We start from the raw sequence: 72,089 nt of genomic DNA, 5'->3' as shown, positions 1-72,089 counted from the left end.
TTGTCTCCTAGATTCCTTAGAACGGCAAATAGATACTTTCTGCATTAATGACAATGCTGAAGAAGATACCCAATGGCAAAGGCAATTAAGACTGGATACACCAATAATGATCATTCTCCAGATTTTACCTATGATAAAATAAATAACGCTTTTTGCGGACTCAAAGATGGTAAATCCCTTGGAATTGATGGCATAAACGCCACAATTGCCAAAAACATATGGAGACTTATTCCCTATCAAATATTGCAACTCTATAATACCTGTTTAAGCTTGGGGATATTTCCAGCCCCATGGAAAATTGCAAAATTAGTACCTGTCTCTAAACCAAATAAGCCTAATGAACTCAGGCCGATCTCATTACTATCAGTCTTCGGTAAAGTCCTTGAGCGACTAACAACAGATCGCTTAACTTGGCATATTGAGAACAAGGCACTCCTTAGCAACATTCAATACGGTTTCAGGCAGCAAATTTCCTCTTCAGATGCAATTTACGATGCCGTACAAAATATCAAAAATCTACTAGATAACCATAAATACGAGCTCGGTTTTATTGATAGTTTGGATATATTTAAAGCTTTCGAAAGTGCCTAGTGGCCTTTCGTACTCCTTCAACTAAGGAAAACTGCTTGCTCATCAAATATATATCATCTATTTGCAAATTATCTTCATGGTCGCAAAGCCATACTAAAATATGGAACATGCTGTGTGGAACGCAACATTGTACGAGGATGCCCACAGGGATCAGTATGCGGACCTCTGCTATGGAACTTAACTTTTAATGCTTTTTTACAAGAAAACTTTGGATATGACTCAGCTACAGCCTATGCAGAAGATGTGCTAATTCTTATTGGTGGGAGATCTCGTGCAGTATTGGAAAAACGTGGCAACGAGATACTCGAAAAAATATATCAATGGGGAAAACAATACAAATTAAACTTTAATCCGAATAAGACTATAGGAATCGTATTCAACAAGCCACGACAACCCAACTTATACCTTCGCAAACCTTCAATCAAAATGAATAATATGCTGATTAAAATTGAAAAAAGCATTAAATATCTCGGCGTATGGATAGATTTTAGACTTGGCTGGGAAGATCATGTCAAATATATTGCTAAGAGAACAACCTTAATCTTTCATGCTTTCTCACAAATTACTAGGAAAAACTGGGGACTCACATCAGACACTATAAATATTATTTATGATCAAATTTACATCCCCATTCTTACTTACGGTTGCTGTAGTTGGGGTAACGCCATTCATAAAGTTCACCTACATCGAAAATTAATATTTTCACAGAGGAAAGCACTGATTTTAATAACGAGAGCATACAGGACAACTCCTACTTGTAGCTTACAGGTACTAGCTCGAAAACCTCCAATTACAGAGATTATCCAACTCGAATACAATCTACACCAACTGAAAATAGGAACCAATATTTGCACTGTTACCGGTGAAATTAGATCGGAAAACTATGAAAATCATAGTCCAACTGCTGAAAGTCTACCTCCATACATTAACAACCTATTTCGTATTGATCCTCCCACACAACTTGACTTTGAAATTTATACTGATGGTTCTGGAATCGACGAATCCATGGGTTGTTTTGTAGTCTACGAACACAACATGGAAATACACAATGTAAAAGGCAAGTTACATAAAGCAAGTACGGTATTCCAGGCGGAATTGCTAGCTATATACATGGCTACCTACTGGATCGAACTTTACCAGGAATATAAGAACGTCCATATAATTAGTGATTCATATTCTGCTATTCAACTTCTTCGTAGTAGAAAACCGCACTCTATTGCCACTCGCATTCGTTACTTATTCTACAATTCTACCAATGAATATAGCATCACTTGGAGAAGAGGACATCAGGGATTAATAGGAAACGAACGTGCGGATCAATTAGCTAAGGAAGCCGCCAGGGATATGACTACTTGCACTATATATAATAAGATCTGCCGGAGAAGTGTCAAAAAATTATTATACGATGATATACTCCATCGTTGGCAAAATAACTGGACTCAAAAACATAATAACATTACTTTCAAATTCGTACCAGATGTTAAAAATTTTCATGATACATACGAATGGGTTAAACAAAGTTCTCCTCTCACCCAATTTCTTACTGGACATGGTAAATTTTCCAATTACCTTCAGCGTTTTACGAACAAAAGAAATACCTTATGTGCTTTCTGTAATCTTCAAGATAACATTGACCATTAATATATTCGAATGCATTTCTCTCGAAACAGAACGTCTCAATCTAAAAATCATTGTAAACAGCTACAATATTGATTGGCCTTGTAATCACGACGTCTTCATTAAAAACAAGGAAATCTTCAATGCTTTCTACAAACTCATTAAAAGACACGAGACCATTGCCACACTTGCCACTAGGGACTGACCTACATCGCTTCCTCTCCGTGCAGTGGTTTTCTCCAAATTACTACACTACGCAGTTACTTACCAACCATGGTAAATTCGCAGCCTACCTGCACCGTTTCACCAACAGGGACTCACAAGTTTGCCCGACTTGCCAAGTAGAAGATGGCTTCGCTTCGATCATTACCTCTTTGACTGCTGTACTCTTGAACACGAACGCATGAATATTGGACTCCTCATGGATGAACTTAATATTAGTTGGCCATGCAACCACTCTGACATTTGGGCCAGCAAGGAAATTTTCCTTGCTTTTGAAAGGTTAGCCAGAAGCTTCAGCAACCACTCAATAAGGCTCATCAACAACTAGATTCAGCTGCCGCCATCGGACTCTTCCTCTGCAGCTGGCAGCCTACTCATCACGCATTCCCATTGTACTACCCGTGGCTGTACTACTTACACTACGGTCTGTCTCTTGCTTGCCTGTTGCGTTGCATTTCTTATGTCACCATCAGTAATACTGTTCAGCATGTAAATTTTTGTACATATTTGTTAATTGGCTTTCTTCTCTCACCACATTGTAATACTTTTCTCTTTTGTTTGTATATCTTATCTTATATACATTGTACAATTCTGTTCAACTTGTATATAAGTACATACAGTACATACTAGTTATTAGGTTTTTACTTTTGCCACCTCATTGTGACACGTCTTCTTTATTATTATTATTTTATTTTATATTTTATTTTTCACATTCATTTGTAACTTTATATATATCTGTAATTCCAATTTATTATTCTGTATTGAACCTTGGTAGTGCTAATTGCGGAGCCAGAATGTACATTAATTTGTACCTTTTAATAAAACTGAGTAACTGAGTAACTGAGAGTAATCACAGCTTCCGTTTTCGTCACTATTAATAGGAAACTAAGCACTTATATTAAGTTCTTATTTTGATTATAACGTTAAGAAGTTTGTATTAATGCGATTTTCATTATTTTGCAATTTAATAAAATGTTAAATTTTAAGAATTTTACTTTTTGAGAAATATACAAACTTCACTTTTATAATTTTAAAATAATTAGGTCTATACTATTTCGGCCCAGTAGAATTTGAAATCAATAACTACCAACGGAAGAAAAAACCCTGTAATTATCTTTTCTCTTTCATTGAAACATTTGAAATATTGAACAAATTTCCATAAAGAAAAATTTTTATATACAGGCTAAACCGAATTTTATTATGTGCAATATATTACAGCCGAGATAATTGTGTTCGGACGTCACACAGTGCTGAAATTTTCTATAAAAAATAAGAACAAACTTGATGTTGTATGTTCCCTTTTATATATCATTTGTATTTTCCTTTTAAAGTCAAAGTAAAATTTTCATAGCAAGAGTTCCATTCCATTTTGTCTTACAACACAAATCATCGTAACATACAAATGCGTTATTTCGGAAGATACTGACGTTCCGTATAACTTCGTCAAGTTTGATAATATCTTCGATTATTGATTTCTCCGACAGAAGTTTTGTTTCAGGGCGTAAAAATTACCATTGCGAATGTTTCGAACTTTGTCATTCTTCCATAATCACACAGTGAAGTGTGCGTTAAAATAACCGATTTAATAGCTGCTCTCTTTCTCCTGCTTCTTGCATTGGATGAAATATAAAGGTATTCTATATCCTTTTGTAATAGAATATTTAATAATCAGATTGCTAAAACGACTGGTGTTGTGAACTGTGGTGGTGTATAACTGCAACGTATATTTGAGAAGAGCATCCTATATGATATCCAACGCGAGATAATGTTGTAGAGACAATACTTCTTATATATTCATGCTTCATATCTATTAAAAATGAATATTTGGAGAAACTCCGTGTTAAAACGTGTATAAAAAATACATAAATTACTTCACTGTCGTTACGCGAGTATAAAGTTACAATTATTGGTTTAAAGAATGAACCAAGAGTAAAATAATCAGTTTACAGACAAAGCGAAGATAAAATTGTGAATATTAATTTTAAGGAAAGCAATTTATTAAAAAGTTTGTGTTTTCATTAAATTATAATGTTAACCGTATGCCAACTAGGAAAAAAGCGGAATAAATTAAATATATTCACCTCGCTGCTTGCAGTATTTAATGAGGTACACGAATAAATTTATATACCTTAATTTATCGATTTATAGTTCCTTACTCAATAATATAAACACTTTCAGATAAAACGTTATCGAAAGTTTCAGGTACAAAACTACAGATTAAATAATATGGCATGGTTTATTTTTAAAAGTAGACCATATTATATAACTGGAAGATATGAAATAAAACAATATCTTAATTATAAACACTTTAAATAGGCTTTCTGAAAATAAATAAATTGTAATTGAATATGAATTACATTGTTATTCAATGTCAGGAAGGATATTCGTGATCTGCAAATAATTATGAATAACGATAAATGTTTGCGACATCGGCGACTTGTCTGCCCGGATTGGTGGTTTGTGTGTTGTGACAATGACAGAAATCAGTTGAGGATTCAATGTTGTGTTCACAAAATACAAATAACGAGCAATTATTGATCAGAACATCGCCACATTATCGGACAAAAATTTTTAATTATCTTTTAATTTACAAAATTACGTTGCTTCCGTTCACACCGGAATTTCGTATATAGTTAATCGAAGGATCCAGTCCCTATTCTGTCCATATCTGCTCTCGACTTTATTCTATCTTACGCCATTCTCAGAGACAAAGGGGTAGGAATGGGAATTGCAGCCCAAGATATGTTAGGGTAAAATTCTAGCAACAATCATCAGTATTCTTGTTTAGTTTTAACTTGAACATCGGTTGATAATAATTTTTTCGACTTCTTATGCACTTATTATTATGCAAATTAGTTACATAAGCAAGTTGTTTATAATTTAAAGTTTATATTTTTTTCATTTTAACATTCTTTTGTAGCAGCAAACATTCAGTTGTTTCTAAGTTAAAATTTATAGTTTAAAGGCAAGATGTCCAATTAGGAAGTTTGTACTGTATGCACCAAGCTATACTACTGGCAAATTCGCATTCAATTCGTAGCGTGTTAGAAATATTAATAGTAAATTAGTTTATATATTAACATTCTCGTGTTAAAACGTCAAACATTAGTTAAATTTAACGTTAAGTTAAAATTTATAGTTTAAAGGCAAGATGTCCAATTAGGAAGTTTGTACTGTATGCACCAAGCTATACTACTGGCAAATTCGCATTCAATTCGTAGCGTGTTAGAAATATTAATAGTAAATTAGTTTATATTTAACTGTTATATGCGTAGCTGGTGGCTATAAAAAAATTAAACGCATTCAAATTCAAATTTATTTATATTTTCTGTCTGACTTTTCACCAACTCTACTAAATCTAACGTTTTAATAATTGATATCTGTTACAATAGAAGCTATAATAATAAAATTTACTAATAATTCCGCTAGAAATCCTATTTTCATCTCTAATATGTTAAGAGAGGCCATCTTGGGGTAATTGCATGATCGCCATACAGGTAGACATTTGTGTTTCGGAAAACTGTTGTAAAACACGAAATAATGAATATGTTTGTAGGTATGAAGTGCCAAAATCCTCGGTTTTAGATAATGGATTCTAATTCATTATTTTTTTAATGTAATAGACTAGCCAGCACTGGAAATTCAGCACATCCTGACAACCCCCTATCACCCACAATCAAATTTAACGGAGAAATCAAACAAGTAGAAGGATGATAGTTACATACCTTATAAACAGTAACAAACATTGAGATCAGCATTTAACCATCAAAATATCAGCACATGATACCACTGACTACCCATCTGCTAGGTTACAACTAAGATAGTCAAATATCCCTGGAATCTTCTCCTGTAAAAACAGAGAAACTTAAGAAAATAATCCAGAAAGCTCAACAAAGTGTTAGGCATGATATCCCTCCAATTACCATTTCAGATAGAAAATTCGGTAGGCTACTACTGAAAAAGCATTCATCTTTTTCCTTCGTTAATTATTTTAGTGTAAAATACACCATAAAATTAACTAAGTATTTTGAGATATCGAAGATTATTTTACATCTCTTACACGAACTGAAGAATCATGATAATTGATCCGTTACAATGAATTATGACGTGTTATATTTAAAAAATATAATTAACCTAAACGTTAGCCTGCTACTATTGGAATTGAGAGACGACACAGTGAACAGCCTTCCATTTCTTCATCTCCACACACACAGCTAAAGAGAAAACTAGATTATAGACAATTAGATGAGTTTACATTTATCTCTCTAAAAAAGGCTTTGTAGAAATAATTTCTGCAAAATGTTCAATATATATCATGAATTTTGGTTGGAAACCGAAAACTGATAGATGATACGTAATTATAAATCACCCTATTATTTATTGTTGTTAATAAGAAGTAAAATATTTCCCAGACAAGTTTATTTTGTGGAGGATATTTGTCAAAAATTCGTTAATATTTCACGCAATTTCTTCACTGTATATTAGATTCTGTTATACTGCACATACGGAATTCTTTTGTAAAGTGAATAGTATTATCGTAAAAACGGGCTCAATATTTTGAAAGAATAATATTGTAAATGATTCGTCGAAACCTAGCATCTCTCAATGCTTAATATTGTATTAAAATGACCGAATTATTCACGATACATTAAATTATCACATATTAGTGCCTATAATTCCAGTTTTTAAATGTTATACGTTTTGTAAATGAATAAAATAATTCAATTCAACAATACTAAATATTTTATTGTATTTGCAAAGCAAACCATATTCTAACAGTAAAGTTTTTCTTCAAATCATTTTATACAAGTATAAATTCATACAACTGTAAACACTGTATACAGTTTTCCACTCCGGTGTCCAAAATTCGCATTTTAAAATTTAACGTATAAATAAAACTTATCAATATCGTGAACAGCTGACATATTTCTAGAATTTGAACATTCAATTTCGATCCTATAATTTACTTTAAATTCTATTTTTTTTAACTTTTTTTATTAAAAGATTAAACGAAATAGAATCTAAAAGACTCAAAACTACAGGAAGTGAAATTAGACTGTGAAAAAAAGCAAAAATTACCATTAAAGTTATAATTTTAGAAAATATGACAAACGTTTCTGAGGGACCAAAATATAACACCGAAACACCTAAGAAAGTAGATATACAAGCTTGTGTTACTGAATATCCAGCAGCATATAAACAACTTTTGACATTTTCGTTCGGTGTCTTCTTTTTGGAATCGATAAACGCGTAAGCCGTATGAACTGTGTAATCAACACAAAATCCAGTACACATCACTAACGTTAAGAATACAGCATTATTAATAGTCACATTCCACAAAGATACGTACCCAATTAATCCAATTTGAATAGACACAATAGTAATGGCAACGGACAAAAGAAACAATACATTTGGGGTAAATAAAAGAAATACTAAAATCACTATGGCGTCAGCAAAAGACATGGCTTTTATACAGTTTGACAGAATATTCATGTTCCGTTCATAATAAAAAGATTTAAAATTGTATGCGATAACTGAGAATTTGCTGTTAGCGGCAATTTTTTTACAGTTTAAAAGAAAAACTTTTCATCAATTGCAGTTATTTCGTCACGACTTGAAACGATAAATCTCGATGCAGTAATTTTTTCGCCTTCTGCATTAAAATTGACATCGTTTCTAAACCTGCTTGCTACTTTTAGTTTCAAGAATACATTTTTAAATGCATTCAGAAAGTCTTCAGAATCACTCAGGTTGTAACCAGAAAACGAAAACTTTGCAACAGCAGATTTAGTAAATGCCAGAAACTCTCACCCAACTTTCGGTGGTCGACGAATCAGACATGAACGGTGCAGATTCAAAACTTTCTACGCCATTCTGAACAGCGACATTCGAATAGTCTAATGTCTGGTTAATGACTATTTGCGCTTGCTGACTGTAATTAGAAAAATACTTATATTCAAGATTTACATATTCACGTAGGTATGAAGTATATGCATGATGATTAGTAGTGTCTTCTTCTTGAATAAATCTCATACAGTACATTGCACCAATTAGATAAATAATAAAGATGACGATCACGATAACTTTATTAATTGTATTTCCCAGGACTTGACCTAAATATCTACCGAAGTATAACATGAAAATATTTTCGTCGATCTTTTCTTCTGATCTTACATCTATTTCCCTGTCAACTGTAAACAAAAACGACACATTACATAAATAATTACAATTTATAGTATATATTTATTCAAATAGTAGGTTTTCAATTATGTTGTTGGTGCATTTATGATATTTTCATGTTTGGCAATGAATATGATAAAAGTTTTCTTACCGAAATCATTCCGTTTGATCTGCCAGCAAAAGATAGAATGCAGTTTATGTTTTTCTCTGTATCCATCTATAGCCATGAGGCCACCGAAAAACAACAATTGATAAATGTAATCAAACATTATTGCTACAGCTGCATAGGCGCTGAATATATGTATACTTTTGTATGGTGTAATAAATCTCATACAAAGTGCAAGAAGATTGGTTAGAGAGGTAATAGTGATGGACACTGCAGCTTCGGCATATGCTTCTTTCATTCTGTCTGGAACAGAAAAGTTGACGTCAGTTCTTCTCCATGCAGCTATCAATATAAAGCCATCGTCTACTCCAACACCTGAAAATAATAATGTGTTTTAATGACAGAAGTACTAGAACGTTTGCAGTGATCAATTAATGAGCGGTTAGACTTTTGATGTACACTTTTGACACATTTCTTGTTTGTTGTGTAGTATAAATAATAATAAAAACGCCATGATCTGTGTGTTTGTGAATTCCCTATGACCTCTGATATCTATCTTCTGTATAAATAAAATTTTTGTTATGTTATTTTCATGCTCTATCGGAAAGCATCTGCTATTTAATTTGCGATAAGAATAGCTTTTATTTATGAAGAAAGTTATATGGATTGAAGCTGTAATTTCACTGAAACGAAATAATAAAAAACTTTAATTTTCAGGGTAGGGAAAAATTTTATAAAAACATTGTAAATGCTGATAACGAATAAAATGAATATAAATTCTGACCTTACACGAGGTATGAAAAACGACTTTATCTCCTCGCCCCTCGACCTTTAACTACCAAAATTTATTCAATTTCTCTATTAAACACACCATCATGCAAAATTTCAAAAATGATCGATAAACTCTAAGAGTCACAGAAGGTATGTTCTGTCCATATTCTATTAAATAGATTCATAAAATTATCAAGAGAGTTGTCTGACAGATTTTTAATCGTGCTGTAGTGAATTTTATCTGGGCCTACAGCATATTCACCGAGATAGAGATCGCTCAATGTAGTTCTATTCTGGTGAATGGCACATTTTATTCCTCATTAGATGAAGAACGGAAGTTAAAATTTTGTTTTTCTCTTTGGGCTTAGTATCCGAAACTACTAATGATGCTTTGAGGAAGTATAAGCCAAATAAAGTCCCAGGTTTTGACGGGATCCCAATGGAATTTTGGAATTTTGAGACGTTGAGACCACATCTTTTGAGTCTTTTCTCAAAGATTTTTGATACTGGGATAATACCAAAGTCTTGGAAGACGAGTATTTTAATTCCGATTTTTAAGAATGGTAGGAAGGTTGTTCCCGGTAATTATAGAGGCATCTGGTTATCATCTTGTGTTTCGAAATTGTTTTGTATTATTCTGTACCGAAGATTGGATGGGTAGAAGTTAAAAATATATTGCATGAAAATCAGACAGGTTTCCGGGCTAGTTATTCCACATTGGGGAATATTTTTGTTTTGTACACGGTTATTCAGAAAACATTTTTACAGAAACGTAGGAAGGTGTATGCATTTTTTGTCCATATATCTTCTGCATTTGACAGAGTTTATAGGAATTTGTTGTGGTCAAAGATGTTGCGTTATAGTTTCAGTTATAAATTTGTATCCTTACTCTTTGCTTTGTATGAAAATTCCTCGCTTATGATAAGAGTTAGACATAACTGTTCACCATTAATGTTCTGTAAGGCTGGTGTTAAGCAGGGCTGTATTTTAAGCCCAATTTTGTTTAATATTTTTTTGAACGATCTCTTTGGTATTATTAACTCTTCCGGTGATGGTATAGAAATAGATGGTTACCAAATTAAAATACTGGCTTACGCAGATGACATTGTAATTTTATCTGATTCTGTAGTTGGACTTCAAAGATTGATTGATAAATTGGCAACTTATTTAGATGAAAATGGTTTGAAATTGAATTTGAATAAGTCTAAGATTGTTGTTTTTCGAAAAGGAAGTAAGAGTGCCAGGGCGGATAAATGGTGGTTAAAGGTCCAATTCAAGTTGTCTCTAACTACAAATATTTGGGTGTTACATTTTCGTCTAATGGTTTATTCCGTACGCATTACATGAATAAGAGAACTCATGCTAGATTATTGATGAATAAAATTATTCAATCAGGGAAATCTTCCAAATTACGTAATATGACTGATTATTTACGTTTATTGAAAAATGTGGTTTTGCCTTCTTTGTTATATGTTTCAGAGATTTGGGGTTTTAACTCGACCAATGGTAATAATATACAGACTGAATTCATTAAAAACTTATTTTATTTACCTCGTTGTACACCAGGTTATTTAATTATGATGGAATGTGCTTTGACCCCTATAAAATTTATAATATTTAGTAGGATAAAAAATTGGATTATCAGAACTTCTAATCTTGATGATTATCGTCTGAGTAAAGTTTTTTTAAAATTTATACTTAACAAAAAGTCTATAGATTGGACTCGTTATTTTATTGATACCTGTAATAATCATGGTATTAATATTATTAATAATGATTTGGATTTAATGGACTGGTCTCTTCTCCTCGTTAACATTTTTGATAATTTTTTATACAATATTAATGAAAAATTAGATAATAGCGTATATAATTGTTGGTATAAGGATTTAAGTGTCACTTTTTTTGATAATTCTTTATATAATCAAGATGTTTCCCTTAATATTTTGTCTTTATTTATACAGGCTAGGTGTAATTCGTTGAATTTTTAAAATAATTACACGAGAGAATTGTGTAACTTTGTGTTGAGAACGAAATTGTGGATGCCTGGCATATTTTGGCTAAATGTGGGCGTCTTAAAGTGTTACGCGAAGAAATTTTTGGTTGCGAAGTTCTTACCAGGTCTTTATTTCTTAAAATTTTATCAGAACCATGTTATCAATTTAAAGTGTTTTGTTTTCTGAGAAAATCTGTTGATCTTTTGTCTTAGGGGGCGTGATTCCTCTACTATAAATTTTGTCTTAATGCTGGTGTTGTTTAGGAGCATCTGTCAGCGCTGTGTCTTCGATACTAACTTATTTCTTTTTTATAGGTAAGCAATTTGCTTTCTTTGTTTTTTGGTTGATTGTTTTATTGGTTTTATTGTATATTGACAGATGCTCCCAAACTTTAACTTTAAACTTTAACTAATTATTACATTTGATTTTTAAATCTTAATTTATATTTAAATTGTTATTTATTTTATTATTGTAATAATATATAATTTTGTTTGTGATCTTATGTTTATTGTATCTAAGTGTTTTGTTTTTTGGGAGATGGTTTTGCTCCCCGCATCAAGGAGTGTATGCAGTATGCGTAATAAAAAATAAATAAATAAATAAACTACTGTAAATTGGCCATCACTGAGAGGCGAAAGTTTATGAGCAAAATTGTGTGCAGATCTGTTTCCCAATGTACCCTCGTCTAAAAGGACAACTTTTTAACGTGATTTTGTAGTGATGATACCTTAAGGCAGGTATTAAGCTTGTTGGCAGATGTCGGCAGGCACCAATAGTCTATTATCAACAATCCGAAAACTAACAATTAGCATTTATTTCTTATATCCGACAACATATTACACTACACGTAAAGGATGCTGACTCAATATACTACTCCTACAGTTTGGGGTAAAATATAGCTTAGTGTCAATTCCAGGATCTAAGTAATACTCATACAAAATTTGGACCAATTCTGTTTAAGAAAAAAAAGATTTGTAAAAAGAACAAAAATTTGGTGCAGATCGGACAAATGGTTTAGGAATTAATGTAGAATGAAATCAGAGATAGGTGGGTGTCCAAGGACCGGATTTACCTCCTCTAGACTACACCGAATAGAATGGTATTAACTGATTCACTTGACGCGCAGCGGCATATACTGTTTTATCAAAACTGGCTGATATACCACCGTTGTCAAACTATCCTGGATTAAAATTGTATGTTTTTCTTTATTGTAGATTTAGTTATTAATAAATTTTTGGATATTAAATTGTCGTACACGTATAGAAGATTTTAATATCAGATACAAATGTCTCTGATAGAGTTTGATATTATTATTTCAAGACTCCAGTTAAATGCTGTAATAATAAGTTAATAATGATAAGTGCCGCCCTAACCTAAATAGCTTTTCGTACGCCGTAATAGGAGAGATATGGTTGTTTCGGTTGTTTATTTACTATTTTAACCAAACATAATAAGAAAAGAATTTTACGCGGCAAAACTTAAAATTTCAAAGCAAAAATATACAGATCATTTTTCACATTTCCACGTTATGGTTGCCTTTATATTGGGCTATGTGTCTGTTACCAGTTGCAACTGCCTAATTATGACACTGATAAGTGTAAATTCTCGTATTAAATAAATAAATAATTTTAACAGAGAGAATTGAAAAGCACCGCAAGAGCTCGAAACGAATATTTTCTTTACAAAAGAAAGTGCTGTCGATTAAAGAGTAAAATGAAAATAAATTGGCAAATCCGGAAGAAAACTGGAAAGAAGAAATCGGGTGTAGCACTGATTCCTAACACAGATTTTAATTAAATGTATCGTTTTTAGAATACATTTTTAATTAATTTAATTTTTGTTGTCTGCTAAGTATTCAATTGCTTTTTAAAATCTAGTGGTGTTATAGTTTATATAACGCCACTGGATTTTAAAAAGAAGTTGAATACTTACTCGTATATATACAATCAACAATACGAAAGTTGATCATCGCAAAGTGAAATAAAACATTAATGTTTTCGGTTTATTTGGATAAAGTAATAAAGGAAGATATTTAACTCAACAGCACCACTCAATTGAAATAATTATATTCGAATAATACCTTAAATATAGGCTATAATTGTGCGGTGATTATGAAAGTGCTCAAAGTCAAAAATAGGAAAACATTGAGTTTATTTCACAAATTATTGGCAATATTTCGCAATTACACAAAACACTATCCTAAAAGGTAAATATTCGTTTGTTTTCCTTTTCTAATCATAAAAATCATTTTTCATTAATATTTTATGAACTGAAAAATCAAAAGAATTTATCTTTTGACAGACCACTTTCATAATCACTGATACAATTTATTCATTGCATGGTACAATATTGTCGGGTGTTTTAGATATAAAAGTTCATGAAAACATACCTAAAACTAGGAAAAAGATCATGACATTTGCTGATGCGTAATCCACTTTGCAGTGACACAGAAGACCAAATGCTGCAATAGTTGCTAAGACAGGTGAAGTGCAACCGGCAATACCCAACCAAGGTTTACTACTGAGAGAATCAGTTGACATGCAAAGATACTGCTGAAAATAACAACATAACTGGACCAATAATGAGAATAAGAAACAAACTTCTTTCGCCAAGTCGGTTAATTTCGTCACTGTCGGATCGACTTAATAGTTTAGAAATTTTAATATTGTTAAATTTAATGTTTGATAATGTTTCTAAACAATTCTCTTCCAATTTCAGAGCCAATTGTTTGTTTTCTTTCGTGGTGCTGTCCATTTTATAGAGCAATCTAATCGCGCTGGAATCTCGAATCATATTTTGTTCGTTTAAAGTTACTCCTCCGAATTCTAAAGCAGACACATTTACTTTATCTCGAGTTACGTCGGCTGGATACCTGCAAATAAACACATTTAACATTATACGAACATAACTATAGTTCCATAGTTCCCATTATATTCACTCTTATCAGTTAGCTAGACAATTAATTCACGATTTTCTTTCTTCCATATTAATTAAACGACAGTTTCTATTAACACGATTTTAATTATTTTGTAAATTAATAATATCCAAACAAAAACACCTGAGATGTACAAAACTGCTACACGTAAAAAATTGTGACAATTTATACGACAGTCAAATCTTTTAATATAGGAGATTTTCATTGGTAAACACAAGCTCGGCGCCTTGAATCGAAATGTAGAACACAATAACACAGGTAAAAACTGTGTGAGTACCGCTCCCAAGCAGTGCCGAAAGAAGAGGAAGAACAGTTTTTTGCGATTTTTTAACTTTTCCATTGCTTATCTTTCGGCAACCCCTTTATTGAAATAATTGAAATTTCGCAAACTACTTAAGAAAGCAATTATCTTTCGAACGAAATATTCGGAATTACTTCAGGTGTTTGAAGTTGAAGAAATCGACTCCCGAAAATCGAAAACTCTTATTCCTGGTCAGTGACTTTCTACTTGGCGCGGACTCACTTCGATATTTAAAACTATTATTACTTTAAAAAGTATCGTATTTTATTTTTATTAGTTTTAAATAACAATACTACTTTGGGATAGAATGTTGAGAGATTAATAATCAGCAACAAAATTTAGACCTATGTAACTACCTCTTCTTATTCGTTAAAATATTTGCAATACGCATTAAACATATTTCTATACAGTAGAATACTTATAAATAAAGAAAATCGAATTTAAGTATATGTAATTTGATTCAAATCTTATGCTGAAATTTTATAAAAAGGCACGAACTTACTTGATATTGTACGTTCCCTTTTTGATATCATCTGTTTTTCCTTTTAAACTCAAAGCAAAATTTTCATGACATGTATTCCTCTCCGTTCTACAACACAAATCCGAGTAACGTAGGAATGAATTATTCCAAAGGATAGTGACATTTTGTATAATTTCGTCAAGTTTGATGATATCTTCAATTATTGATTCTTCTAATGCAGACGTACCGTTTTTAGGCGTAAGAATTACCATTGCGAATGCTTGAAACCTTGTCATTCTTCTAGATTCACACAGTGATGTGTTCGTTGGAAAAATCGATTCAATAGTTGCTCTGTCATTCCAGCTTCTAGCATTAAATGGAATATAAAGATATTCTGCATCCGTTTGTAACGGAATATTCAATACGCCGGTTGCTAAAACGAATGATAATATAAAGGTGACTGCAACGTATATTTGAGGATAGCAACCTATATGATATCCAATACGAGATAATGTCCTAGAGACAACTTTTCTTACATATTCCTGCTTCATTTCTATTAGAAATGAAAGCAATCTGATAAAGGTATTCGTGTAGAAATAAATTATGTAATAAAAATTTAAAGATTAATTAAACAGTTCCTTTACAGATACGTATTTAATTAAATATAAAATGTCAACTAAAATAAGTATATAGGAAATAAAATTAAATAAAATTAAAGGAGAAAGAATATATTTCTCTTACAGACAATACATATAAAATGTGTCTTTTTATCTAGACGTCCTTTCTCACGCAGTTGAGGAATAAGACAATTCCACGGCGGAGTCGACCTTTTATTTCAGGCTTCTCGTCCGCCTCACAATGTAAAATAGTAATAATTGTTTTTTTTAAATTGTAAATTATTTTTTAATTGTGCTTCCACCGCCAGAGGAAATTATTGGACTATTTTACATTGTGAGGCGGACGAGAAGCCTCAAATAAAAGGTCGACTCCGCCATGGAATTGTCTTATCCCTCAACTGCGTGAGAAAGGACGTCTAGATAAAAAGACACATTTTATATGTATTGTCTGTAAGAGAAATATATTTTTTCTCCTTTAATTCTATTTAATCGTCCTGGCTTATTTTTAAAAATTAAATAGAATTTATACTGAATATCATTAGTTTTTAATTATTTTATTACGCTAATACATGCAAAATCGATTAATCTGCGATTATGTTTTACTGTAAATGTCAACTGCTTTATTGTTATTCCACTTGTATAACGTACTGTTTTAGATCGACAGTAAAATATTAAATATTTACCGGTAATCATAAAATATTCAGTGTATAGATAATGCTGCGACAATATCGTAAATATTAATTTTAAACAAAGAAATTCATTAGTGACGATATATATTAATTTTTTAATAATGTGAATCGTAAGCTATTTAATACAAGCGAACAATAAATTTAATTTACTCACCTCGATCCTTTCAGTGCCGTCTTTAACTATGTACAGTACAGGAATGAATTTACACAACTTAATTGATAAAATAAATTATGTATATTGTACTACGAACTATATTATAAATACATTCAGATAAAACTTTATCGAAAGTCTGAAGTACAAACTATGAATTTTTAAAAATATATCTCGAGCATTTGAAATAAAAACAATACGTTAATTATAAACACTTTAAATGAGAATTTTGGAAATAAATGAATTCGAATTGAAATATCAATTACATTGTTATTCAGTGTCACGAAGGATATTCATATGCCAGTAATTATGAAGCGATAAATAAGATGAATAGAGAAAAGGGCTGTCCATAAATTTTCGTTTTCGCTCCTCAATGTCCGAGTTTGTCCAAGTTTCCGTAATCTCCTCTTCTCTTCGGACGTCCAACAAAACTCAACCATTTGTTAGTTATAATTTCGATCCCATTATGAATAAGAAAATGCATAAATTGTTTAAAATATAATAAGATAAAAAAACGCCTATTGAAGTTCAAACCCTCCACTCCCCTAGTCTGACGTTGTCGAGACTTTCATAATCCCCCTCTCTCTCTTCCAGTGTGGACGTCATTTATGGACAACCCTAACCATAAATATATGACGTCAGCGATTTATCTGTACAAACTGGTGGTTTGTGTGCAATCGCACTGACTGATCTATTCTGAAAGTGATTCTGTGTTTAAGGATACTCGTACACGACACACAAAAATATTGTGAAGTTTCAACACCCCCCACCTTCTCGAAAGTAAACCTCTCGTGGATAAATGAAAGGACAGTTCTTCAGCGCCATTGTGCCACAGCACAGTGGTGTTGAAAACAGGGTAAAAACACACATAGGCGGACTTTCAGGCGTGATGGGAGACGAGGAAGTTTAACGGGAAGAAAACTGGACTGTGTCTGTAGAACTAAAAGCTGTTCTGAAAAGTATCGCATGCATTTTGTGCCGGTTCAACCCTCTTTATTATTACATGTTAAATGCGCTGTTTAGGTTAAGTAATAATTGTTGTGTTAAAGAAGATTCAGTTCTGTCGTCTCATTTAATAAACGAATCAGGACTATTTTCCATACAAATATATTAATAGTTAACCGTTCTGTTTGAAAATATAACAAGATAAAATATATTAGAATCTATTATAATAGATTCAAATAATGGACAGTAATGTGATAAGTTGTAAATAATGATACGTTACGGGCTAATTCCGATAACAATTATAAATGTTCTGCAGTGACCATTTCGATTTACAACAGATTTTGTCTTCTACTGACGCACTTAAAGTGACAAATTAATTTTATAAATTACACGACACTTTATAACTTGAACGACATTAGACACTTTATTGCATTTACAAAGCAAACAGTCGATACTAATACTACATTGTTTATTAGAACTGAATTACATAACACAAATGCACATAATTAATTATGAAAATTACGTAAACACTTTTCGTTCCCGAATCTCCCAAAATTCATATTTTAAGAGTAAATAGAGTCTAGCATGTAAATAAAAATTATACACTTTAGTCAGGTAACGACATATTTGTAGAATTTAAACATTCAATTTCGTTCTTATAATTTTCGTTGTATTCAATTTTTTGGTTTTTCCTTTTCAAAAAATTAAACGAAATAGAATCTAAAAGACTCAAAATTACAGGAAGTAAAATCAGACTATGAAAAGAAGCGAAAATTACCATTAAAGTTACAATTTTAAAAACTATGACGAATGATTCCGAGGGTTCAAAATATGCAACCGAAACACCCAATAAAGTAGATATACATCCTTGTAGCACTGGGTATCCAGCAGCATGTAGACAACTTTTGATTTTCTCGTTCGGTGTCTTCTTTTTGCAATTGATAAACGCGTAAGCCGTATGAACTGTGTAGTCAACACAAAATCCTGTACACATCACTAATGCTACTAATGCGGTTATATTCACAGTCACATTCCATAAAGACATGTATCCAATCAAGCCAACCTGAATAGACAGAATAGCGATGGCAACGGACGAAAGAAACAATACATTTGGAGTAAATAAAAGAAATACTAAAATTACTATGGCGGCAACACAAGACATGGCTTTTATACAGTTTGAAAAAATATTGTATGCAAGTTCATAATATATAAATCGAAAATTGTATGCAATAACAGGAATTTTGCTGTTATCGGCAATTTTTCTTACATTTTCAAAGAAAAACTTTTCGTCAATTCGAGATTCTCCATCGAAACTGGACGCGATGAATCTGCAAGAAGTAATTTATTCACCTTCTTCATTAAAGATAACGTCGTTTCTTAACATGTTCGCTACTTTTACTTTTATGAAAACATTTTGAAATGCACCCAGAAAGTCTTCAGAATCACTCAGATTGTAACCAGAAAGCGAAAACTTCGCAACCGGAGATTTAGTAAATGCCAGAAATTCTCTCAGCCAACTTTCTGTGGTGGACGAATCGGATATAAATGAAGCAGACTCGAAACTTTCCAGGAGTTTTTCTACGTCGTTTTGGACGGTGACATTCGAATAGTCTAATGTCTGGTTAATGACTATTTGAACTTGATGACTATAGTTATAAAAATACTTATATTCATCGTTTAGATAGTCGCGTACGTAAGATGTATATGGAGGAAGTTTAGTCATGTCTTCTCTTTCTTGAATAGATCTCATACAGTATATTGCACCCGTTAGATAAATAATAAAGATAACGATTACGATAACTTTACTAATTGTATATCCGAAGACCTCACCTAAAACATTGCGAAAGAATGACATAAAGAGATTTTTTTCGTTCTTCTCTGGTGACTTTACTCTCATTTTCGTTTCAGCTGTAAACAAAAATGACATATTTTTTGTATAATGACATACCTATTTATTTACAAAGTATTTCAAAATTAAATTATTGGTACAATTATAGTATTATTATCATGTATGGCAGTTATTATGAAAAAACTTTTCTTACCGGAGTGAGTTTGTTTGATCGGCCAGCAGAAGATAGAATGAAGCTTATACTTCTCTCTGTACCCATCTAACGCCATGAAAGCACCGAAGAAGAATAGTTGATAAATGTAGTCAAACACGATTGAGAGAGCGGAATACGCGCTGAATATATGAATCACTTTGTACGGTGTGATAAATCCCATAGTGAATGCGATAAAATTGGTCAGTGACGTAATTGTGATGGATACTGCAGCCTCGGCGTATGCTTCTTTCATTCTACGCGGAACAGAATCGTTGACGTCAGTTCTTCTCCACGCAGCTATTAATATAAATCCATCGTCTACACCTACACCTGAAATTAATTAATTGTTATAATTATTGGGGTACAGGAATGTTTCCAATGATAAATTTATCAAAGTTAAGTATTTTAATGTATACTTTTCAACGTTATTTATTTGTTTTTATTTTATAATAAAAAATATATGTTAGGCTCAAACACCGAAATCGCTCATTGAGCGAAAAAAAACGACCACAACGCGTTCTGATCGTTTGAAAACGGCCACGAAGCGAAATTCGTGTCGTGGCTTTCATGATATTTGACCACTATGTGTTGTGGTGATTAAAAATAAACCTTACGCGTTCTGAACGTTAACTGATGCAACCACGATACAGGATCATACGACGCACAGTGGTTTGTAACTTTAAAAATATGGAATCTAGGCTCGAAACATTTTTATTTACAATTTTTAATGACGAACAACATTAGTTCTACAAGTTTTCCTAGAAATTTAATTTTCATACTTAAAAAATTTCAAATAAATAAAGTATATAGAAAAAAAATACAAATTTGTTTCTTTTGTTTTGCTAAAAAGTGCTAAAGGTCTAATTACATGTACAGTACTTAGAGTAATCACAATGACAGCAACGGCTTTAGCGCTCAATCCCTTCATCATGTTTGAACTTAAACTTTTTCTTAATTCACATACCCATACACATAATCTCTAGATTATGCAACACGTTCTTGTAAATTTGTAACATGTATTCATTTGACCACGTTGACGCTCAATACTAATGTATTTTTAAATCGCAATTTAATCCCTGAATAAGTGATCTTTAAGTTGAGCTCAACGATATATCCGTACAAATATACCATCAACAATTTGGCTTTCACAACTATATATCGTAATAGTAATTTATATATTTTTTTAACTTTTTCCGCTTTTTGTAATCAGTCTTTTAATTTATCTGCCCAAATAAAGGAGATCTTACTATTCGAAAGGCCTGAAAGATATTAACATCCTTCGTGACAGGAAGCAGAAACAAACATGTGAGTCGTTTACCGGTTACATTCTATATTCGGGCATATTCTATCACTCATTAGAATAGTTTTATTAAAATCTCCTGTCTAAAATGCAAGTAACACTGTAAGTCAAATAATAAAACCCTTTCTGATTAGTTCATGGCATGTGCATAAACACGCAAATAAATTCGGCTTATTCACATTTCGAACACGCAGAACACACAACAAAGTGAATGGTATTAACTCATACAAATTTCGCAAGCGTATGTTTTCACAGCGTTCCTTTACGCTACAAGCGTATCCTTTACGTTTAATCCCGTTGCGATAATTGTGGCAGAGATAATAGGTATAAATTTTTGTATTGAATGAGTAAATAGTTGGAACAGAGAGAATTGTTGACGGGACGGAACTAGAAAATATACTTTCCCTTAAAAATAATGCTGTAAATTAAAGAGTAGAATAAAAAGAATTTAGGAAATATAAAATGTCGATGTAGGGCCTTGAACTGAACACAACACAGCTTATAATTAAATATTAGTTTTCATTAAAAGTAATAAGTACTGTGGTTAGTTGTCTATGTGAAATTGGATTATAATAACACTAAATTTTGAAGAGCATTTGATTTCATGTTTTCAATAATATATGGAGAGGTATTTATACAAAATTTGCTAAAAGAAACTTAAGTCTGCAGTTAAATTATAATAATTTTATGCGAAAAATATACGAAACATGTATATTTTTCGTTAAATGACAAAATGACATTATATTTTCGGATTTTTATATAATATAATACTTCGTAAAGCATACCTAAAATTAGGAAAATAATTATAACATTCAATGATGCGTAATCTATTTTGCAGTAACACAGTAGACCAAATGCTGAAACAGTTGCTAAGAAAGGTGATGCGCAACCAGCAAAACCCAACCACGGTTTGCTACTGAGGGAATCAGTTGTCATGCAAGAAACTGCTGAAAATAACAATATAATTGGACCAGCCACGAGGAAAAGAAACAAACTACATTCGCCAATCCGATTAATTTCGTCATTTACGGACTGACTTAAGATTTTAGAAAATTTAGTATTGTTCAGATTAACTTTCGACAAAGTTTGTAAACATATTTGTTCCCATTTCAGTGCCATTTGTTTCTTTTCTTTCGTGGTGCGGTCCATTGTGTAGAGCAATCTAACTGCGTTGGAATCTCGAATCATATTTTCTTCATCTACACTCACGCCTCCAAATTCAAAAGCAGACACTATTACTTGATCTCCAGTTATATCAGCGGGATATCTGAAAACAGACTCATGTAAACATCATATAGATATAAATAGAATAATTTATTATAGAAGATTTTTAATTTTACATTTCTGGCTGTCATATAAAACAAAACGTATTAGAATGGTTAAAATTGACTTCCTTGGTTGTTTGCAAATTTCGACTTTTTGAGGTTCCTTGAACTAAAACTGTCAGCCAAAAATTGGGAAAATTCTGTGCGTTTGTGTGTCTGTGTGTGTTAAAAGATACTTTCTTTATTATCTTAGCATGGGATAGATATTTAGAAACGAAATTCGGTATGGTAACTTGTATATATGGATGTTAATTCACCGCAATTTTGGTATTTAAAGGTGGAGGGGTGAAAGAAAGAAATGGTAATGTGTGATATCTGAAATGGGCCGACTTAAGAACTATTTTATTCGTCAGTTGCAGTTAGAATAGTTTTAGAAACTCATTTCTACAGTCAAAGTTAAGCGTTTTAAATTATAATTTATAATATAAAATTAATATAAAAAATTAAATCTGTAAACACCGCTAGAAATTTGACGCAATTCGATGCTAGATTTCTTCATTATTTCGTAAATTATTAAAGTGTTAAATTTTAAAAATTTTATTATTTTAAGAAAGAATAGTATTTTTTGTTTACTAATTTTATATAATTATACGATTTTCTGTGCATTGTATTTCGTAACAAACGAAACATAAAACTTTTGATGTATCTAATTTAAATTTGATTAAATCGGAACTAAGATATATCTACTATTAGGACTTATTATACTGAATAACAATATTAGAAAAAAACAGTCTTTATTTATCAAAGATGATAAATGGAGACTGTTTTTTTATATTGTATACTTAATTTGCAGAACCAGTTATTTAGTATAATAAGTCCTAATAATAAATATGTCGTATTGACGATTTAAATTCAAATTATTATATTAAGGACACAATGGCATATAAACTGTTCGTACGTATCATTTCTCGTTCATTAAATAATTTGCAATGTTGAACGAAATATTATAAAGCAAAATATTTTAACTCAGGTAACAAGAGTTTAATCATGTGTAATTTATTACAGCTTTGATATTCAGTTCAAACCTTATACAATGCTGAAATTTTATAGAAATAATATGAACTTACTTGATGTGGTATGTTCCCTTCTTGATATCATTTGTTTTTTCTTTTAAGGTCAAAACAAAATTTTCATGGCAAATATTCCTCTCAGTCTTACAACACAAATCTTCGTAACGTAAGAATGAGTTATCCCAAAAGATGGTGACATTTCTTATAATTTCATCTAGTTTGATGACATCTTCGATTATTGATTCCTGTAATACGGATGTTCCATTTTTAGACATAAGAATTATTAATGCAAATGCTTCGAATCTCGTCATTCTTCTATAATCGCACTGTGACGTATTCGTTGGAAAAATCGATTCAATAGCTATTCTGTCATTCCAGCTTCTTGCGTCGGATGGGATATAAAGATATTCTCCCTCCTTTTGTAGTGGAATATTCAATAGCCCGGTTGCTAAAACGAGTGATAATATAAAGATGACTGCAACATATATTTGAGGATAGCATCCTATATGATATCCAATACGAGATAATGTCGTAGAGACAACTATTCTTATATATTCGTGCTTCATTTCTATTAAATACAAGTATTTTGAAGTATTTCGATAAAAATATATATGCTATATATCAGGGGTGGCCAACAAGTCGATCGCGATCGACCGGTCGATCGCCAAGCCAATTTTGGTCGATCGGTAGCGATGTCTTGACTTAATGTATTATATTTGTAACCGAACGCAACTGTATGCATGCAGTTATGACTCGACTCATAAGCAGTGAGTGCACTTCGTACTGAAACAGTGTATAAACATAGTATGTATTTCACACTTCCCCTCCCCACTTAGACTATGCCTATGACAACAAGTCGATCGCGACACATTTTTACGATAAAAAGTAGATCTTATGTGCACAAAAGTTGGCCACCCCTGCTATATATATAAATATATTATTTTCAGAAATAATTAATTTTAATAAATGCATAAATTTTCGAATAATATGTAAAGATTAATTAAAACTGTTTTGTATGGATACGTATTTAATTAGATATATGATGTTTACACGAGTGTATAGTTTGAAAATAAGCCAGGAATACAAGCAATGCTTCATTTCTATTCGGAAACAATTTGAGAAATGTATTCGTATAGAAATAAATTATGTAATAAAAATTAAAGATTAAATAAATTGATCTTTTATATATACGTATTTAATTGGATATAAGAATTAACTAATATAAGTATATAGTAAATAAGATTTAATACAAAATATGCTAAATATTATTTATTTATTACATTAATATTTGCCAAATTAATTAATTTTCGATTATATTATATTGTACTAGCAGATGAGCCCGGTTTTGCACAGGGAAAAAGTAACGATAGCGAAGATTATGATTATTACATTATAGCCAATCTTACCCTTTTTCACATAATGCAAGAATTAAGTTCCCTGTTTCCAGACTAATTAGAGAATTTTTAGATGGGTCTAAAAATATGTTCGATTTCCCGCAAAAATGCAAAAAAAAACCCCGCATCTGCGCCTATAAATGTTGCACGCCGCTTACTCTTAACACTTCCATGTTTAAGGAATACACTCCTTTCATCCCTACGTTGTACCCTACTAAAACGCAGTAAAAAATAAAAAATTGCATCTAAAACAGTACAGTAGAAACAGTGTACGGTGAGAAAATATTACAGTGAGTTCTTTAGGATAAGTCGTAATCCTGTCTTTCTTTTCTCGCAGGGAAATTTCAAAAAATCCCTTCTTGGTGTACGTTCTCGTGACGTACCCTAAATGTGTACCAAATTTCAACTTTGAACCGTTCAACCTAACCGTTTGTGCTCTGCGATTTTTATTATTATTATCCACCCATCTAGATTATATATATATAGATAGAATACATAAATGTCAATTCCTTTATTGTCATTCTACGTAAATAATGTTTCATGTTTCGATTTTAAAAGTGATCGAAAAATAAAATATTAAATATTTACTACTAATTATTATAAAATATTCAGTTTATAGACGATGCTGCGAGAATATCGTAAATATTAATTTTAAGCAAAGCAATTCATTAGTGACGACATATATTAATTTTTTAATAATATGAATCGTTAGAAAATTAGTAAAAGCGAACAATAAATTCAATTTACTCACTCGTTTCCTATCAGTGCTTTACTCTAACGATGTACTGGAATACATTTACATTACTTATTTTATCAAATAATCTATATAAATTGAACTACGAACTATAATATGATGATTATTTTCAGATAAAACTTTATCGAAAGTTTAAAGTATAAACTATGAATTTTTTAAAATATATCTCGAGCATTTGAAATATAAACAGCACATGAATTATAAACACTTTAAATGAGATTTTTGGAAATAAATGAATTCTAATTGAAATATCAATTACATTATGATATTCAATATCATGAAAAATATACACATGCCTGTAATTATGAAGAGATGAATAAGATGAATAGAGAAAAGAGCTGTCTATAAATTTTCATTTCCACTCCCCAATGTCGTAGTTTGTCCATGTTTTCGTAACCTCCTCTTCTCTTCGGACGTCCAACAAAATTAAACCACTTATTATTCAAAATATTGATCATAATATGAATAATAAAATGTATGAACTGTATAAAATTTAATGAGATAGAACGAATGTCTGTTGAAATTCCTCTGCTTTCCTTTCCTTGTCCGACGTTGCCAGACTTCTCAAAAATGACTGGACAGTTCCGCAAAATATCGCATGTGTTTTGTAATGTTTCAACATTCTTTATTACATGTTAAATACGCTGCTCATGTTAAGTAATAATTGTGTTAAAGAAGATTCAGTTGCGTCGACTGATTTAACGAAACGAATCCGGACTACATTCCTTACAAATATATTAATTACTAACCGTTCTGTTTCAAAGTGTACAAGGGTAAAAATATATTATCAGCTACTATAGTAGATTAACATAATGGACAGTAATGTGATAAGTTGTAAATAATGATATGTTACGGGTTAATTCCGATAACAATTATAAATGTTCTGCAGTGACCATTTCGATTTACAACAGATTTTGTCTTCTACTGACGCACTTAAAGTGACAAATTAATTTTATAAATTACACGACACTTTATAACTTGAACGACATTAGACACTTTATTGCATTTACAAAGCAAACAGTCGATACTAATACTACATTGTTTATTAGAACTGAATTACATAACACAAATGCACATAATTAATTATGAAAATTACGTAAACACTTTTCGTTCCCGAATCTCCCAAAATTCATATTTTAAGAGTAAATAGAGTCTAGCATGTAAATAAAAATTATACACTTTAGTCAGGTAACGACATATTTGTAGAATTTAAACATTCAATTTCGTTCTTATAATTTTCGTTGTATTCAATTTTTTGGTTTTTCCTTTTCAAAAAATTAAACGAAATAGAATCTAAAAGACTCAAAATTACAGGAAGTAAAATCAGACTATGAAAAGAAGCGAAAATTACCATTAAAGTTACAATTTTAAAAAATATGACGAACGATTCCGAGGGACCAAAATATAGCAACCGAAACACCCAATAAAGTAGATATACATCCTTGTAGCACTGGGTATCCAGCAGCATGTAGACAACTTTTGATTTTCTCGTTCGGTGTCTTCTTTTTGCAATTGATAAACGCGTAAGCCGTATGAACTGTGTAGTCAACACAAAATCCTGTACACATCACTAATGCTACTAATGCGGTTATATTCACAGTCACATTCCATAAAGACATGTATCCAATCAAGCCAACCTGAATAGACAGAATAGCAATGGCAACGGACGAAAGAAACAATACATTTGGAGTAAATAAAAGAAATACTAAAATTACTATGGCGGCAACACAAGACATGGCTTTTATACAGTTTGAAAGAATATTGTATGCAAGTTCATAATATATAAATCGAAAATTGTATGCAATAACAGGAATTTTGCTGTTATCGGCAATTTTTCTTACATTTTCAAAAAAAAACTTTTCGTCAATTCGAGATTCTCCATCGAAACTGGACACGATGAATCTGCAAGAAGTAATTTTATTCACCTTCTTCATTAAAGATAACGTCGTTTCTTAACATGTTCGCTACTTTTACTTTTATGAAAACATTTTGAAATGCACCCAGAAAGTCTTCAGAATCACTCAGATTGTAACCAGAAAGCGAAAACTTCGCAACCGGAGATTTAGTAAATGCCAGAAATTCTCTCAGCCAACTTTCTGTGGTCGACGAATCGGATATAAATGAAGCAGACTCGAAACTTTCCAGGAGTTTTTCTACGTCGTTTTGGACGGTGACATTCGAATAGTCTAATGTCTGGTTAATGACTATTTGAACTTGATGACTATAGTTATAAAAATACTTATATTCATCGTTTAGATAGTCGCGTACGTAAGATGTATATGGAGGAAGTTTAGTCATGTCTTCTCTTTCTTGAATAGATCTCATACAGTATATTGCACCCGTTAGATAAATAATAAAGATAACGATTACGATAACTTTACTAATTGTATATCCGAAGACCTCACCTAAAACATTGCGAAAGAATGACATAAAGAGATTTTTTTCGTTCTTCTCTGGTGACTTTACTCTCATTTTCGTTTCAGCTGTAAACAAAAATGACATATTTTTTGTATAATGACATACCTATTTATTTACAAAGTATTTCAAAATTAAATTATTGGTACAATTATAGTATTATTATCATGTATGGCAGTTATTATGAAAAAACTTTTCTTACCGGAGTGAGTTTGTTTGATCGGCCAGCAGAAGATAGAATGAAGCTTATACTTCTCTCTGTACCCATCTAACGCCATGAAAGCACCGAAGAAGAATAGTTGATAAATGTAGTCAAACACGATTGAGAGAGCGGAATACGCGCTGAATATATGAATCACTTTGTACGGTGTGATAAATCCCATAGTGAATGCGATAAAATTGGTCAGTGACGTAATTGTGATGGATACTGCAGCCTCGGCGTATGCTTCTTTCATTCTACGCGGAACAGAATCGTTGACGTCAGTTCTTCTCCACGCAGCTATTAATATAAATCCATCGTCTACACCTACACCTGAAATTAATTAATTGTTATAATTATTGGGGTACAGGAATGTTTCCAATGATAAATTTATCAAAGTTAAGTATTTTAATGTATACTTTTGAGACATTATTTAATTGTTTTTATTTTATAATAAAAATATGAATGTATTTACTAAACATGAAAAACATTGTATACATATATACTCCATAAATGTATTTAAATCATTTTACATAATTCGCACATTATTTACACATAATAATGTAACTACTAGATAAATCAATCACTTTTGTAAAAATAAAATCCCAGTTTTTTGAAAAGAGAGCGCTTATTTCTTGTTATTTAATTGCTTGTACTCCTGAAGGTACTTAAAATTACATGTAATTTGAATTTAACGACAATTGAAGAGTGTTTGCTTTTATTTAATAAAAGTATACTTGATTGCACATACGTAGAATATTATCACAACGAAAGGGTTTGGTGTGTGTTATTTTTGCATTGTATTCATTTTTTATGTATGTATATGTGTATGTATATTTATATGTATGTATATTTCTAATAATGTATATTTGTATTAAATGTCTTTAAAAAGTGATGAAAGGCCTATTGTCAATCGTTTGTTTTTATTAAAGAAGAAAAAAGTGAATATGGCTTAAACAGGTCTCTGTTCGAGTTAGAGTGTTCACGCACTACGAGCTAAAACATTGTTGATAACTAACTAAATTAAATTTCATTTTTTCTTGAATTTTGCACGTGAATCATAAGAATGCTTGTACTTAGAGTAATCACAATGGAAGCAACGGCTTTAGCACTTAATCCTTTCATCATGTTTCATCAATTTAAACTTTTCCGTATTGCACGTACCCGTACACATACTCTCTAGATTATGCAACACGTTCTTGTAAATTTGTAACATGTATTCATTTGACCACGTTGACGCTCAATACTAATGTATTTTTAAATCGCAATTTAATACCTGAATAAGTGATCTTTAAGTTGAGCTCAACGATATATCCGTACAAATATACCATCAACAATTTGGCTTTCACAACTATATATCGTAATAGTAATTTATATATTTTTTTAACTTTTTCCGCTTTTTGTAATCAGTCTTTTAATTTATCTGCCCAAATAAAGGAGATCTTACTATTCGAAAGGCCTGAAAGATATTAACATCCTTCGTGACAGGAAGCAGAAACAAACATGTGAGTCGTTTACCGGTTACATTCTATATTCGGGCATATTCTATCACTCATTAGAATAGTTTTATTAAAATCTCCTGTCTAAAATGCAAGTAACACTGTAAGTCAAATAATAAAACCCTTTCTGATTAGTTCATGGCATGTGCATAAACACGCAAATAAATTCGGCTTATTCACATTTCGAACACGCAGAACACACAACAAAGTGAATGGTATTAACTCATACAAATTTCGCAAGCGTATGTTTTCACAGCGTTCCTTTACGCTACAAGCGTATCCTTTACGTTTAATCCCGTTGCGATAATTGTGGCAGAGATAATAGGTATAAATTTTTGTATTGAATGAGTAAATAGTTGGAACAGAGAGAATTGTTGACGGGACGGAACTAGAAAATATACTTTCCCTTAAAAATAATGCTGTAAATTAAAGAGTAGAATAAAAAGAATTTAGGAAATATAAAATGTCGATGTAGGGCCTTGAACTGAACACAACACAGCTTATAATTAAATATTAGTTTTCATTAAAAGTAATAAGTACTGTGGTTAGTTGTCTATGTGAAATTGGATTATAATAACACTAAATTTTGAAGAGCATTTGATTTCATGTTTTCAATAATATATGGAGAGGTATTTATACAAAATTTGCTAAAAGAAACTTAAGTCTGCAGTTAAATTATAATAATTTTATGCGAAAAATATACGAAACATGTATATTTTTCGTTAAATGACAAAATGACATTATATTTTCGGATTTTTATATAATATAATACTTCGTAAAGCATACCTAAAATTAGGAAAATAATTATAACATTCAATGATGCGTAATCTATTTTGCAGTAACACAGTAGACCAAATGCTGAAACAGTTGCTAAGAAAGGTGATGCGCAACCAGCAAAACCCAACCACGGTTTGCTACTGAGGGAATCAGTTGTCATGCAAGAAACTGCTGAAAATAACAATATAATTGGACCAGCCACGAGGAAAAGAAACAAACTACATTCGCCAATCCGATTAATTTCGTCATTTACGGACTGACTTAAGATTTTAGAAAATTTAGTATTGTTCAGATTAACTTTCGACAAAGTTTGTAAACATATTTGTTCCCATTTCAGTGCCATTTGTTTCTTTTCTTTCGTGGTGCGGTCCATTGTGTAGAGCAATCTAACTGCGTTGGAATCTCGAATCATATTTTCTTCATCTACACTCACGCCTCCAAATTCAAAAGCAGACACTATTACTTGATCTCCAGTTATATCAGCGGGATATCTGAAAACAGACTCATGTAAACATCATATAGATATAAATAGAATAATTTATTATAGAAGATTTTTAATTTTACATTTCTGGCTGTCATATAAAACAAAACGTATTAGAATGGTTAAAATTGACTTCCTTGGTTGTTTGCAAATTTCGACTTTTTGAGGTTCCTTGAACTAAAACTGTCAGCCAAAAATTGGGAAAATTCTGTGCGTTTGTGTGTCTGTGTGTGTTAAAAGATACTTTCTTTATTATCTTAGCATGGGATAGATATTTAGAAACGAAATTCGGTATGGTAACTTGTATATATGGATGTTAATTCACCGCAATTTTGGTATTTAAAGGTGGAGGGGTGAAAGAAAGAAATGGTAATGTGTGATATCTGAAATGGGCCGACTTAAGATATTTTATTCGTCATTTGCAGTTAGAATAGTTTTAGTAACTCATTTCTACAGTCAAAGTTAAGCGTTTTAAATTATAATTTATAATATAAAATTAATATAAAAAATTAAATCTGTAAACAGCTAGAAATTTGACGCAATTCGATGCTAGATTTCTTCATTATTTTGTAAATTATTCAAGTGTTAAATTTTAAAAATTTTATTATTTTAAGAAAGAATAGTATTTTCTGTTTACTAGTTTTATATAAGTATACGATTTTCTGTGTAGTGTATTTCATAACAAACGAAATATAAAACTTTTGATGTATCTAATTTAAATTTGATTAAATCGGAACTAAGATATATCTACTATTAGGACTTATTATACTAAATAACAATATTAGAAAAAAACAGTCTTTATTTATCAAAGATGATAAATGGAGACTGTTTTTTTATATTGTATACTTAATTTGCAGAACCAGTTATTTAGTATAATAAGTCCTAATAATAAATATGTCGTATTGACGATTTAAATTCAAATTATTATATTAAGGACACAATGGCATATAAACTGTTCGTACGTATCATTTCTCGTTCATTAAATAATTTGCAATGTTGAACGAAATATTATAAAGCAAAATATTTTAACTCAGGTAACAAGAGTTTAATCATGTGTAATTTATTACAGCTTTGATATTCAGTTCAAACCTTATACAATGCTGAAATTTTATAGAAATAATATGAACTTACTTGATGTGGTATGTTCCCTTCTTGATATCATTTGTTTTTTCTTTTAAGGTCAAAACAAAATTTTCATGGCAAATATTCCTCTCAGTCTTACAACACAAATCTTCGTAACGTAAGAATGAGTTATCCCAAAAGATGGTGACATTTCTTATAATTTCATCTAGTTTGATGACATCTTCGATTATTGATTCCTGTAATACGGATGTTCCATTTTTAGACATAAGAATTATTAATGCAAATGCTTCGAATCTCGTCATTCTTCTATAATCGCACTGTGACGTATTCGTTGGAAAAATCGATTCAATAGCTATTCTGTCATTCCAGCTTCTTGCGTCGGATGGGATATAAAGATATTCTCCCTCCTTTTGTAGTGGAATATTCAATAGCCCGGTTGCTAAAACGAGTGATAATATAAAGATGACTGCAACATATATTTGAGGATAGCATCCTATATGATATCCAATACGAGATAATGTCGTAGAGACAACTATTCTTATATATTCGTGCTTCATTTCTATTAAATACAAGTATTTTGAAGTATTCAGATAAAAATATTTAGGCTATATAAAAGTATATTATTTTCTGAAAAAATACTTTACATTTTTATTAGATAACTTATTTAATTATTAAAGATTAATCAAAACTGTTTCGTATGGATACGTATTTAATTAGATTTATGATGTTTACACGAGTGTATAGTTTGGAAGTAAGCAGGAATACAAGTAATGCTAAACGTTATTAATTGTTTATTGTGTAAAGGAATGTGTGTTTTGTTAATCAGCAATTAAATTTCGTAATATAAAATACAAAAATTTCAATTACTTTCTTATCATTTCGTGTATATGAAGTTAGTTTCGTTTTAAAAGTAATATAAAAAATGCTCCACTAAATATATACTACTAATAAAAAATGTTAAGGAAAATAATTTATTAATGACTTTATATATTAAATTTATTGTAATGTGAATCGTATGCCAATTAGGAATAAAGAACAATAAACTAGATTTACTCACCAAGTTCCTTTCGTTATTTAATATGTACTGCAATGAATCCGTATGTCTTACTTTATCAATTCGTTATTAAAAATTAATAATATAAACATATTCAGATAAGACATTATCGAAGGTTTGAAGTACAAATTACAAATTCTATAGTTTGTCATGGTTAAGTTTTTAAAATACAATTCGAGCATTTTTTTTAAAGAAAGTAATATATTACTATTACAGGCACTTTAAATAAGATTTCTGGAATTATTGTAATTGAATATGAGTTACATTGTTATTCAGTGTCACGAAGGATATTTATATGCAAGTAATTATGAAGATCATATATGACATCAGTGATTTATCTGCACGGATTGGTAGTTTGGGTGTAATCGCGCTAATAGGAATCTGTTCAAAAACTGATTTTGGGTTAATTCAGTGGCGTGCCTTCATTGGAAGCGATGAAAGCGCCGATTCCACCTCCCAATGACTTTCCCTTGTATTTTATAAAATATAAATTTTCATATTTTAACGTACTTTGCATTAATTAAAATTAATATTTTATTATAACTGCATTATGTATCTTTTACAAATTTCTATACTACATGTGAAAAAAACGATAAGATTGCTATTGTATATTCGAATAATTCGGTGGCGGAAGGAGTGTCGAAACCGGGTCAGTTTCCAATCAACCAGATTAAATAGGCATTGGCCCATGCGGTTTACAGAGCACCAACCTCACCCGGTTTAGCTGGTAGAAGCAACACACGCGTAGAGCGTCCAATTTTATATCCCGGACCGGTTGTGGGCTGTTAGCCGCCTGCTTGCTAGACATTCGGCCGCCCTCGCCCGATTATGCGAATCACGAGTAGACTAGATCAACGGCGGGCAACCCCCGGCCCGCGGGCCAGCTACGGCTCGCGAAAAGTTTCTAATCCGGCCCGCGGGCCAGCTACGGCTCGCGAAAAGTTTCTATCCGGCCCGCGAGATCTTTAATAGATTATTAAATTGGAATAGTTATTTTTTCAATTCTTTGTAATTTTCGAAAACGATAAGAGAAATAAATGTAGTAATTAACTTGTTATTTATTTATTTCATATTTGCAGACTAAAAAATTACAAGTCACAAGAAGGCGTCAATTAACTACTACGGCCCGCGAAAAAAACGTAAAATTTATTCTGGCCCATGTTATAAGAAAGATCGCCCACCCTAGACTAGATTTATAACTTAACCCAACCGATAGGAATTTACTGGCATGTTTTTATGATAGTTTTGTATAGTTGACAGGAGTTAAAAAAAAATCCATTAAAATATTTGATATATTTATTCTGCGTTTATTCTGCTCTCCCATCTTATATTACTTACGGATTTCAATTACGGTGGTATTACGATTTAGTACGTCCCAGTTGTAAGGGGATGAAGAAAAAACGTGTACAATTCTAGTACAGTGTTAAAAAATTAACTGTTACTTTGGCAGCATCATTTACAACCAAATTTAATGAATGAGACGTACAATGGTACAAAAAAAGCTCTAGAATTTATTTTCTTTAAATTTACGATTTATGTATCGGTTGTCATAAAAATTTCTTTCCACTTCTTTTCCAAGACTACAGATATTCGAGTACAAAGCAACCGGTTTCAACTTATTTCTACTTAAGTAGTAGTTAAATAATTAAGCGATTAGGGAATTAGAAACATATATAAAACCCTGATGAAAGAGCCGAAATTTTACTTAAACAGAAGCTCAACCGAACCAATCTCTTGCCGAGTAGGGGAGAGCGGGGCTAAAAGTTTCCGGGGTAAGTTGTTCCGATTGAAATAGCTCCACAAGGAAAAAATATATATATAATTAGTAAACATGTCATGAAATCGAACGTTTCTGCGCACCGACGGCAGCTATCTTAAGGCCAGTGACGTCCGGTACATTGGAAAGAGAGCCTGTACGTCGCTGATCCACATAAGTAAATATTTTCGTGTTTGATATTTTTGGTATATCTGGCGAATTTAAATAATTAGCGATTAGTTGTTTGGTATTTTTATTCAAAAATACATCGAGTATCTTGATATACTACGCTAAAACTGTATATGTCTCGTAACCTAATCTAGTAGTTGCTGTTTTGAACCCATGTGTTATCGGGGCTAGATGTTCCCTTCTTTGGGGGCATGTTGTGACCTTGGAACAACTTGCCCCAGTTCATCTGTACCGGTAATGCAGTAAAAATAATGTTTTTTTCCTTTTGCAGTATGCGGACTTATATTCGAAAAACAACACGGGGTTCTGTATCTCAGGAGTTGATGCAAAGAGCTGCAGATGCAGTTATTAAAGATGGTTAAAAAATAAAAACTGTTGCCAGAGAATTAGATATTTGTCATATGACGTTATATAGATTTGTAAAAAAGTTGAAATCTGGAGTAGAAAACGCTGCGATTGGCTACAAAAAAGTAAGATTGGTCTTTACAGAAGAACAGGAAAACAAGTTAGCAGAGTATTTGCTAAATGTAAGCTTTACTGACGAAAGACAAATAATGGATCAGCCAGGGTATAACTTTAGTCAGGAGTTGTAAATTTGCCTGCAACTTCTGGTGTTATACAAGAACTTGGAAAGGATGTTCCTTTCTCCCCTTTACTTTAAGTAAAAGTTATAAATGTTGAAACGTAAAAATGTTTTCTCTATAATAAATTTAAGAAAAACAACTAATTATTGATAAGATATTATTGATTAGTCTTTAAATACATACTTAGTTAAATAAATTAATGTTGTTTTTACATATTACACCTTCCATAGATCTTGTAACAACTTGCCCCACCCTGTTAACAACTAGCCCCGAACCGGGGTAAGTCGTTACTTTCCGACTTTAGGTATTGTATTACTAATTATAAAAAAACTTACAAAAAATCAACCTCAAAAACTGTATTTATAGCAAAGTTAGATATATTACTAAATTTTAATCTCTTAATACTTATGCTAGAATTATGTTTCCTTAACAAAATATAAGGTTGATTAAAAAACGGAACTTGTAGCCCCGCTCTCCCCTACAGTGGGGTCTGATCTCTTCGTAATATTAGATGTAATAAAGACAGAAATTTTTCCAGTTCAATGAGAGTGACCGAAAAGTTGTAAATTTTGGAAATTTCCGCGAACACTCGGTCCTAAAACGAATTAGTTAGAAAACGAACGACGGACAATCTGTTAAGTTTAACATATTTAGATTTTTACAGCTACGGTGAGAAACGTTTAAAATCTACAACAACCCCGTCGCGTCCTTTGATATATACTAGTGATGCGACAAAAGAGGCATTTGACATTGACCGGTATCGGCACCCTCGGGATTTGGCATGCACACGTACCTGGACCGTCTCCGATTCCATACATTAGCCACTCGTAGGGAGCTATTTCACTAAGTGGATTGTTTTAAGATTTAAAAAGTAAAGAATATTTTGTTATTTTTATGTACGTTTCTTCACAAAGTTATATTTAATTATAAGTTTTTTTAAAAGTATATTTATACAATTGAAGAATTTTTTGTACTAGGTATGTATATTCATCACACATTTTGTTTTACCAAGTAAGTTTTTTTATAATTTTAATTTTAGCCCTTATATCGTGGCTAGTGATTAAAAAATTTATTTTAAAAAAGTTTTGGTTCCAAACCGTATAATGAAAAAGAAAACATTATTAAAAGAGAAAGACCGATGCCTAAATTAAATTTAGTACGTCAACAAAAAATTTCGACATTTTGACGATAAAATTTATGACGAATGACGATTCTTTCGTAAAATTGAAGCAATTTGGAAATCAAAGAGGAATAGAATTTAACATTGGTAGACAATATAAAATAAATATTGAAAATTATAACGAGATAATTACGATTAATAGGTATATCTAAATTAATAGATGTTATATGTTTTTTTTCAAAGCGAGAATTGGCATTCAGAGGGTATAGGGAATTTATTGAATCTAATAACGGAGGTAATTATATTGAACTTTCTTATTTATTAAGTACGTCAGATAATCTATTAAAAATTCATTTAAAGAAGTATACGGTTTTTACTGGCTTATCGAACAAACGAATACGAACGGGCCCTGACGCGCAATTAATTGATTGCCCCTTTAAGTCGGCTTCTTACAGAAACACAGCTTCCCTATCATAAAATGTCACGGCACGCCACTGGGTTAATTTATATTTATAACACAGTAAATTCTGATAAAAGTATTACATTTTAATTCTACAGTTTGAAAGCATTAATGAATGAAAATATATTAATAAAATTGGCAGTATTCTGCTCAACTGTAAATAATGATCCACTAGGAAAAGTTTAGTAGCAATCAACGGTATCTCCGATCTGTTCTCACGTGGCACATTCGCTATAAAATTATCTTTTTTTCATTATGCACGTGGTGTTAGTTCTGTACACCATAGAAATTGAATTTCGTAACACAGATTGCTGTACATTTTCGCCCTGAGGCATTAGTCGTTGTGTATGCTTCCCGAAAGAAATTTACATGAAAAATTGGAAAAATGTTATTTTCAAAAAATAGAGAAATATATTAAAAATAATAAAATTATCAAATATATAATTAAACATAAAAACCATTCTATCTTTGATAAATATCACCGTGATTAAGAGATTAAACTTAAAAACATAATCGAAAGACTTTGATTTTGACATAGTGAAACACTCATAATGATCAAGAATGTTGTGTACTACATAAAAGTAAATTCGATTTCTCACAGAATGAAGAATTTGTATGCTGTTTTAAGAAAGTAAGGAGTATTTGTACTACCCGCCATTGAAAAATTCCAAGAAAGACTTGCATAACTTTCCTGGCAGAAAAATTAAAATTGTGTCTAATGACATATGTTATGAAATTTTATTGACCCTCCCTCTATCGTCTCATCTCTTTAATCTTGAAACACCAAAATTGAGTGGCATGAATTCCCTAATACACAAACTTTTTTGCAAATTTTCAGAAATTTTCGACAAAAGGGACGGAAATTATTAAGCTTCAAAGTAGGTGAAGAAAATTGTAACCCCCACACACTAATATTCATATAGGAAAACCCTGCTACATTTTAATATTATTATTATTATTATTATTTTATTTATTTATTTTTGCATTTCTCGACTTTTCAAGGTTCCCGAGTAAAAAATATAGAAATCTTGAGGGGGTTCATTTTCTGACCGATCTCCAGACTTTCCGTCTGATATACATAACAGTCAGAAAAGCAAAAATTTATTAATGTAATTATTCGTCCGTAGAAGAGTTTCTGCAGATACCCATGGGGATGAAGTCAGTGTTTTATAAATATATGATTCTCAAAGTTATACTGTAAATACTCTGAGTGGAACAAAAGTATCAATGTAATTCACACGCTTCTATCCACTTCTTATCTGTACGTTATCAACTAAATTAAATGCCAAATAGTTTAGTGTTTTCATTTATCGAATGTATAGATAAATGTACGTGAGTATTATTTTTATTTCACTTCTTTACAAATATTTGTTCATAGTCCCATATTTTGGCATGCAAAGTTGTTTATATAAGACATACTCATAGAAAGAGTTACAGGACGATTCCGCAAACCTACTAGCCTCTTCTGCGCGTGGCAAAATACATCACGATTCGTTCAGCGATAACCAATTTACCATTTCTAAAACGAATTATAAACAAAGAGATGCTCTCACGAAGCAAATTAGAGCTAGCAAGGTTATACGAGATTTCAATCATAAATAACAGTAAAATTTTCCACAACCCTGGCTTTGAAGTAAAGAATATCCGAACATAAAATGGACTTGGTAACAAAAAGATCTGCAACAAAGCCGGCTGCTTTTTGCCTGGTTAACGACTGCAAAACTCTTTTCATTTTGAAATCATGAATACACGAAAATCTAATGTTATCAATCAACCAATGTTTAATCTCGAACACGTATTAACAAGGTGATTTTAAGTCTGAAAATAATTTTGTGTATAATCTACTTAAGATTTCATACATTGATCTTGTCTTGTTCCATTTCCATCCTATTATATGCTGGAGTAAGAATATCGAACAAAGAGAACAGTTTAAAACTAATTATGTACCGTACATTCTCATGACGTACGTACCTAACTGCGAACCAATTTTCAACTTTCAACTCCTAACCGTTTGGGCTCTGCGCTTATTAATATTATTACTGTCAACCTATCTCGATTATATTATAAGATTAATAATAAAAGACGTGTGCAGCGGCACCAGCAGAGAGTGGTGCATTATAGATTCATGGGTCCCCAGGCAAATTCAAATTAGAGGACTCCACGCACAGTACAATGTTGACATCAAACATATTTGTTCAGAGAAATTTTAGGGTAATTCCCCCTTTAAATAATACATGTAATGATTATTATTTAACTAACGATTACTATAGAAACAATAATTATGCAATGTCTATATTTCTATTCATTAAAATGTTTTGAATATTAATGAAATTTCTATTGATATAAACCAAAATATTTATGTAAAAGCTTAACCGAATTTGATATACAATTTTATTACAGCTGTGATATTAATTTCACATATTACACAGTGTCTGAATGTGAGATCGGAAAGTTAATAACCCAAATTTCTAAATTATTTCCACTTCTGTTATATAAAAGCTTAGACGACAAAATTCCTTAGCTAAAAAAATGAGACCCCTGACCATCAACAATCTTCCACTAACCGTCAACAAGCCATTGTTTCTTCGCAGCATGTAGCTCAACTTGCACGATAATTTATAGTTAGCATCCGAATTCGTCATTTTGTTTTGAATCCCGGGAACACCTATAACCCTAATTGCAATCCGCTATCGATCATGTGACCGATTTTCCCATCGAAGGGTTATAAAAGACGCTTCCTTCCCCCCTCAGGGAGTCTCTGATCGTGTCCTTAACTAAGTGCACGGTTCCGACGTCCGAAATCCTGAGTTTCTAAGTGTCATCTTCGGATAATTGACGCTCCGCCTCGCCTCCGTAATCAGGAAGATATATTGTGACCTATTGCCTCTTTCGAGTGACCATTCCAACCTAGGAAATACACTGGGATCTGTCTCTTACGGAATTTTGCCAAGAGGTATGAACAGATATTTGTAAACTCTCTCTCTCGATACCCCTTTTCGCGTATATGAGGGTAGAAGTGTAATTTTAGTCGTTTCGATTTTAATAAATCTTGTTTTGTTATAAAATGGCGTTTTTATTCGACTGTCGGCCACACCTTATCGTCGGCCCCACTGACCTCCTCCACTCGCGTAACGTGTAAGGCGCCATCAACGTAACAGCCATCCTTGACAAGTGAGCGGGTCTACGACCTGTTACCGGAAGGGGAGATACGACTTCCTCTTACCTCCCCCGGGATCTCACATAAATTTTATAGAATAAATAAGAACTTGCTCGATTTTGTATATTCCATTCTTGATATCTTTTGTTTTTCCATTTATATCCAAATTTTAATACTCTTCTGTAATCACATTGCAACATGTTGGCTGGAAAAATCGATTCAATAGCTGTCAATCCCGCTTCTTGCATTGGATGGAATATAAAGGTATTCTGCATCCTTTTGTAGCGGTATATTCAATAGTCCGGTTGCTAAAACAAGTGACGTTATAAACGGGACTGCCACGTGTATTTGAGGATAACAACCGATATGACATCCAGCAGCAGAAACAATTTTTCTTATAATTTTATGCTCCATTTTCATTCTTAAAAAGTAAAATAATTGAAAAACTCTTTAAGATTTGTATATCTTCTGAAATAAACATTTGAAATAAACGAGATAATTATCTGACGAAAGTACAGTACATAAGTTATTTAAGGTTAATGCTAAACAAAGATGATAATTGTACAAAAACAATTTGTGAGTTTCAAAATACATTTATGTAATAATCTATCGAAATGTTTTGTTATAGGTTAATCGCTTTTATTGTATCCATGTAAATAAATGTAAAGTTTATTATTACGAAATTTAATTTTCTAATTTCAAGTATTAATAAATAAGTGCTAATTATATCCGTATAATTTCATAGACATTTCGTTAGAGTTTTATGTTCTAAAAGAAAAGAATGATAAATAAAAATTTATCATAACACGTGGTAAAACTATCATTTCTCAAGTGAAATATACATCAAATTTTAAACTGTAATTTGGCAAAAGTATATTAATGAATAAATTGTTTCTACTTTTAAAAAAATGTAAATAGCATAGAAGTTAAAAAATTGTAGTAAACATTGTAATAATTGAATTTACTTTCAGTACATGTACAGTACTTACTTCTCATTTTATTAACTGAGAAAGCAGTGAAGCGAATTTGTCTGGCATTCTAGTTCCGTTCGTAATGAAAAGAGTTCTAGAAGTATAAACATCTTCAGATAAAATGTTATCGAAAGTTAAAAGTACAAATTGCTGATTATGCATCTATTAAAGCTCTAAAATACGACGCTTGTTTTTCGTAATCGAAATTTGGCAAGAAAACTGTCAAATTGACAAGGATTAACCTACTTCTCCAGCAGATCTAAGTTTCAATCGTAAATACTAAATATGCATGTCTAATTCAAGCTAAAATAGAAAGTTTAATGGTCTAATTGTTAGAATATTATAGCTAAAAGCAGTTACTTATAGCTCCAGGTGATGCACCTTATCAGTAAGTAGTGTTATAATAAATAAATGTGCGAATTAACCATTACCTAACAGAAGAATTGTTGTAAATCCTACTTTCTTTATTCAGTGGCATTAATTGATGGCTAATGCAGGACAATTTAATGGTAGAGCTGCTGAAAATTTGATAAATAATTCACTTGTGTATGGGTTTATTGTATTTGTACACAGTATAGGGTTTATTGTATTTGTACACAGTATAAGTTTAGCTTCAACCTTCACCTGTGATGTTACGCTTCTTCATTATTGTGATGTAGGTCATTACCATGATTGTACACAATATCGCGGATATGAAGGGACAACTCAATGTTTTTATTTTTGGTATTGTTAAAATCCGTAATGAATTTATAAACAAAGCGTTTGTATGCTCATTGATGAATTCTGAACAGTTTATATTATTAGAAATAAAGTAAGCAGACAGCATGTTAAAATGTAGAAAAATTATTTTTATACTAGATATAACGTTATCGTAATACTCGCTATATTTATCTATATGATATTCAAAGAGAGATAATTTTACAGAATAAGGTTTACAAGTATATATTTCCCTTATTTCCATGCTGTATTGGTAATAGACGCCTCTTCAGTAGTAGATTTATTAAGAAATTAAGCCCATGTTACTATTCGGCTCAACTGTCTTTATGTGTTTGCGAATTATTTAATTTTATGTAGCTATACAAAGCTGATTTTTACAGAGTTTGGTATAACATTCAATTCATTAAACATATTCACGGAATATTTTTAAATTAAACTGGTTCATATTCACTAATTACCGAATATTTGTACGCGAAGGTCTAAAACAAATTATAATTAAACCCTCAATGCGAAATAAATATTGATAATTTGTTTCTAGTTATATAAATTACTTGAAATATTAAAATTCTCCAACGTAACTCAATCATAATTTTAGCAATATTTTAATTAATTTATTATTTATTTATTTATTTATTACGCATACTGGATACACTTCTTGATGCGGGGAGCGAAACAATCTCCCAAAAAACAAAACACTTAAATACAATGAACATAAGATCAAACAAAATTATATATTATTACAATAATAAATTAAACAAATAACAATTTAGATATAAATTAAGGTTTAAAAAATCAATGCAATAATTAGTTACAGTTTAAAGTTAAAGTTTGGGAGCATCTGTCAATAAAATACAAAAACCAATCAAACAATCAATCAAAAAACAAAGAAAGCAAATTGCTTACCTATAAAAAAGAAATAAGTTAGTAACGAAAACACAGCACTGACAGATGCTCCCAAACAACACCAGCAGTGAGGCCAAATTTATAGTAGAAAAATCATGCCCCCTGGTAAAAACTTCGCAACCAAAAATTTCAACACAACACTTTAAGACGCCCACATTTAGCCAAAATATGCCAGGCATCCACAATTTCGTTCTCAACACAAAAGTTACACGATTCTCTCGTATAATTATTTAAAAAGTTCAGTGAATTACACCTAGCCTATAAAAAAGAAATAAGTTAGTAACGAAGACACAGCACTACAGATGCTCCCCAGCAATATTTTAATTAAAACATTATACACAATTCCCTCATTCTGTTCATGGACAAAAATAAAAAATGCATTTTAAAGAGTAATACTTACTTTTATTTAAGTACAATACGAAATAAATGAGTTTACATTCTAACACAAGACGATAAATAAGTAAGAATCGACAAGAGCGATTGCGGATCTATCAATACACAATGGTGAATTGTCAGTTTTCAGAGTCGACTTATTAAAAAAACGTAAATACATTTATATATGTTATTAAAATTTACATTTATAATAAATTACATAAATGCGTAAACAGTATTATTTGAAACTTATGGAAAACAAGTAAAATCTTATGCATTTTACAATCAAACTCAACGTGTGCATAATAATTCTATTAATACTTGATAGCCAATACATAACATCCAAGCTACAGAAAGACAGTATATAATTTCATTGTAATACAAACAAACGCCGATTTTCCAATTTAATACCTCAGTTTACATTATTTATACCTAAAATGAATTCATGAATTAGACAAACATTAAGGATAAACGATTATAGTTTAATTTCTTTGTTTATAATTCTGTCATGTATTAATTGGTCAAGCACTTTGAAGGGTCAAACATCAATTCTTGTGTATAATACAATTTAATTTTAGAAAACACTGTAATTTCTCTGTTTATTTTGTTACTCTTGTCGGCGTAGTGGTAACGATAGTTATTATAAATAATAAAAATTGTTTACTGTAAAAAACACAATTTCCTACTACACATAGAGTAAAACCGTAAAAAATATACGCACACAATTCAGCTACATTTAATAAAAGACTGTGATTCAAGTGTATAATTACAAGCTTTTACTTGCGAATGCGATTTACACTTTAACAAAATACTCACCACTATATCAAAAATAACGCTTTTGCCTATTTATAATAATTAATAATATACAAATTATCTTAAAGTAATATTGCATAACAGATGGTTCCAGAACGTATTGCTAACGAATATTTCAAGTTTTTTAATGATACAAATTTAAGAACGCAGCATTAGTCAAATGAATAAAGTGTTTTAGTGATTTAAAGATTGGATTCAGGTAGATCATTTTCTTTGTGTTTAATCATTCTTTTAGAATTTTTTAAACTAGAAGAGATGAAATCGAATAGACTGAGTATTACTGGCAATATAACAAGACTATGAAATAACGCGAATATAACCATTAACGTTATAATTTTAGAAAAAACAACGAACGATTCTGATGGACCAAAATATAACACCGAAACACTCAACAAAGTAGATATACAAGCTTGAGTTACAGGATATCCAGTAGCATATAAACAACTCTTGATTTTCTCGTTCGGTGTTTTCATTTCGCAATTGATAAATGCGTAAGCGGAATGAACAGTATAATCGACACAAAACCCAGTACACATGACTAACGTTATTAATGTGGTGGTATTGATTGATACATTCCATAAAGACATGTATCCAATCAAACCAACCTGAATAGAAAGAATTGAAATGGCAACAGACAAAAGAAATAATATGTTGCTTGTAAATAAAAGAAATACAAAAATCACTATTGCGGCTGCAGAAGAGATAGCTTTTATAGAATTTGACAGAATGTTATCACCAAGTTCATCATATATAAATCTAAAATTGTATGCAATAACTGGAAGTTTGCTGTCATCGGCAATTTTTCTTACATTTTCAAGGAAAAACTTTTCGTCAATTCGAGATTCTCCATCGAAACTGGACACGATGAATCTGCAAGAAGTAATTTTATCACCTTCTTCATTAAAGATAACGTCGTTTCTTAACCTGTTCGCTACTTTTGCTTTTAAGAATACATTTTGAAATGCACTCAGAAAGTCTTCAGAATCACTCAGATTGTAACCAGAAAGCGAAAATTTTGCAACTGGAGATTTAATAAATGCCAGAAATTCTCTCAGCCAACTTTCTGTGGCGGAGGAATCGGATATAAATGGAGCAGATTCGAAACTTTGAAGAAGATCTTCTACGTCATTTTGTATTGTGACGTTTGAGTAGTCTAATGTCTGGTTAACGACAATTTGTACTTGATGACTATAATTAGAAAAATACCTGTATTCAAGGTTTATATATTCACGTGCATAAGAAGAGTAAGAATAGAGTTTACTTATGTCTTCTCCTTCTTGAATAAATTTCATACAGTAAATTGCACCAGTTAGATAAAGTGTAAACATGATGATTACAATAGATTTGCTATTTAGTCTTCCAAGTATTTCACCAAAAGCATTACTGAAAAATACCATGCAAATATTTTCTTTATTATTCTGGTTTGTTATCACTTGTATCCCGTTTTCAGGTTTTCGATGAATGCGTTCAGTCCTCCAGCAAAAGAAAGAATGTAGATCAATTTTCTCTATATATCCATCGAGTGTCATGAGTCCACCAAAAAACAATAATTGAAAAATATAGTCAAAGACTATTGCTAGAGCCGAATATGCACTAAAAATATGAATACATTTGTATGGTGTTACAAATCCTATGCAAAAGGCAAGAAGATTGGTCAGAGACGTAATCGTGATGGACACTGCAGCTTCAGCATAAGCGTCTTTCATTCTGTCGGGTACAGAAGCGTTGACGTCAGTTCTTCTCCATGCAGCTATCAATATAAATGCATCGTCTATCCCAACACCTAAAAAATACATATAAAATTAATAAAAATTTTGATCGATGTTATACAAATCTTTTCAAAAGTTCGTCAGGCCAAATTTATGACAGTTAAAACTTTCCTTGCAAAGTTTTGGGGCAATAATGAAATTTTCTTTGTGACAAATAATGTACCAATTTATAATTTTAAGTTTATAGATATTTTTACAAAAAACATACATGTATATCAATCTTTTTGTCTACATCTATCAGTTATATCAAGAATGTAAATATTGTTTTTAAGCAATAAAACTGTGTGTAGTATTTTTCATTAGTGCTTGATTTATTATACTTTTACTATCAAATATTCTACAATATTTTTACTTGCATAATTTTGCAATGTAAAGATGTGGAAAACGTATTATTAGACAGCCAATTAAATTGTATTGAGCAGTTGAGTGAGGTCAGTTATTTCGTTAGTGTGATACTGTGTTATAAACAGTTTCAGTTTACGCTGAACGAACCTGCAAAAAGCACGATTGCACCCATCATGGCTGCAACGGCGTTTCTTCTAGGTTGCAGGACTTTATCTTTGTAGGTAGCGTATCTTAAAATAGACAAAGTACTATCCGCCGTGTTTCCTATCTGGCGTATAAATCCAGAGAAGCTTTTTCGGATGGTAGTCAATGTGGTTATGTCAAGCTTTTGTATCAATGATTATCGTATTGCTGTTAGTAATTGAGCAATTCCTGTTTAATCTCTTGTTATTAACCTATAAGAAATATGCTATTTAACGGTATACCGAGCCAGAATAGAATGTAACGTTTCATCTGTGAAGGTCAAGAAACGCTCTGTTGAAGAGAGTCCTTTACTCAGAGAACATCAGAGAGCATCAATGGTAAATGAGAAAGCTAACTTATAACCAAAAACAGTTGTCGCGAATTGTCCGTAAAAAGGAGTCATTAACCTGGATGTAATATTTAAAGGTCAGCAGTGAAAACTTATTTTTTTCGTGAGGAGTAGCATAACTTTTGTTAGAAAACGCTCCGGTTAGAAAAAGCTTTCCATCCATTTGGTGATAAAACAGTGATACAGCAATGACAAGTCAAACGCGAATAAACTTAAAAGATTACACACAGTCAGGCAGGAACCTAGAAACTACTAGGTTTTCAGCTGGGCTGTGATCAGTAACGGAGAATGCTAAGCAAAAATCTAATTGGTTACGGAACAGAGATAAGAAGTATTCTGAGTATCCTTGAACGTTATCTTATGTTAGCAAATTAGACTGATTAGACATAATTATAATAATTTTATAACTATTATAAAAGTGTACTTAGTCCAGCACAAGAAACCATCTTTTAAATCTATGTAATAAATTTTTTTCTCTCAAGTCTAATAAAACATGTCTTTGGCTGCAACTTTCAGTAAGATAATGCATATGCTTAAACAGTGGCGCACTTAGATTTTAATTTTGGAAGAGTCAAGTTACACGGATAAAAAGTTCTTGATGGGAATTCAATAAAATTCTCACCTTATGTGGTCTCTAATCAATAAGCAGTATAGTGAATGTTAATTAAGAAAAGGTGTTTGGAAAATTTTGTAGTATTTGTTTTCCTTTTCCTTTGGAGTGTGCTAGAATCAATTCCTCCCCATCTGGGTGAACCACCGATGCACGAAATGAAACATATTCTCATTTATGAATTGATACAATGATGGTAGAATAAAAATGAGATTTGCAGTTTATCTGGGTTTGTCGAGCGCAGTTTTTCAGTTACATCATAAAACAACAGAGGATATGTTTCGTATAAATCGTTAGTGAATTCTTTTCAGGACGCTCAAGTATTTTTATGTCTTAGGAATCGACATTATTTGATTCTTTCAGTAAATAATCCACATTTTGGAGAGACAGATCACCCCTTAATCAATTGTTTCCGTGGTACGGAATTCTTGCAGCAAATCTTTCACATTTTTGGCTATTTCTTCGCATTAAAAATAGGTGGGCCTTTCAAAGCCCCATAAGAAATTCATAGATTAGTTCATGTGATTTTGACAGAAGTGTGTAATGTGGAGATTTTTCACAGAGGTAGAGGCTGTACAGAAGTTACCCTGATTGTTGGTGAATAGTTTAAATGTATTTTTCCAACTAAAACGAAACTACTGTATTTCAGTGTCTCACCAAAATGTGTCAAAGTAAAGAACTTGGACACAAATGAGTGAATAATGATATTATTAAGTACCCAATAACTTAGCTAGTAAGTAGCACGAGTTTCGGTTTAGTTGGACTAGCACACACTTTCAGCCAGGTCATACACTTCGAGTAGTCGAACGTCGCCGGTTTTATCCTATGGAAACGTTTTGCATAATATTCATTAGTCATTTCAGACAATATTAAATATAAACATTTATCGATACCATGACCAAGACAGTTAAAGTGTCAACTCATCTTTCTGTATAACTCAGGATTGCATTCGGACGAGAGTTTCATGCGCAATCTGTGCCACCTTCCATTACACTCCGGCTGTTCTATTGTAGTTTTGTTCAAACCCATAACTGTTATGAAATTTCACATTTCTTCTTATGGGCGATTTCAGTGCCTATAAGACGGAAAATGAAAAAATATAGGCTTTAACATGCAGTCAATCAGTGAGAGATGGAGAGCATATCCTACGCTACATACAACAATTTAGTCAATAAGGTTTCACCGATAACAAACTAATTAGTTATGTATTTTTCATCACCTGGCGACCTCCTTCATTCAATCTTAATGCACTTGATTTCTTTTGTGGCGAAGAGCCAATGACGAATTGTGATTTTTAAATTATTCTGTAAATCTAAAACCTTGTAATGACAACACCATAGTAATATGAGAGACTTTTTTAATGCTGTTATAGTTTGCAGTTAAACTCACTGTTCATTGCCTTCAATTCTTGCACCATTAGAATTCCCGCATCTATATATTCCTGTATAATATGAATTGCTTGAACAAATAAAACCACTCTTATTCTTATACCAAAAGTGTCATAGCGGCAGGTTTTGGCACTAATGAATTACAGTAATATTTACTGTATATCCTAAAATTGCAACACGAAATTTGATTGCATTTCGACTGCTAAATGATTTACTAAATAGCGTTCGACAAAAATAATTTAATTACGATCACCTCAATGTGAAAACATACGGCAATAAGTAAGGAATTCATAAATTTAGAAATAAAAAAATTCGATATCTCAGATTAAGTTTTTATATCGAACTTCATTGAGACATACCTGAAACAAGGAAGAAGATCACGACATTCAACGACGAGTAATCCATTTTGCAGTAACACAATAGACCGAATGCTGCAACAGTTGCTAAGAAAGGCGATACGCAACCGGCAATACCCAACCAAGGTTTGCTAGTGACAGCGTCAGTTGACAAGCAAGAAACTGCTGAAAATAACATCATAATTGGAGCAATAATGAAGATAAGAGGCAAAACACTTTCGCCAACTCTGTTAATTTCATTATTAGTAGAGTGACTGAACATTTTAGATATTTTAATATTGTTTAATTTAATGTTCGATAATGTTTCTAAACACATTTTTCCCATTTCAGTGCCATTTGTTTCTTCTCTTTCGTGGTGCGATCCATTACGTAGCCCAATCTAATTGCATAGGAATCTCGAATCAAGCTCTTCTCATTTAATGTCACTCCTCCAAATTGAAAAGCAGACAGTATTATTGTGTCCCGCAAGATATCAGTTGGATATCTGTAATAAATTTATTAAAATATTAAACATGTAATAAGTATAAGATGTTTCGTAAACTTAATCAACCTAGAATTCAAGTTAAAAGTATACGATTTATTTAGTTATTCTGATGAATGTATACCGATAAGGTTTAATACGTACAGTTGCATATACTGTCGTACAGTATTAAAGCATTAGAATTACATTTATAGAACTACTCCTATCATATAATATCATATATATAATTGACCCTAAGAAATATATTCTTTGATAATTATAATATATATCATAAGGTATGCAATGTTGTCAGCTCAGAGAGTTGTGAGGGTCGCTCTTCATGTAGTAAGTAGAATCTCATGCTTATTGTGAATGATGTGAACTACATTACAGAAAAATATATTTCATTTTTCACAGAATGAAAGATTTAGCTGATGTTAACTCTAATATTTTTAAAATAATATTTATTAATTAATTATAAATATTGCGTTTTTTAATTGATTAACATATTTGTAATATAGAGAAAATATCTATAAAGCAAATCATTCCTACATCAGCGAAATCGATATTTATCGGCTTTAGTTTATTATAACTGAAATAGTCACATATTTTAAGGGCTTACCTGATTTCGTATATACCCTTCTTGATATCATTTGTCTTTCCTTTTAAACTTAAAGGAAAATTTTCAACGCATGTATTCCTTTCCGTTTTACAACATAAATCTTCGTAACGTAGGAATGAGTTACTCCAAAGTATAGTGACATTTTTTATAATTTCGTCAAGTTTGATGACATCTTCAATTATCAATTCCTCGAATACAGAAGTTCTGTTTTTAGGAGTAACAATTATCACTGCAACTGCTTCGAATCTTGATATTCTTCTGTAATCGCATTGTGACGTGTTGGTTGGAAAAATCGATTCAATAGCTGCTCTGTCAATCCTGCTTCTTGCATTGGATGAAATATAAAGGTATTCCGTATCCCTTTGTAATGAAATATTTAATAATCCCGTTGATAAAAGAAGTGACAATATAAACGGTACTGCCACGTATAGTTGAGGATAGCATCCTATATGATACCCAATACGAGATAATGCAGTAGATACATTCTTCGATATGTTTTTATGCTTCATTTTCATTCTTAATTAAATTCGTCTTCTGAAATAAATATTTATAATAAAATATAAATAATTAGTTGAGTAAAGACAGTACAGAGGTCATTTAAAGTTAATGCATAATAAAGATAACACAAGGTATTAAGAAATCATCATTTTCTTAGAATATTTCTTGAAATGTTAATGATTTTTATTTTTTAATTACATAAATAAATGAAAATTCTATTATTTTGTATTCAATTTGGCGATATGAAGTATATAAATGCTAATTTTATCCTCGTTATTTTAATAATAATATTTAATGTTTCGCTCAAGAAAGTTTTGAAGAGAAATATAATGAACGTTAACAATAATTAAACTGTTTATCTTAAAAGTACAGTTAAAATGGATGTTTCTAATGTTATCGCAAGTAAATCTATTTATGAGAAATTACTTTTAATTTTACAAATGCAAAAAGTGTACAAATTATGAGAAATTTGTATTACAAAATAATATATTGAATAATATACAAAATGATATACGAAATAAAGTGAAAATGTTCACTTACCTAATTCATTTTACTATCAATGTTGAATTCAAATAAATTTATGTAGCGTTTTCTCAGTTTTGTGTATTATATTACTATCGTTATATAAATGTCTTCAGATAAGATGTTATCATAAGTTTAAAGTTTAAACTGTCGATTATGTTGTTGTATAATATTTAAATATCAACCTCATTTATCATATTCGAAAATTATACTATTGAATCTGTACTGTAATATAAGTTAAAATAGCGTGTTTCGGTGTATGTAGGGCAACTGTAGTAAGCTATGTTTAAGTTTGAAACAGTTAAAACCAAGCAGCAGAGTATTGACTATTATCGTTTATCAGTGGCGTGCCGTGACATCTGACGATAGGGAAGCTGTGTTTCTGTAAGAAGCCGACTTCCAGGGACAATCAGTTAATTGCGCGTCAGTGATAGTCTAGGGTCCATTTGTACGTGCGTGGTGGCAGAAGAGACGTACTTGACAAAAACCGACGAAAAAGAAATATAAAATAAACATAGTATATGTATAAAATAGTTTGCTTTAAGACAATCAGCCGTTCGGACATCCTGGGCGTCGATGGGGTTCTTTGATGGTCGATCGAAGGTGGCCTCGGGACAGTGGCGTTGACAAGTCTGTAGAGCACGGGAAGACTTCTGTTGGCGTCGGGGACACGGTCTAAGTCCGAAGTGGCACGGGTTACAGGTTGGCACAATAGACGAGAAACTGTTTTTTTTTTTCTTTCTTTCTTTTGTGCGTTGATACACGGCGTTTTGGTTATTCGAAACGTTAATCGAGTGCCACGTGTCCTCGATTGTCGGAGATTATATCAATCTCCGTTCTTTCTTTCATCTATTTTGATTGGTCGTTCTCCCTCAATCACGCTTCCCGAGTGGTTGGTCCCTGGTTACTAAACGTAACGAGACTCTTACCTGGAGCGCGAGAAAAGTCAAAATCAAAGATGAATTCCATCTTCCACCGATCATAGGACGACTTTCTTCCTCGATTTATGGTTTCTGCCTGGCAGTTTGATATAAACAATGGGTGTCCGACTACAAACTACTTTTACCTGTTTTTTTAAACTAATAAATTTTTCTCTAAATTAACCGTTTTTCGCGTCTTTCGTGACGGGTCAGACCTGTCCGGTACATGACATTTCCATAAAAGTTTTAAACAAATACTGGAAATGACAAAAATAAACAATTTATGTACTTTAGTTTTGAAATACAAATAATACATACATAATACAAATTGATACGATACAAACAATGATAGAAAAACTTGTTTTTTTAAAATTTTTTATAAACTAATTCTATTCGGCGATTTTTTCCGCAAAGTCGTTAATTACTTTATCATAAAAGTCGCCGGTCGTCGACTCCATCAACGTATTTAAAAGCTCTTTCGAGCTTTTAAATAGCGTTGCTTTCGAGCTTTTTTATAAAGCTCGAAAGCAACGCTAGCGACCACAATCTTTCCTCCGACCGAGTGTTCCTGGCCAATGTATGAATTCGCTTCGTGGTCGAAAAACTGCGCTTAACAGACGCACTAGTAGATGGTACCGTAAAAATTAACGATATTAAATCATGTAATTCTTTTAGTACGTCTTTGCTCGGATCGACATTAATTATAATATGTTTTATGTTTAAAAGTTACTTGTCAATATAGTCCGGACACGAATATAAATATTGCGACTCACTACGTAATTTGGAGAAATCAAAAAATTTCCCATAAAATTTACTTAAATTAAAGAATTAAAACACGCTTGGAAAAATTTTTTTTCATAATATTAAAATTATTAACATTTAAAAGTGATAATATTCTAAAGATTTTCTGACAATATAATTACAGTATAATTAAAAGAAAATTATAATTAAATATAACTTTGCAAAAAAAAACGTACATAAAAATAACATTGAATATTCTTTACTTTTTAAATCTTAAACAATTCACTTAGTCAGATAGCTCCCTATCAGTGGCTAAGGGATAGAATCGTTGGAAGCGTTATCAGTGTGTAGTTTCCACCTGCTGAATTGGCTGAGGTTGGTGCTCTGTAAAGCGCATGCGCTAATGCCCTCTGGCTGCTTTACACCATTCAGTTATTCTCGCCGTGAAAGATGTCTCGTAAGCGCTTCCATTCTGCCACTGATATTCGAATATACAATAGCAATCTTATCTTTTTTTTCACATGTAGTATAGAAATTTGTAATAAGATACATAATGCAGTTATAATAAAATATTAATTTTAATTAAGTCAAAGTACGTTAAAATATGAACATTTATATTTTAGAAACTACAAGGGAAGGCCATTGGAAGGTGGAAGCGGCGCTTCCACCGCTTCCAATCACGCACGCGACTGTCGTTTATGGAATTTCGGCGTTATAGAGTAAGCCAGAGAGGTGATAAACTTTTTATAATGTTTTTAATGCAGGGCCTTAATAATATATACGAAGGGACTTGTAGTTGTGTCTAATGTTTCTATTATTATATACATTGAACTTAAGTCATATTGAATATTAAAATGTCTTTTAAAAAAACGAAAATTTTTAAAATACTCTATAATAAATTTACAACATATGAAAGCTTTCATACACTATTTTATATGAAAATTTTATTCTTATAAATTAATGTTATTACTTATTAATAACTCGACATTACTTTACAACAATTTAAGATATTTTTGTTGACTTTATTGAGAAAATATATTGCGCAGATGCTTCTGAATTTTTATTTAAAAATCGTTAAACAACGTTTTTAATATTAAAAAATTAAATAAAATAAAAACAAATTATTCTCGGAATACAATAAAATGCATACATTTTAAAAGTACTAAAGACTTTGAAAGATAAATTTTTAAACTTAATATTGGAAGCCAAAATTAGATTATTTAAAATTGAAGAAATAATTGAAAACCTAATACAAGACGGGGGTACAAGCTACTCGAAAAAAATCCGAGTAAAATTATGACAAAAATCTGCACAGAGACCTGGAAAACTTAAAAACAAAAATACCTGATAACAGAAGAAGAATTAGAGAAAATAATAGAATACCTAAGTTTAATATGTGTCAAAACCCATAAGAACCCAGTTAAATATAGACCTTTAATTGACGTAAAAAATTATGTATATTACAATTTAGAAAAATTTTTAAAAATTAAATTAAATATGATGGAAACTTCTGATTATAGTTTAAAAACGTAGATGAGTTAATAAATAGATTAAAAAATGATAATATAATAATTAATAGTCATACAAAACTCTTATCCTTAGACATTAAGAATATGTACCCAAGCATAACTAAAAATAACATTACAGAATATTAAAGCCCCCGAATGGATCAATAAACTTTGTATCCTTGTCATAGAAAATAATTATTTTGAGTATGAGAATAAATTCTACAGCCAAAAAGAAGGGATACCGATGGATACTTGTATAGGCCCAAGACTAGCGGAGATTGTTATGATAGAAATGGATAAGAAAATTAGAGAAATAATCTCTAATTGTTTTATCCATTTCTATCATAACAATCTCTGCTAGTCTTGGGCCTATACAAGTATAAAAGGAATAACATTTTACAATAGGTACGTTGATGACTGCATAATCATATTTGATGAATAGCAAACTAGCAAAAAAAATAATTTTAAAACAGGTCAATGATATAGATGAAAACATAAAATTCGGAGCAGAAATTGAAGAAAATAATATGTTAAATTATTTAGATATAACTATAATCAGGAAGAACAATACTTTAGAATACAAAAAAATTTATAAAACCCATGCAGATACCGAAAGTTTTAAACTATAAGTCCAATATCCCTCAATCAATGAAATTTAATATATTTAAAATGTATATTGAAAAAATCAAAAACAGAACAACTAACTTACACGATGAAAGTCTAGAAATTAAACAAATAGAAAAAATGTTTTCACTTATCTAATATTTTTTTAGAATATTCTTAAGTGGAAAAATTGGATAGATAATCAAACTAATAATAATAGAAAGTTTAATAAAGATTTAAAAATGCGTAAATCTTACTTATATTCCAAAAATATTTGAAAGAGTCAAAAATACCCTAAAAGATAGAGTAAACTTAGTTCCTGATAGAAATAATATGTTTAAAAGAAATTTATATTATAAGTCAGACGAAACATTAGATTTAATGAATGAAAATGAGGTAGTTTATTTTTTAATTGCAGTTGTAGTTCTAGTAAAACATATATAGGAGAGACCAAACGTAAATTGGGAATAAGAATAAAAGAGCATATATGCGCCATAAGAGGAAATTATGCAAATTCTGCCGTAGCTGAACATCTTAAAAAATACGGGTGCCAAATAAAATTAGATACAATTAAAATAAAGAGAAAAGAACCAAATAATTATAAGAGGCAATTATATGGGCATATAAACATTAAACGGGGTAAAAAAATAGAATAAATAATAACTTAGGCAGAATAATTAACCAATCATGGGCAACCATCCTAGATAACGACTGCAAGTAAATACGATGGTGCACGTGAAAGTATTGTACGTTCTAGCAGAACATTGTAAAGATAAAACACCTTTTAACCGTATCTTAGGAATTTTACATATGTTTTTAGTTCTTAAAATTTAATTTTTAATTCTTATATTAGGATTATGAATCATTTAAAAAATCCATCAAAAAGCCTATTACTGTCGGGAGCTGGATACTTGTTTTTCGTAAGCGTTTTCCATTGTATACATTAATTTTAGTATTTTAGTGTTTAAATCTATATATATAATCGAGACGAGTTGATAATAATAATAATGATAATAATAATAATCAGCGCAGAGCCCAAACGTTTTAGAAGTTGAAAGTTGAAATTTGGTACACAGTTAGGGTACGTCACGAGAACGCACACTAAGAAGGGATTTTTCGAAATTCCTCCCCACGGGGGAGAGGGACAGGATTAAGGCCTAACACTTCCATCAACAATGGAAGTGTCAAGTAACAATGGAAGGGTCAACAATGCAAGTGTTACGTAACGAATTGTTAAGAGAAAGCGACGTGCAAGACGCGGATGCAGTTTTTTTCGTTTTTGCGGAAAATCGAACATATTTTTAGATCCGTCCTACCGTTTTAGATGGGTTTAAAAATGTGTTCGATTTCCCACAAAAACGAAAAAAGCTGCACCTGCGTCTTGCACGTCGCTTCCTCTTAACAATTTCATTCTTAGGTAACACTACCATTGTTGAAAATTCAATTGTTAACACTTCCATTGTTGATGGAAATGTTAAGCCTTTTAATTCAGTCCCTCTCCCCCGTGGGGAGGAATTTCGAAAAATCCCTTCTTAGTCTGCATTCTCGTGACATACCCTAACTGTGTACCAAATTTCAACTTCCAACTCCTAACCGTTTGGGCTCTGCGCTGATTATTATTATTATTATTATCAACTCGTCTCGATTATATACCGTATTTTACGGACTATAAGACGCACTTTTTTCTTCGAAAAATTGCCTCCAAAATTCAGTTGCGTCTTATAGTCCGTAGCGTCTTATAGGTATTTTTTTAAAAAATGCTTAAAAATTAAGGCGCGTCTTAAGTCCGTAAAATACGGTATATAGATTGAAATAAGGACAATAAGGCAATAATAATTATCTTATTGAGTTGTCTTGTGACAGTACGTCGAGAACAAAATTTAGCAGCATGGAATTAATTAAATTTTTGATTCTAGTTAGACATGAATATTCTCTTTTAAGTGGTACAGCTGAAAGAATTTTAATTCTATTTCAGACTTCTATTTTGTGCGAAGCTGGATCTTTGGCTATCGCTGGATAAAAACTAAGTATCGCACGAAAATCAATGTGGAGAATTTAACATGGGTTAGTAAATTATATTTTAATAATATATTTACTTATTTATTTAATTTATCTATTTATTGAATATTAATAACGTTTATTATATGTCTTCTAAAATGTAATATATTTTTGTATTTTTAATAAAGAATACTGTTTTGTCTATTACAGTAATTTTCCACAACTCACTACATATGAACCCATGAATGACAAGGGTTCATGCATGGCCAAAAAAGCTGTCAAGTGGAGTTTACAGCCAAAAATCAATATAAAAATTTTCGCTATGCTAATAAATACGGGTATAATCAACAGGATATTATGTCGGAAACGTAATAACTGAAGTATAAATACAAATCTAATATTTCTACATTAATGTTAATGCATTAATAAATGTATTGATTTTTAAGTAAAAAATTGTTGCAGGTTACTTCATTAAAGTGCTTGTAATATTAGGAAATTTCTATAAAGAAACTTACGTATACAGGAAACACGTTATCAACCCTATCTTACAACGACTACAAAGTTCATTTTAGATAGTTTAAAATGACAAAATTTCATAAGAAAAATAAAAACTTACTGGATGTTGTATTTTTTTTTCTTGATGTCATTTGTTTTCCCTTTCAGAGTCAAAGAAAAATGTTCTATGCAAATATTCTTCTTCTTGCAACACAAATCTGAGTAACGCACGAATGCGTTATGCTAAAGAATACTGACATTTTGAATAATTTCGTCAAGATTTATGAAATCTTCGATTATTGATTTCTCTAAGACAGACATACCGTTTTTAGGAGTAACAATTATTACTGCGGCTACATTGAATCTTAATATTCTTCTGTAATCACATTGTGACATGTTGGCTGGAAAAATCGGTTCAATAGCTGATCTGTCAATCCTGCTTCGTGCATTGAATAGAATATAAAGATATTCTGCATCTTTCTGTAGCGGAACATTTCACAGTCCGGTTCCTAAAACCAGTGACATTATAAAGGGGACTGCAACGTATATTTGAGGATAACAATCGATATGATATCCAATATGAGATAATGCAGTAGACAATCCTTCGTATAGTTTTATGGTCCACTTTCATTCTAAAATCGTAAAATAAGTGAAAAACTTCCTGAAATAGAGCTCTATAAAAAGAAATTGTTTCCAGAAATTAATAATACGATAAAATAAATACTGCCGTAACGTAAGTACAAGGGTTATTGAACTTTGATGCTTCATGAAGATAATATCAATATATTGTATTAAAACAAGTTATTAATTTAAAAATGCATTTATTGAATAAGCCTTTGCAATGGTGTTGTTAAGTATTAATCATTTGTATTTTCTCACCAGATAAATAAGTGTAAATTGTATTATTATCTAGTGTAATTTTGTGATTTGAAGAAAACGATTATAAATTTCGTTGGACAAGAAAATATTTTAAGAAGCATAAGAGAAAAATTTATTACAATAAATTTATCGTTTTTCAAATAAAATAGATTAAATTGTAATTTCCATTCTTTGTGAAGTAAACTTATCAATAAAAATTTCGTTTTATATAATAAAATGTTAAAGAATAAATGGAATTAAATTAAATATATTTACTTACGTTTTTCTCTTAATGTTAAAAAATAAATTCAGATAAATTTGTTCGACTTTCAATCTGTTCAGTGCACTGAAGATTTATAGTTACACGTTATACACGTCCTCAGATAAGATGTAATCAAAAGTTTAATTTCTTATATTGGTCAATACAATTTTTAATGCCAATCTTATCTAACGTATACACTACATTATAATTTGACTACAGTTTATTTTTCAAAAAACGTGGCATTTATGTATTTACGTCGTTTCTCTAATCGATAGGCAGGAAAAAATATATATTATATATAATATAAATTGTTTACTACAAATAAAACAATATGATACTATACTGATCACAGCCGAACATTTGGAGAGTACACACACACAATACAACAACTTATTATGAAACTGTGAAACCTTAATCTGGCAGTGAAGCACGACCAGATACTAATAAAAAAACAAATAAAGTATGTCTTTCCCGCTGTTAACATAGAGAGAAAATGGCAATCGGTCAAATTTTGATTTCGCAAATTTCTGATTTCTCCGAATTCAGAAATACGAAACGGCAAACAAAAATTTGTATGTCTTTCGACATATATTTTGCATTATAATTCAAAATACAAGAACCAACTGTTTTCAAACTTCGCAGGATAATTTCTATACATACGGTGTACGAGATATTAAAATTTGTAGATTATAAGCCAAGAAAGAATATTAAGGAAAAAACTCATCGTGTGGTGTCATAGAAACATTTATTCGCAATTGGGATTTACAGATTTTTTTAAGAAACTTATCTTTACCTCGGGAAAAGTTTACCATTTTATAATAATTAAAAATATAAAATTTATTGTGAAATGAAATTCCATAATAAGTAGTGCTATACATGATTTTAAGTTTGATCCTACATCTCACTGTTAAATCGTTTTAAGAAGTGGAGGAACATGCAGTAACTTAACAAAATCCCTGTTTTTGTAGAATTCATTATTATTTAACTTTTATATTATAGCATAATTTAAATTATAGGACTTTTTGCTTTCGATAACCTCCTGTTCCGATGTGGTAAAGTAAACACGAGCCTCTTGAGCCATCGGTAAATCATGTTCCTAAAAGTAAAGTAAGAATTTTGATTATACCCAATGTTTTTTTCTAGATTGTTTTTTAATCGTAACATTTCCTACTATTAGAAGATGGAAAAGATGAAAATTACCCAATTTGTTTTTCAAATTTATCTCTATCAGATTGTATTTTCCTTTTTATATATGTTAGAATATTTTTTTATATTCAAAGGGCGGGGGAATTTCGAATTAAGGTGTTTGGTGAAATAAGAAATGCGATGACTGAGGAGGGAGCCGAATCATACGAAATTTAGGGCACGTAGTTTATGAATGGTCTCGGCCAAAATGTTTCATGAATTAGTTTCAATAAATACGCCGAAAAACCAATAAAAAATGTTTTCAGATAAAACATATATTTGTTTTTACGTAAATTTAAACATATTTTACAAATGAAATAAGATTTATCGATTAGTTATTGAATTCATATATGCTGTGAAACTGTGATTTAGCAATATCTTTTCGTCACTCATATTCACGGATTATTTAAATATCCCCAAGAAAATTAAAAAGAATACAACTATATCTAAGAATAAAGTTAAAGCACAAATAGACAAGTTACAAACTTAAAACGTCGGTGAATCTAACATAACAGTTTCGATTAAAGATATAAGTAAAAGATATATTAACTAGTTCTGTATACCACATTTAATGTACTCAGGTAACTGCTAGTGCCTTAAAATGCGACGTAAATAACCACGCATGACACACAGGAAGACGAAATATTCTTAAAACCAATATTCGAGATTTTCGATGTCTTTTTATCACAAAAATAAATTAATCAGCATTATTCAATGAATGAAGTATTTTTATGATTTAAACCTTCAATTTCAGATAGCTCATTTCCTGTGTATTCAATCTTTTCTGTAGAACTCTTTAAACATGCAGGGATAAAATCCAAAAGACTGAGTATTACTGGCAATATAACAAGACTGTGAAATAAAGCAAATATAACCATTAACGTTATAATTTTAAAAACAACAACGAACGATTCTGATGGACCAAAATATAACACCGAAACACTCAATAAAGTAGATATACAAGCTTGTGTTACAGGATATCCAGCAGCATATAAACAACTCTTGATTTTCTCGTTTGGTGTTTTTTTTCCGCAATTGATAAATGCGTAAGCCATATGAACTGTATAATCTACACAAAATCCCGTGCAAACCACTAATATTATCAATGCAGTAGTATTGACAGTTACATTCCATAAAGACATGTATCCAATCAAGCCAACCTGAATAGAAACAATAGTGATGGCAACAGATGTAAGAAACAATACATTTGGAGTAAATAACAGAAACACCAAAATTACTATCGCTGCAGCACACGAAATAGTTTTTATACAGTTTGAAAGAATATTAATATAGAGTTCGTAATATATAAACTTGAAATTGTATGGAGTAATTGGAAATTTGCTGTTATCGGAAATTTTTCTTACATTTTCAAAGAAAAACTTTTCGTCAATTCGAGATTCTCCATCGAAACTGGACACGATAAATCTGCAAGAAGTAATTTTATCACCTTCTTCATTAAAGATAACGTCGTTTCTTAACCTGTTCGCTACTTTTACTTTTAAAAAAACGTTTTTAAATGCACTCAAAAAGTCTTTTGAATCACTCACATTGTAGCCAGAAAGCGAAAACTTCGCAACCGGAGATTTAGTGAATGCCAGAAATTCTCTCAGCCAACTTTCTGTGGTCGACGAATCAGAAATAAATGGAGCAGACTCGAAACTTTGCAGGAGATCTTCTATATCGTTTTGGACAGTAATATTTGAGTAGTCTAATGTCTGGTTAATGACTATTTGCACTTGATGACTATAATTAGAAAAATATCTGTTTTCAAGACTTAGATATTCAGTTGCATAAGAAGAGTAAGGAAAGAGTTTACTTATGTCATCTTTTTCTTTAATAAATTTCATACAGTAAATCGCACCAATTAGATAAATTATGAACATTAGAATAACAATAATTTTACTAATTGATTTTCCTAGTATTTTACCTAAACCATTACTTAAAAATACCATGAAAGTATTTTCTTTCTTATTTTGTTTAGATTTTGTTTGTATCCTGTCTTCAGGTCTTAGATAACTGCGTTTAATTGGCCAGCAAACGAAAGAATGCAGCTTATTCTTCTCTCTATATCCATCGAGGGCCATGAGTCCTCCGAAAAAGAATAACTGAAAAATATAGTCAAATACGATTGCCAGAGCGGAATATGCGCTGAATATGTGAATACATTTGTATGGTGTGACAAATCCCATGCAAAAGGCAAGAAAATTGGTCAGAGACGTAATCGTGATGGACACTGCAGCTTCAGCATAAGCGTCTTTCATTCTGTCAGGTACAGAAGCGTTGACGTCAGTCCTTCTCCATGCAGCTATCAATATAAAGGCGTCGTCTATACCAATACCTGAAATATTCATAGAAAATTAATCACATCTTCGAACTTTTCACAGAAAACCATTTATTAGTTTCAAAAGATAAATTTACTATTGATTGAACGTTTACTGAAATGTTTTGAGATGAAAGTGAGTTTTCTGAGGACTAAATGCAATGCTGACATTCGAAAATTCTACAAAGGAGTATTTTAAGTTAAATAATATTTAGAACGGTTTCATTAATGGTACTGTGTTTGGATCAAAGTCTCTGCTGTGTGACTCTTGCAAAAAAAAAAAAAAAAAAAAAAAAATCTAAATGTTATCTTATTCTAAATCAATTTTTTTCAATAAAAATAGAATTAAGCTTTGTATATAAATTATTCGCTTGTTTTTTCGTCGCAATTATTATATAATACCAAAATGTACTGTCATCATTTAAAACTTACTCTTTCTTGTTTCTTTCCTGGCTGTTTTATAAAACATTGCCGGCTCTTATAATATAATAGTAATCGTATCAGATTTGAATTTCTGTGTTTTTGGAATTGTGACTTTTTCACCTGTGAACCCAATAAATTTACAAAATTTATGTATGGAATGTATATATGTGTCTCAGTGTGTATTTCGTTTAATTGATATTTCCGGGTGGGTTAGAGGTTGAGAAGCGAAATTTGTTATGATATCTTGCATACAAGTGCTTGTATGGCGTTGATGCTATTAAATTTTGTTGGTGTGAATAGCCCGAGTGGTAGAACGATGTTGTTCCTGTTTTTGTCGGCAAACAGGTCGGTGAGATCCACCTACTTGTCAAGGGATGGCTGATTTACCTTTATGATCCCGAGGGGTCAAAATTCTTTTTGTCAGTCGAGTGGAGGGAGGTGAAAGGGGTCGACAGTAAGGCGTAGGCGATATACGAGTAAATGACACCATTAACAATGAAAAACAATTTATTTGAAATAACTAAACTAACGATTACAAACTCTAACACTGAGATCTCCCGATTAAGCTCTCTAGCTTTCTATTACGCGTAAGAGGCCGAGAGAGATTTTACATTGATGGTTATCATACCTCTTTGATAATTCCACGAGGTTCGAATTCGTCCTGGTTAATGGCACAAAGGTATCCGAAAATTTCACAAAAGTATAAAATTCGCGACTGAGACACGGATCGCTGTTAGTAATACTATGAGGCTCAGAGATGCGGCGGTCGGTTCTTCGATGAGAGACTCTCCTGAGGGGAGAATAAGTGGCTTTTATAGCTTCGTGATGGGAAAATACGTCATGTGATAGATTGTTAGAGGAGGTAAAGGTTATTGGAGCAGGCCTGGAAGTTAAAGGTGTTCCGGGGACCAAAATAAAATGATGAAATCAGTAGTTAACTGTAAACTTTATGTCTTGCAGTATGAGAATGAGTGCCTGGATGGGCGAATGTTTACATTCAAAATGGTGGGTTAAAAAATTTTCCAGCGATGTTGTTTCCCTTTTGTTTCAAATTCTTTAGGCATTAGGAAGGGAAATAAGTAGGGAAAAATCAATAAAAATTTCAGATCTCACTTTGGTTAAAGTTCGAGGGGTGTCTTGTATAATATCTCGAAAGAGGTTGACATTGATGAAAATTTCATTTATTATTACCATTCAGAAATTTTTATAAAACTCATCCCTACTTTCGGTATTAAACTTTTTGTCATTTTATAATAATTAGTAATGACATTTCGTTAACACATGACGCCACACACGATTTTATTTATTATGATTAATATGATAAATGTTATTTTTTTTTAAATATCATAACGGACAAGAAGTTAGGCAACTCGTTGTTAAATTTTTTAAAACCGTGTAAACATAAAACGTATTTTAATCAATAAGTATTGGTCGGTAGAGAAAATCACACAAAACAAATCGCACAAATAAAAAATCGCACAAAAATAGACCGCACAAAAGTATATCAATTTATATCGAATATGAAATGAATTTAAGTTTAAATAAATGAGATACACGCCTATGATTTTAAATTATGTAATTTCAATTACATTTCTTTGTTAAATATTTTTGAATTTCCCTATGGTAGTTGTGTTTCAATTGACTTGTTAGCTTCACAAACACGTAAAAAAAGAACTGTGCATAAGCGCTGGTGTTTTGATTGATAGCATTATGTGGAAAATTTAAAAACGTAAGAATTGTTTTGATTTTTCTTCATGGATATCGACAAAGGTATGTGGGAAGAGTTCTCTGAGTCCTTTCCTTTGGAAATTATACACAATCGATTAAGGAGAGATCGTATTGAAAACATACAACACCTCCTTCACGACAGAATGAAAAAGCCAATGAAAACCTAGATCAGCGAAGCTTCGAGAATACAAAACAAATTTTTGACGTAAAAGTTTGTTCGCAAGTGGTACGGATAATCCACTGGATATGGTTTTGCAATCAGCAGAATAAACGAAATGTTGGATAACAACGATAATTCATCTGTAGTGGACATGGGAAGTGTTTCGGGTAAATATTTATTTACCATCATTTACTCGATTAAACAAATTTTCGATTGTCAATGTCGTATTTGGATGTTATAATAAGTATACTTATGTTTTGTAAAGAATAATAATCACATATACACTTCGTTTTAAAAATATATAGAGAACTACGCATATAACCTATCTCGATGTACTTAAATATTAATCACAATAAAAAGTTATTTCGTACGCATTTTAGAATTAAACAAAAGTGCCTACATGTAACCAAGTGGATAAAACCACTGAACATTACTCGTTGGTCATGGGTTTGCGCCTTGCCAATGGGCCAATGGCCAAGTGGAGTTTTCCGAGTTTGCTTTACTTTTGAATAAAGTTAATCAAACAAAAATAAGTAAAGAAACAGAAAATAAAAAGTAATCACAAAACAGCAAAAAAAAGAAAGACAACCTGAAGCGCAATATAGGCTTCTCTCTTAACATTGCAGAACATGCGGAAGATATCTTTGTTAAAAGAAAAATTATAATCGTAACTCATCTTTACGGACGTTTTCACACTTAGGACAACGAAAACAAAGATTTGTTTACATAAAAACACTTGTTGAAAGCCATGGTCTATATATAATTGAGATTTGACATTGAACAACGAAAAATTTAATTTGTTTAAGCAAAGTATTGACGCAATGTTCAGTGTATAAAAGTTGACAAAATTTTTGAACGTTTTTCTCATTAGCCAGAATGGTCTTGCTGGAACGGTTATATGTTCTGAAGCCGTCTTGTAAAAGCACTGACAATGTGCAGGTATAGTTTCTCTATTTTATCGGAATATTAACATCACAAACTCTCGAGAAAAATATCACGATTCAAGAAACTGAACGTATTGAACATAAATCTGGTAGATGGTGAACCCACAAATTGCTAATATCCTTAACCAGACTATAGAATGCCTTCGGGTAATTTTTTATGACAATGAACTGAGTTTTATAGGTAATTCAGAGACACTTCCTATAACTAGGCGGATAGTTTCGGATGCAAAATAAATTAGATATTTTAACAATGTACGATTTTAACTAGTACCTATATCTATATATATAACTGAGATGGGTTGATAATAACAATAATAATAATAATCAGCGCAGAGCCCAAACGGTCAGGAGTTGAAAGTTGAAATTTGGTACACAGTTATGGTACGTCACGAGAACGCACACTAAGAAGGGATTTTTCGAAATTCCTCCCCACGGGGGAGAGGAACAGGGTTAAGGCTTAACACTTCCATAAACAATGGAAGTGTTACGTAACAATGGAAGTGTTAAGAGAAAGGGACATGCAAGACGCAGATGCAGTTTTTTTTCGTTTTTGAGGGAAATCGAACATAATTTTCGACCTATGTAAAAATTTTCTAATTAGTCGAGAAACAGGGGGACCCAATTCTTGCATTCTGTGAAAACGGGTAAGGTTGACTATAACGTAATTATCATAACCTTCGCTATCGTTACTTTGCCCGAGCAACGCCGGGCCTACCTGCTAGTTAACTAATAAATTGAAATTTATAGGTAATAATAAGATGTAATAATTAAACTTAAAGCAACAGGGAGAATTTAATTTGTGAAATAGAAGAGGGTAATACTAAAATTATGTTCTTTGAAGAGATAATAAAACAATCTATCGACGAGTTGCAGAATTTTCTCGGCTGAGAAGAGAGACTATTAATTATATCCTTAATAAGTAAGTTTTGTGTGGTGACGTCTGTTATGAAATTTTACTATAAAAATTGCTTTATATTTTTAATTATAATAAAATGGCAAAACGTTTCTCTTTGATACAGTCCGTAAAGAAATTATAAACTCAAGTGAAAATTTTCTGTGTTTTAATTTCTTTTCATCCACAGTCAATTGTTGCTATATGAGATGATTTTAATTAGTCTTAAGAATATATAATGAAATAAACAAGTCTTTGTATTGTATCATTTTAATAAACAATCAAAAATTTGAATTGTTATAATTTTTTGTTGTAAACAATTTATAAACTCAAGGGTGATTTAGTAAGTTTTTAATACTTTGTGGACCCTCCCTTGTTTTCAATTACCTCCACAGCTCGTTTAGGCATTGAATCAAGCAGGTTTTGAATGTCACTTAGTTTAATTTTGTCCCAGGCATTATACAATGCAACTGTAAGCTCATCGGATGTGTTGTATTGTTTTCCATGGCGATAAACTAATGCCACAAGTTGACTCCAAAGGTTTTCAATGGGATTAAGGTCTAGACTATGTGCTGGCCAAACCATCACTTCAATTTTTTCACGTGAAAACCACTTTGTAGTACTGGCTGACTTGTGAACAGATGCATTGTCCTGTTGATAGATCCAGTCTTGACTACCAATGAGAGGACCAAATGGGATTAGACGTTCATATAACATAGCTTGGTCTCAGAATTCATTCGCCCATTAATAAATGCCAAATCTGTTTTCCCTCCATATCTGATTGCTGCCCAGATCATTACTGAACCTCCACCTTGTTGTCTACTGGATTTGACCCTGGGATTCTTTCTTGTATCATGCCAATAATATGCTGGGCCATCCAGGTTAAACTTTTTCTCATCTGAGAAAACTATTTTTCTCCATTCAGTTGTCCAGGTAACATGATCTTTTGCCCATTGCAGCCTTGTTGACTGATGTAACTCTGTTAGCTTTGGTTTGGACTTCACTTTCATAAAGTTTATTGTTTTATTCTTTCTCAAGCTTTTCCACACAGTTTGGTGGGACACTGGAGTTGGTAAAACTGCACCTATCTCACGAGTAGACAATGATTCATTTGTTGCAAGACTAGCAATGCAGCGATGATCACGAGGCTGCAGACTTGGTTTTCGTCCTGTACGTTTAATTTTGCTATAATTATCACCCTTTTTTAGTACATTTTGTACTGCAGTTTGAGATCTTCCAAGTTTTGAAGCAATTTTACGAGTTGGCCACCCTTTTCCCTTAAAGAAATAGATTTTTCGTATTTCACTTTCAGTTAAGGTTACTCCCCTTGGCATTTTTGTCACTTTTTTAGTTTGAATTCTTAGACTCACCCAAAATGTTACACATACTAATTTACATAAATACATGCATAGTGGATTGTTCCATTCAACGGTAATAATCAGTTTTCACCCTTGAGTTTATAAATTGTTTACAACAAAAAATTATAACAATTCAAATTTTTGATTGTTTATTAAAATGATACAATACAAAGACTTGTTTATTTCATTATATATTCTTAAGACTAATTAAAATCATCTCATATAGTAACAATTGACTGTAGATGAAAAGAAATTAAAACACAGAAAATTTTCACTTGAGTTTATAATTTCTTTACGGACTGTAGTAGAGTTGTGTTTCAAAAAAATTATACATGTTAGTAACGAGTAGAATCTTCATTAAGTCCAACCTCCCTCGAGATATGACACTTAACTCCACTCTATTTTTCCCATTCTCTTGATTTTTAACCATGAGAATTTACCATGCAAAACGTCATTTTTAAATCATTACCTTATCCTGAGATAACCACTTCCGGTCCGGATCCGAAATACCGACACACACATCCACCGAGTTTTTTAAAAGCTCTATTGTTTTTTGACTTTAGACGGGTCAAAACGTGGAGATTTGCAAAATCGCAGATGGTAAATTTTGATACGATTTCAATACTTTATCCCGTTATGTACGTAACAGCCAGGACAGTAGAAAAACAATAAAAGAACATTTTATTAGTAACAAAAATGTAAATTTCGTTAATTTAAATTCCCAAATGGGTTTATGTTTCCCAAATGGGTTTATGGGCAAGTTTCTTTCGCTGCTACTAGCAGCGAAAGAAACTTGCCTTATGTTTCGCACATTTGAAGTAATTTTTAATGTCCGAATGCTCATCATGAGTTACTGAAAATTCTGAAAAGCACAGTTCATATTTCACTTTGTCAATACAATCACAAACTTTTTCAAAAACAGATAATCCTTCTTTTAATTCATCAGAAAACACACAATTTCTTTTCGGAATTCTGGAAATTAAAGAGATTTAATGTACAGTACAAAATAATCGCAAATGCCAACAAGCAATTTGAACTCGACAACATAGGACATCGGCTATATTTAGATTACAACAGTGAGTGTAACGGGAGGATATTTTAGTTGCCAAATCGCTATATTACCCCAGGCTTCACTATTTCTACTTCATGTATATTCGGCACTTTTAAAATTTTACCGAATAATTAGGACAAAATAACAAACTAGCTGGGACACAGGGACGACAACATCAAACCGGGATAGTCGCGGTCAAAGCGGGGCGTCTGGTAAGCCTAGGCAGAAATATATATAAAAATACATTTATTTTAAAAGTTACATATAGTAGACCTATAAGAAAGTGATTAGTTACGGTGGATTGGAATAGTTATATAGTAATATTAGGATATATATCAGGGGCATCATGAAATAGGTAGATAACGTTTAAATGCGCTGTTCATCGCCTTCAGGTTGTACAAAACCTCAATGCGATGTGAACCGTAGAATGAACTGTAACTCCAACATGGCTAGGGTCTGCGTACATTATTAACGTTTCGTACGAATAAAACCTTCGCTGATTGCTGCTCACAATAGATGGCACAACATCTAATTTGGTTGTTTATAGTGCTAAATATTTTTTTACATAGCGTTGAATATAGAAGATTTAATTTGATCACCCCAAATAAAAATTCAGTTAGTAAAAAAATTGCAAATAAATAAATAAATAAATGTTTTTATATCTGAAAGTGATTTTTTTATATCGAAATTCATTAACACATACCTGAAATGAGAAAGACGATCATGACATTAATTGATGCGTAATCTATTCTGCAGTAACACAGTAGACCGAATGCTGCAACAGTTGCTAAGAATGGTGACACGCATCCAGCAATACCCAACCAAGGTTTACTGCTGAGAGAATCAGTTGACAAGCAAGAAACTGCTGAAAATGTCAACATAATAGGAGCCACAATCAGAATAAGAGGCAATGCACCTTCGCCAATCCGGTTAATTTCATTATGAACAGATTGACTGAATATTTTAGATATTTTAATATTGTTCAAATGAATATTTGATAATGTTTGTAAACACGTTTGTTCCCATTTCAGCGCCATTTGTTTCTTCTCTTCTGTGGTGTGGTCCAATCCATAAACCAATCTAATTGCATTAGAATCTCGAATAACATTTTCCTTATTTAAAGTCACTCCTCCAAATTGAACAGCAGACAGTATTAATGTGTCCTGTAAGATATCAGCTGGATATCTGTAAAAAAATTATTTATTAAAATAGAAAACCAATATTAAATACAAAATGTTTAGTACCACAAAAACTTAATGAATTTATAACTTTAATTAAAAAATGTACGTATAATTATATTTAAGTAAAGAAATTATATTTTATGAAATTAAATAAATAGATGTAGCTGTGTACTTATATATTAATGACATTTATTATGCATTTATTTTTAAACCAATATATTATTTTATTTTAAATAAACAATTCTGTTTTTTTTCCTCTCTTAATGCAAGTTTTTCGCCTATCTCTTTAAGAGTCTATTCACTGGTCGAGTGGGTAAAACAACTAAACACTGGTAATCGCGGTCGTGGGTTTGTGCCTGGAAAACGTGCTCGCCACGTGGACTTTTCCTACTTTTATTAACGTTTGACGTTCCTAAATAGGAACCAGTTTACATTGGAAAGTCTTTCTGAGAGTCAAGTTACCTCGAAATGGACACCCTTTGGCAAATCGCTCACGAGTAGTGATGCCGTATACCAACAAACCGCTTTATATGATTTAGTTACAATTTGTATAAGTAATACACAAAAATTTAGAAAAGTTCAATCACCAAACCTTTCATGTGAAATGATTCTTGTTTTCTAAATATATTTAAGAACATAAAAAATAGATTGTTATTTAATTTTTATGTTTTTAAATTTACAAAAACGGTTTGAAAAACGTATTGTTTATATATAAAAGTGATATTCCTGGTTAGTAGTATAATTTGATAATTTATTAATTTATTATTATGAAGTTTCTAACGTCGAATATATTTTATGTATTTTGCAGCCTGAAGAAAGAATGTTACAATCCCGAAATGCATTACGATTGTGATTTCTTTTGTTAACTGAACTTTATTCAACTGAACTTTACAATGTCCTTTAATCAGATATAAAATCTGATTAAACGACCTTGTTGTGAGACAAACTCGGGTTTATCCTTTGATATTCTTAGTTGGAATCTTAATTGTAATGTCTAAATTTTACAAGAATAATAACTTACTTGATTTTGTATATTCCTTTCTTGATATCGTTTGTTTTTCCTTTCAGAGCCAAAACAAAATTTTCATGGCAAATATTCCTCTCCGTCTTACAACACAAATCTTCGTAACGTAAAAATGAGTTACTCCAAAAGATGGTGACATTCCGAATAATTTCGTCAAGTTTGATGACATTTTCAATTATTGATTCCTCTAAGACAGATGTACCGTTTTTAGAAGTAACAATTATTACTGCGGCTGCTTGGAATCTTAATATTCTTCTGTAATCACATTGTGACATATTGGCTGGAAAAATCGATTCAATAGCTGCTCTCTCAATCCTGCTTCTTGCATTAGTTGGAATATAAAGATATTCTACATCTTTCTGTAGCGGGACATTTAACAGTCCGGTTCCTAAAACCAGTGACAGTATAAAGGGGACTGCAACGTATATTTGAGGATAACAACCGATATGATATCCAGCACGAGATAATGCAATAGAGACAATCCTTCTTATATTTTTATGCTCCATTTTCATTCTTAAATCGTAAAATAAGTGAAATAGATTCTTATGAAAGGAAATTATTTCCTGAAATTAATAATGCAATAAAATAAGTAGTGACGTAACAAAATTACAGAGGTGATTTAAAGTCGATGATTGATAATGATTATATATTATATTAAAACGTTACAGAATTATGTCGAATATAAATTTTTTAAGAAGCACAAAATGCATATTGATTATAATGAAACTGTCTTTTAGCAAATTTAATTGAGATAAATCTCTAATTTCTATTGTAAAGCAAAAGTTAAATTATCAACGAAAAATCGTTTTTAGTTTAGAAAAATCTAAACAGTATGTAAAATTTGGAAAATTTGCAATAAATAATGAAATTAAAGTAATATACTTACTTACGTCTTTCGTTTTGGTATTAAGTAGTAAATTTAGAGAAATTTTCGTCGCTTTCTATCTATACACTGTACCGAAAGCTCATAGTTATACAGTATAAATGTGTTAGATAAAATGTTATCAAAAGTTTAAAGTTTAAACTGTTGATTAAGTTGTTTTATAATTTTTATAAATGCCAATCTTTTCTATCGTATTCAGAAAGTATAACAGCGAATTCGTATAGTTATTGTAGGCCAAAATAGAAAGTTCCAGTTGTGCACTTGGTAGGAAAATTTGGTGTCGATTGTAATAAGCTCTGTTTAACCATGTTCATGTTTGGAACATTTGACGTCATGCAGTTTATATTAATTATTAATATTAATCCATGTGTTGAAATGACTGTCTGTAGTCCAGTGCATTTAGCAATGTAAATTTTAACCAATAATGCAAGTCAATCAATTTATTGTCATAACAGGCAATCGCCTGTTACAAGGGGGTACATAACAGTTGACAGAAGAT

General features: G+C 31.3%; 4 protein-coding genes across 4 annotated transcripts; 1 reads left to right on the top strand and 3 right to left on the bottom strand.

Annotated features, from left to right (window-relative positions):
* Window positions 1-1,017: 1,017 nt before the first annotated feature.
* LOC136979511 (uncharacterized) lies at window positions 1,018-2,232 on the top strand. Its single transcript, XM_067275517.1, has one exon. The coding sequence runs from the start codon at window positions 1,018-1,020 to the stop codon at window positions 2,230-2,232; it is 1,215 nt and encodes a 404-aa protein (XP_067131618.1).
* Window positions 2,233-8,217: 5,985 nt separating this feature from the next.
* Window positions 8,218-14,021, bottom strand: LOC136979509 (patched domain-containing protein 3-like). Its single transcript, XM_067275516.1, has 3 exons — window positions 13,871-14,021; window positions 8,762-9,091; window positions 8,218-8,621 (listed from the first exon to the last, which is right to left on the bottom strand). The coding sequence occupies exons 1-3, from the start codon at window positions 14,019-14,021 to the stop codon at window positions 8,218-8,220; spliced, it is 885 nt and encodes a 294-aa protein (XP_067131617.1).
* A 30,115-nt stretch (window positions 14,022-44,136) lies between these two features.
* Window positions 44,137-50,545, bottom strand: LOC136979508 (patched domain-containing protein 3-like). Its single transcript, XM_067275515.1, has 5 exons — window positions 50,037-50,545; window positions 49,269-49,438; window positions 48,958-49,119; window positions 48,600-48,668; window positions 44,137-45,737 (listed from the first exon to the last, which is right to left on the bottom strand). The coding sequence occupies exons 1-5, from the start codon at window positions 50,543-50,545 to the stop codon at window positions 44,137-44,139; spliced, it is 2,511 nt and encodes an 836-aa protein (XP_067131616.1).
* Window positions 50,546-60,333: 9,788 nt separating this feature from the next.
* Window positions 60,334-71,611, bottom strand: LOC136979507 (patched domain-containing protein 3-like). Its single transcript, XM_067275514.1, has 4 exons — window positions 71,594-71,611; window positions 70,705-71,220; window positions 69,206-69,687; window positions 60,334-61,964 (listed from the first exon to the last, which is right to left on the bottom strand). Exons 2-4 carry the CDS (start codon window positions 71,217-71,219, stop codon window positions 60,334-60,336), a joined length of 2,628 nt encoding a protein of 875 aa, XP_067131615.1. The 5' UTR covers window position 71,220; window positions 71,594-71,611.
* Between the last annotated feature and the right edge of the window lie 478 nt (window positions 71,612-72,089).

Source organism: Centruroides vittatus, unplaced genomic scaffold (genome assembly GCF_030686945.1).
Source record: "Centruroides vittatus isolate TY-2023 unplaced genomic scaffold, ASM3068694v2 contig_628, whole genome shotgun sequence".
NCBI classification, from domain to species: Eukaryota; Metazoa; Arthropoda; class Arachnida; order Scorpiones; family Buthidae; genus Centruroides; species Centruroides vittatus.
The sequence above is the reverse complement of the archived record's forward strand: the minus strand, read 5'-3'. Positions and strand labels throughout refer to the sequence as shown.

Coding starts and splice junctions, on each gene's coding strand:
- LOC136979511 (XM_067275517.1), top strand. CDS start 1,018: ATGAATAATATGCTGATTAAAATTGAAAAAAGCATTAAATATCTCGGC.
- LOC136979509 (XM_067275516.1), bottom strand. CDS start 14,021: ATGTCAACTGATTCTCTCAGTAGTAAACCTTGGTTGGGTATTGCCGGT. Junction 9,092..13,870: donor GATCTTTTTCCTAGTTTTAG/GTATGTTTTCAT, acceptor TATTATTTTCAG/GTGTTGGAGTAGACGATGGC. Junction 8,622..8,761: donor GATCAAACGGAATGATTTCG/GTAAGAAAACTT, acceptor TTTTGTTTACAG/TTGACAGGGAAATAGATGTA.
- LOC136979508 (XM_067275515.1), bottom strand. CDS start 50,545: ATGAAGCATAAAAACATATCGAAGAATGTATCTACTGCATTATCTCGT. Junction 49,120..49,268: donor GGCACTGAAATGGGAAAAAT/GTGTTTAGAAAC, acceptor TGTTATTTTCAG/CAGTTTCTTGCTTGTCAACT. Junction 45,738..48,599: donor AGAATTGAAGGCAATGAACA/GTGAGTTTAACT, acceptor TGTATTTTTTAG/GTGTTGGGATAGACGATGCA.
- LOC136979507 (XM_067275514.1), bottom strand. CDS start 71,219: ATGAAAATGGAGCATAAAAATATAAGAAGGATTGTCTCTATTGCATTA. Junction 69,688..70,704: donor AAAGGAATATACAAAATCAA/GTAAGTTATTAT, acceptor ATTTTTTTACAG/ATATCCAGCTGATATCTTAC. Junction 61,965..69,205: donor GATCGTCTTTCTCATTTCAG/GTATGTGTTAAT, acceptor TGAATATTTCAG/GTATTGGTATAGACGACGCC.